Source organism: Notothenia rossii (assembly GCF_949606895.1).
Source record: "Notothenia rossii genome assembly, chromosome: 2".
Classification (NCBI taxonomy): Eukaryota; Metazoa; Chordata; class Actinopteri; order Perciformes; family Nototheniidae; genus Notothenia; species Notothenia rossii.
The window spans coordinates 2,114,167-2,186,056 of NC_136904.1; the positions used below are offsets into that span (position 1 = coordinate 2,114,167).

At 41.7% G+C, this 71,890-nt stretch overlaps 4 protein-coding genes across 4 annotated transcripts in view; 3 read left to right on the plus strand and 1 right to left on the minus strand.

Annotated features, from left to right (window-relative positions):
* The first annotated feature begins 3,896 nt into the window (after window positions 1–3,896).
* On the plus strand, window positions 3,897–18,072 carry LOC307026185 (annexin A2-B-like). Its single transcript, XM_079661369.1, has 13 exons — window positions 3,897–4,022; window positions 7,097–7,158; window positions 8,445–8,538; window positions 9,550–9,644; window positions 9,978–10,091; window positions 11,581–11,671; window positions 12,627–12,706; window positions 13,698–13,757; window positions 14,000–14,093; window positions 14,678–14,773; window positions 14,958–15,016; window positions 15,767–15,889; window positions 17,841–18,072. The coding sequence occupies exons 2-13, from the start codon at window positions 7,108–7,110 to the stop codon at window positions 17,898–17,900; spliced, it is 1,017 nt and encodes a 338-aa protein (XP_079517495.1). The 5' UTR covers window positions 3,897–4,022; window positions 7,097–7,107; the 3' UTR covers window positions 17,901–18,072.
* Window positions 18,073–18,846: 774 nt separating this feature from the next.
* On the minus strand, window positions 18,847–36,178 carry LOC307025978 (NACHT, LRR and PYD domains-containing protein 3-like). The gene is made up of 13 exons (XM_079661015.1): window positions 36,027–36,178; window positions 29,648–29,772; window positions 28,469–28,552; window positions 28,247–28,366; window positions 28,016–28,129; window positions 27,035–27,113; window positions 25,515–25,743; window positions 23,359–25,153; window positions 23,081–23,254; window positions 22,817–22,990; window positions 20,751–20,924; window positions 20,169–20,215; window positions 18,847–19,972 (listed from the first exon to the last, which is right to left on the minus strand). Exons 3-13 carry the CDS (start codon window positions 28,486–28,488, stop codon window positions 19,380–19,382), a joined length of 3,519 nt encoding a protein of 1,172 aa, XP_079517141.1. The 5' UTR covers window positions 28,489–28,552; window positions 29,648–29,772; window positions 36,027–36,178; the 3' UTR covers window positions 18,847–19,379.
* A 2,260-nt stretch (window positions 36,179–38,438) lies between these two features.
* LOC307025987 (NACHT, LRR and PYD domains-containing protein 3-like) lies at window positions 38,439–54,476 on the plus strand. The gene is made up of 13 exons (XM_079661028.1): window positions 38,439–38,517; window positions 40,350–40,495; window positions 41,586–41,669; window positions 41,815–41,928; window positions 42,046–42,159; window positions 42,556–42,634; window positions 44,205–44,433; window positions 49,198–51,001; window positions 51,099–51,272; window positions 51,363–51,536; window positions 52,039–52,212; window positions 52,588–52,634; window positions 52,754–54,476. Exons 3-13 carry the CDS (start codon window positions 41,650–41,652, stop codon window positions 53,311–53,313), a joined length of 3,489 nt encoding a protein of 1,162 aa, XP_079517154.1. The 5' UTR covers window positions 38,439–38,517; window positions 40,350–40,495; window positions 41,586–41,649; the 3' UTR covers window positions 53,314–54,476.
* A 15,394-nt stretch (window positions 54,477–69,870) lies between these two features.
* Window positions 69,871–71,890, plus strand: part of LOC307026292 (uncharacterized protein) — a 15,149-nt gene continuing 13,129 nt past the window's right edge. Inside the window, exons 1-2 of the mRNA XM_079661578.1 lie at window positions 69,871–69,986; window positions 71,816–71,890. The exon at window positions 71,816–71,890 is cut by the window's right edge and continues 71 nt beyond it. The gene's annotated coding sequence lies outside the window, so the exon portion shown is untranslated. The remainder of the gene's footprint in view (window positions 69,987–71,815) is intronic.

Below are 71,890 nucleotides of genomic sequence, written 5' to 3' on the forward strand. Positions count from 1 at the left end.
GAGTAGTGAAAACCGGACTCTGGCGAGAGCAACTTGTTTTCTCGGGTAAGATTATCTTTTTCATCAATTGAGCTCTTTAGCAGATACTGTTGGCTTTTTATTGTTTGCCAGCGTACAGTGACGCTAACGTGAAATGTAATTTGTTATTTCAACCTTGTGTTTTGTTGTTATCTTGTTGATAGCTGTTGCTAGCTGTGCAGTTTGGCACTGCATATAGATATGAATTGGACATGCTAACTAGCCACAATGCTTACATCGTTTATGTGTGTGCTTCAGAGAAAGAGCTGAGGAACAAGTGGGATTCTCTGCGAACCCAGTACACCGGGACAGGAGACTTGCCCCTTCAGGTAGTTGTGGAGCACAAAGGACGGGCAGACAGCAGTGGATCCTGAGCTGCAGCTTTTAGAGCCCTAGCTACTTCGAACCTCACCATCACGGTAACTATTTTATTTGTTGAGTACAAATAAGTGTTTCTTTCTTCTTTCATTTACAAAAACATTATTTTCATTCATTTGGTGGTTACAGTGATAAATATAACAATAACAGAATAACATATATATTATTGTATTATAATGATTGATGTGCTCACCTTAATGTTGCAGCTGGTAAAGGAGGAGCTCATTTAAATGACATGCTGCTGGGTAGCTTATGAAATTCACCATGGGATCAATAACGCTGTTATCTTAACCTATAATAATACATGATAAAATATGTCTTGATTATATTTTGTAGTGTTCTGAATCTTCTAGAAGTATGTCTTTAGCATCTGAATAGAGCATCACAATGTGTCTACAATGTACCTCTCACACTTGACCACACCCCAAACTAATGGCACACATATTTCAGGGTATTATTTTGTTATGGGCGCTTAGTAAACAGTTTTAAGAAGCCATGGTATTAAATCCAACTAACTGTGAATTTATTTTTAAAAAAGGAAGAAGCGTCCGGTGGCTGCAGAATCAACCCCCGGTGGCACCAGCAGTGAAACCTGGATCAGCACCACCGAGGAGTCCTTCCACTTTGATGCTGAGCCCTGCACTCCCCTGGCAGATTCCACCATCGGCACCACACCGGCACCGCTCGGAGAGGCCAAGCACACTCAGCACTCGAAGGCCTCCGGCGAAGCGCAGGATGATGATACTAAATGAGATGCTGTCTACCGCTGTTCATTGTTCAAGATTGAAATGTGAATGAACAAGCCGGTTTTCTGCCCCTCTGTTCACATGTAGCCTTTCATACGTGATGGTTTCTTCATTCTCCAACTGTTGTGGAGCAGAACGATAAAGTTGCAGGATTATTCTCAAGTACCTCAATATAATTATAGTATGTCTGCACTTTAAGTGCTCCTTTCATCATTCATTCATGTATTTATATTCTACTAAAACTGAATCAAACCATAAACAAAGTGGCCTGTTGGGATTACTATATATATATATATATATATATATATATATATATATATCTATATATATATATAATATATCTGCATTATTTTATCCCACTTTATGCTTTGCTCTTGCTGCGTGTCTTACACTGATTTGATATATTATTTCTTACTGATGTAAAGCACTTTGAACTGAATCCCCTGTATGAAAGGTGCTATACAAATAAAGTTATTATAATTATTCAGATGGATGTTTCTGCCCCTCTGCTCATTCTCCCATTCTCCTCCTCAATCTGCCTAGAAGTATTTTAATGTTGTAGCTGTTACTATAATAACCAATACTAATGCTAGGGCTGCAACTGACAGTTATGTAGGCACATTGTTATTGTTTCTTATCGCTGTGTGATTAAAATAATAAACACAAATAGCACGATAGGCAATGCAAAAACTTTCTTTCGTACCTTCATACACACATAACACAACATTAGAATGAGCTTTTATCAACGCCTACATGATAATAACCTGTCAACATGACGGGAAAATCCATATGACATTAATACAGAGCGGGCAGAACCCAAATCTAGCTCCAGTGCCGCACGAAACATGTTTTCGATGGACGAGAGTGGAAATGGAACGCACACGCTATTTGTTGTTTGTTTATATCACTCAGTCTGTTCTTCTTCTCTGTCTTCCGGTTGTTGCCTCTTTTGAATGACGAATACACACTACCGCCGCCTGCTGGTAAGAAGAGTTATTGCCAATCACGCACTGAAGTCTTTGCGGTGTGTTCCCGTGCGACACATGGCCAAGACGCAGGAGAACACGGCGACGCAACAGCCGGCGTCGGCGTCGGCGAGTCCTCTGGTGACTGCTTGGTGTGTCAGGGCCTTAAAAAACACTATGGTGCTCTAGGAGGAGGAGAGTCAGGTGATAAGATGGGGGGGTCCGAAGGGTCAACTCTTTAACTCTTCGGATATTAGCGTGCTAACGTACACTTTGTTAGATTAGCTTTGCAATAGCATTTGACAATCTTATTTACATCAAATGTTATTGGCACGATATTTCATAATCTGTGTTTTTTTGAAAATGTAATTTCAGACTGAGGTCCTTATTTAACAGCATTTATTACATTTCAGGTGAAATGTGTCGATCCATTGACCTCTTTTAGGCTCAAGTCAAGATATTAGCATGATAACGTTAGCTTTGTCAGTGGGTTCAGTTAGCCTCACATCAACTCTTTAACGCTCAACCTGGCAGCTTCCTGTGACGGTGGGGCCTGTCGTAAAGGTGACTTCCTGCAGTGACTCACCTGCTCTCTCACCTGGGCTGGGTCGGGGTTGTCCTGTAACTTAATGACTTTGTTCAGATCCATAAAACACCGGCCTACCCCTCCACACCCTCTTTATCTCTCAGTGTCTGGATACATATTAGCAGAACGAGTACACCAGTCCACCGTCAACGCCCTCTGCTTGACTCTTGAACACCTCGCTCTGCTGTGAACACCTGATCAATGAGCTATGAGACACAGAAGGGAAAGACATTTGAAATAAACTCAGAATATTTGGTCCATGTGGAGAATAGCCTTATTGTTGATGAAACTGCAGAACCTCTTTAGAATTGTTTTAAACGCAGCTTGATTAGAAGGTTTGCATTTATTTCTTTGAGCCTCCGTATGCTGATTTTGAAAAGTCATTTAACTGACGTTGATGAAATCGAATAAAAACGAGTGCTCTGTTATATGTCTTATGATTGCTCTTTGTAGTAAATGTATCATTTGACAATGAAATCAAAGCCTTGTGTCTTTACATGATGATATTTGGAGTTTCTGGACATATCTACCCTAATGGTAGCATTAGGCTAAACCTACCCTAGCAGGAGGAGTTTACTGACAGTCAGTCAATAGCATTGATAGCTTTTTGATGTGGTGCAGAATAATATAGGAGTTATCTGATGTGAAGCTACGGTGGCCCACAGGTGCGAATGTGCTTGAAAAATGCAGTTTAATAACGGTGTCAATCTGCAAAAAGTTAAAATAGATTCCAGTCAAATTAAACAGCATATTATTATTTTATGCAAACACAAAATGGTGCACCAATAACACCAGTAAGAGTGTTGAGCTTAATTTATTTACAAAAACAAGGTAAACTTTTCTGAGATCTCGAACCCCAATTAAAAGGGATCAAACCATCTTGTTGGTCATTGGTGAAGTGCACCCATACCCTCTCCCCTCAGACACTAATTAGTTGTAAACTGCGATTATTAAAGTGCTGTTTAATAGTTTAACTACTTCACTGGACACCCTCCAACCAATCAGAGAGCAGGAATCAGCAGGCGAGGCGATTTGAACCTGAGTGAGGAATTTATGTTCAGTCCGATGTGTAAGAGTTTCGACCACTGAGTCATACGGGCACGTGTGTGTGTGTGTGTGTGTGTGTGTGTGTGTGTGTGTGTGTGTGTGTGTGTGTGTGTGTGTGTGTGTGTGTGTGTGTGTGTGTGTGTGTGTGTGTGTGTGTGTGTGTGAGTGTGAGTGTGAGTGTGTGAGAGAGAGAGAGAGAGAGAGAGAGAGAGAGTCAGCTGCTATTTAAACAGTGCACACCCTGTCCCATCCCGGATCATAACGGAGCTGCTGCTGCTGAAGGTAAGGAAACACGGATCGCACGCTGAAAAAACTGACTGTGTGCACAGAACTCCAGCTTTACTCTAGGGGGGCGGGGGGGGGGGGGGGGGATCATTTGAACAAAAAGCTTTTAGCGAGGAGTTTGGTTCTTTAATGTGCAAGAGATATGCGTCAAAGAAATCTAAAATTAGCTGAACTCTTCGGATGTTAGTGTGAAATGTTCCTGATGTGCTGACAGCCGCCTGCTGGCTGGGTGCGGCCGGGCAAAGTCCTCCCTGCAGACCCTCTGCTCTCAGCCTGTAATTACCATGGTATCATGTGCATGTGATAAACAGGGAGGATCACAGAGAGGTGATGGAGCCCTGCTCGTTATCTGCTCAAAGAGAACAGAGTTTATGAGACTGTACAGATACAGCAGACGTGTATTTCAGATCCTTAGATCCTACACAGAAATCAGATGATGCTAAATGCAAAAAGCGTTTTGTAAACATGCAGAAATTAGAAAAAAAGTCGAGTCACTCAACTTGAATCTGACTGAAGGCTTTTATTTTGAAGGGGGAATGATTCGTTGAGAAGTATTTTGTTAGCAGCCTGATACTAAACATTAGATCCTTTCTGGCAGCGGGAGTTTACTATTACTCCAAACCAAAGCTGAAGGTTCCCAGAAACTTTCACAATAAGAGTCTGGTCGGATTTTTTACCCATAGAAGCTGGGATTTGACTTTACTTTGGATGGGAAGTCATTGTGTGTTTCCACAGCAGACATCTTGACTAATAGCACCTTTAATTGCTGCTGTACATTGTATTGTATTGCAACACTAAAGTAGCCATTGTTAATGTTATTGGTTCTGTTAGATCGTATAGAAGTCTATGAGAACCTCTCACTTGGTTCATTACCTCAGTAGACATATTGCTTATGAGTTCATGGTCTCTATCTGTCGGTGCAAGTCCTCTGCAATACAGCATGATGTTCATTTCGTAAATGATCGTCTTCATTTTGAGTAAAGTAACCAATAAAGTAGCTTATGCTTTAAGGATTGTTTTATAGAAGGAAAAATGAGCATACTTCTCATTTGATGTATTACCACACGAAACAATTTCCTGATGAGTTTATGGACTTCATTTCTAGTTTCAAGTCTTTTTAAACACAGCATGATGTCGATTTAGTAAATGATGTTCCCATTTAGTGTATGTTTAGGGCGGGGCTGCACGTTATTGTGCTTCCTTTCAAGAGAACAACAGTGTAAATAATATGACTGATTTGAGAAAAGATGTTTGGTACAACAAACATCAAATGTTGGTCGAATTTCTGCACAGATTCAGTTGTTAATACATCTGTTTCTGAGATGTACATGCAGGCAGTTAGGTCCTTGAATGCAACACAATGGGTCTAATGTCTTCCATATGCCCCACACTGGAATACCCTGTCATTATGGTGAAGTGATCTAACACAGTGTGGACAAAACCAACGGGGATAGACTTTTACTTGTCAAAGAAATAAAAATTATATATATTATTTGTCTTTTATTACAAAAACGTTGTTTCAGAATCGAAATACACCAAATGTCCCGATCTGTCTGTGTTTTCTCCTCCCTCCTCACCTGTGTCTTGTTTCTTTGATTAGTCCTGTGTGCATTTAGGTTCTGCTTTTCCTCTTAGTCTTTGTGAGATCCTTGTGCTTTTTTGAATGTGTTCACAGGGGAGAGAGTTCTGCTCTGTATGTCTAATCGTATCCTTGAAATAAAGGTATATTTTCTGTTGAACCTGCATTTGGGTCCTGCCTGCTTCGCTCAACCCCGACAGAAGGATCAGCTCAGGGCAAAAACAAACCCACAAACTCTGTGTGATCTGTTATCAGAGAAATAAAAACATGCCAAACATAAATATGTTTAAAAGGGTGGTGGTCCTCTTTAATATCTCTGGCTGTTGGATTAACGCGCGTTGCTAAGAAACCGTTGCCAACACTTCCTGTTAGTGTTTAATAAGAGGTCAAAGGTCGGGAGAGCTTTCCAGACTCTAGTACTAAATCATTAATCATTTAGTTAGTTTGATTTCTATCAGGGGTTTCTTGGATGTGTGTGTGTGTGTGTCTTATCTGCCTCTCATACCGACACACCCTGTGGAATGTGCTGTTCAATAAATACAGCACACCTATGTGAGGCATTCACAGGCCGCTGGATTCTGCAGCGCTCGGTGTTCTCACTCTATTGTTCGCTCGTCCGTTTTTAGAAAACCTGAAGAGGAAACCTGAAGCGTTTCCACCGGGAGGAAGCCTGTCCTCAGATTAAATCTACGGAGACTTTGTGGATTCTCCTTCCTCACACTTTATATGTACAATCTGTTCACAAAAACCTGAATGAAATAAGAAAATATGTTTTGCTTTGCAGAAGTATTTGAATATCAAACAGGAAGGATGTGATTTGGGAAAAAGGAAACATCTGTTTACTATAAATAGCATTATATATAATGACTCTAATGTTTACTGTTCACATGTTTTCCTACTTTATTAACCTGGAAGGGCACATGTGGACAATTTGGACAAACTTAGAATCTACCAAACATAACACATTTACCTAGATAACAGAAACAAATAGAAGATAAGAAAGTGTGTTTATGTTGAGTTAGGAGAAGAAGATTTGTATATTAAATATGTGTGGGTGTTGGGGGGGGGGGGTTATTGCATTTGGCAATGATTAGCCAATTAATCAATTAATCTACTTACATTAAATCAATCGGCGTCTAACTGGATGGTATATTTATCTTTTGAGGTACTTTAAAAAAATTAATGTGATGTGATTTAAGGTGTTCCTTCCTCCATCATCACACTGAATATATCTTAGGTTTGGATTGTTCTAATTTAAATGTTTGTCTGGAGTGTTAGAGACCAAAAGAGTTAAATGATTAATAGAGAAAGAAAATCAGATTAATTCATATTTAAAATATGTTTGTAAAGTATTTGTCTTATAGTTATTTTCAAGGTGGTTTCTCACGTGTGCATTTATCCATGAACCACGAGGAATCCCAACAGATGCAGAAATGGATCAGTTGTGATGATGTTGAATTAAAAGCAGACTTTCTAACCGTGTGTCCTGCAGGTGAACTCAACATGGCGCTGGTTTCTGAGTTTCTGGGACAACTGACGCTGTCGTACGGCGGGGTGAGTGAGAAACTGAAAATAAACAATAAAACAGATATACCCCTGTAAACTTGTGCATTTGGATATTAAATCATGCCTACACATTGATCTAGACTCACAGTTTAATTTGACATAAAGGAAACTAAATCTGATTTTGTCTTTAAAAAATCCAGATTCTCAAAATATATTTAACCTTTTTCTGTAAACAATTGTTAAAATCTTTTAATTCAACCCGACGTGTCTTTGAATTCTGTCAAAAGCACTTGATTTATTTTTAGTCTTAAACATATCATTGTTTCTATTTGGTATTATTCTTAATGCACAATTATTTTCTCAGTGTTATATTTGATCATCTTCTGTCTTTGTATTGTTTGATTTTTATCTTCCATTTGCTATTTTCTTACGTGTTGCCTCTTTCATAAAAAGTTATCTAAATTACATTTGTTATTACATTCATTATAATATCACAGGAAACAGGACAACTGTATTGATACTTGTGTAGTATTAGACCTTCTTGGACATCCTGAGGTTTGATCTCTTGACTTCGTGTTCGTCCATATCTTTACAGCCTGAGAGGACCAACAGTCTGGAGCTCTGTAGTTTGACTGCCTCACTAAACAGATACAGCTCTTTTCTCCAGCCAACACAAACCTGATGAATAGAACAAACTCACAGAAGTATCACGGATAGAAAAGTGAATTCATGTTAACACCACAAATTAGGGATGTAACGATACCAAAAACTCACGGTACGATATTTATCGCGATATTGAAAAATAAAGAAACCTTTTTTTTTTTACTTGAACTTTTTTTTTCTACTTGTCTTTATTAAATAAGAAATCTGATTTGCACAGCATGTTAGTAGGACAGTAGTATTTTAAAGTGTCAAAAACAGTAACAGTAACAGACTGGAACAACCAGTGTTTTTTTACCTACCAAACAAAGCAGGCATTTTCTTTGTGCCACTATTCAAGGACATCGAATAATCAGATCCTGCAATATTCATGTTGGACAGGTCTCCCGTGAAAAACAGATCGATGATCTCAATGGGATCACCTTGTTCAATAAAGGTTTAAAAATGATTTTGTAGATTTTGTCAGTCTCACAACGGTATCGAGACATTTGTTTATCACGATATCCGATATACCGTTACATCCCTACCACAAATGCATCACAAACAAATGGAAAATGTTAGACGTAAACATCAAAAATGGCGAAAAGCAAAAGCCATATTTTCTTTGTCACTCTTCTCACGAGTTCCTAGATCTCTGCATTAAAATCCTTCATATATTGTCTCCCTCTCTGCAGGAGGAGGAGCCTAAATTCCCCACCGTGGTGCCGGCACGAGACTTCGACCCGGGAAGAGACGCCACCCGGATCGACACCGCCATCAAGACTAAAGGTGAGAGGAATCAGAAACGTAGAATTTATGTAACTGTAGTCTGCCCGTCAACAAACATCAGGCCTTAGTTCCAGAACCCATTTTTGTCTGTGGGAAACTAACAGTGCTGGTTACACCACCGAGTAGTTTAAATTAAAGAGTCCTCTCCTGGTGATGTTCAGGTGTATATCAGTATGTAGTGTCTCTACTTTAAAGAGTCCTCTCCTGCTGATGTTCAGGTGTATATCAGTATGTAGTGTCTCTACTTTAAAGAGTCCTCTCCTGCTGATGTTCAGGTGTATATCAGTATGTAGGGTCTGTACTTTAAAGAGTCCTCTCCTGCTGATGTTCAGGTGTATATCAGTATGTAGTGTCTCTACTTTAAAGAGTCCTCTCCTGCTGATGTTCAGGTGTATATCAGTATGTAGTGTCTCTACTTTAAAGAGTCCTCTCCTGTTGATGTTCAGGTGTATATCAGTATGTAGTGTCTCTTCTTTAAAGAGTCCTCTCCTGCTGATGTTCAGGTGTATATCAGTGTGTAGTGTCTCTACTTTAAAGAGTCCTCTCCTGCTGATGTTCAGGTGTATATCAGTATGTAGTGTCTCTACTTTAAAGAGTCCTCTCCTGCTGATGTTCAGGTGTATATCAGTGTGTAGTGTCTCTACTTTAAAGAGTCCTCTCCTGCTGATGTTCAGGTGTATATCAGTATGTAGTGTCTCTTCTTTAAAGAGTCCTCTCCTGCTGATGTTCAGGTGTATATCAGTGTGTAGTGTCTCTACTTTAAAGAGTCCTCTCCTGCTGATGTTCAGGTGTATATCAGTATGTAGTGTCTCTACTTTAAAGAGTCCTCTCCTGCTGATGTTCAGGTGTATATCAGTATGTAGTGTCTCTACTTTAAAGAGTCCTCTCCTGCTGATGTTCAGGTGTATATCAGTATGTAGTGTCTCTACTTTAAAGAGTCCTCTCCTGCTGATGTTCAGGTGTATATCAGTATGTACTGTCTCTACTTTAAAGAGTCCTCTCTGTCTTTAGGAGTGGACGAGCAGACGGTGATCGACATCCTGACGAGACGCAGCACGGAGCAGCGGAGAGAGATCGCCTTCGAATATGAACGGATCGCTAAGAAGGTTAAAAATGTTTCTTATTAATGAACATGTTGAAACATACTGGCCCTAACTCACTTTGGATTATTTCTTCTCAAAGACATAATCCTTGTACTTTCACCTGGTTTGGTCAGACACGAAGACACCAATTTTTAGGAGTTTATATCAATAACTTTGTCTGTGTCCGTAACCCTAACCCTACACGACACCTTATTTTGATATTTAAACATAACATGTCAGAAAACTTGTAATATAAAAAATGATTGTGTTATTGTCAGTACTGAAGTGAGGAAGTTTCATGTTGATATCTGTCAGTACATTTCCCCCCCATTGACCTGCAGTGTTGTATTGTCCCAGGATCTGAGCGTGGCCCTGAAGGGGGCGCTGTCCGGCTCCCTGGAGGCTCTGCTGCTGGGTCTGATGAAGAGCACCGCTCAGTACGACGCCTCGGAGCTCAAAGCCTCCATGAAGGTCAGACATGTTTCCCCTCTTAACCGGGGGGGTCAAACTCTATTTCATCGTGGTCCACATTAGCATTAAGGTTGCACTCAATGGGCCAGTTGTAACTTTAAGACTATATAAATATACATATATATATATATATATATAAAATAATGTATTATATCACATTATTGCCTCTGCATTGGATTGTTATCTGATAGGGTAATAACTTCATAATTAACTACGTCTGAAAGCAGAAGTCTACGGCAAATAATTCCAAGTCTCTTCAGTGAGAATGTCACAAAATGATTTAAAAAGAAATTCTGGAAAAAAAGTGAAATGTTGAGGTGTATGTACATTTGTACATATGTGCATAGCATTTTGTTTGTCTGTGTGAGTATTCAATCATGGAATTATCTTTTTTTACTTTATCGTGCAACTGGATAACTAACTGGCGGGCTAAAAAACCATTATGCAGAACATACATCAGGGTCTACCCCACCATCTACTGGGTGAATTAGGTACTGCAACAGAACAACACCCGACCCTGAAGAACAACTTCCTAAACAAAATATTAGAGGAGCACTTTAATGCGAGATCGACCTTTGGAAACTCTGCATTTTCCAAATGATATAGAGATTACACATTTTTACTTAGCAGTTAAAAGGTGCTTTACAGTCAATTATGTTAAAGGTAGGGTAGGTAAGTTTGAGAAACCGGCTCGAGATCGCTAGAATTTGAAAATACACGACCGGAGAAAATCTGCCACTTCCTCACAGAGCCCCTCCTCCAACACACACGAACGTGCACATGACCAATCAGGGCACGAGATAAGTTTGTGCACAGATGGAAGGCTGACAGGCAGGTAGGCCATCCAGTTACTTTAGCCAGGCCGGCTCAGATGATTGGTCGTGCTTTTTACAGTGCTACGGCTTCCAGAGATGATATTTTTTTAATGGATTTTTTGTCAAAGCACTTCAGATATTCATTGCTGTCGGGATGTTAAGAGCATTCCATGGAATATAACCAAAAGTGTATCTCGAGCCGGTTTCTCAAACTTACCTACCCTACCTTTAAGATAAGTTAAACCAGCGGATCCCAACCTGTGGACCGTGGCCCCCCCTAGTGGTCCGCGCAGGCAGCGCAAGTGTGCCGCCAAATAATTTGCAAGACATTATGATTTGTGTTGAAACATTTTCATGATTAAGATTTTTAAATTTGAACCTCTTTACTTTCTCTTTCTTGACCCTCCTTAGCAACGGTCATTACAGTCCTTGACAGCGGTCTGTTCTACTGGATTAACAACGTGTCACATGTTCTGAATCGACCAATCAGAACCTTATTTAGCCTCCGTATTGTTTATGGTTGAATTTGGGACATTTTTCTGAAGGAAAAGTTATTTTACTTTTGATGAAAAACATATTTTACCAATGAAATAGCTCTGACAGAATAACATTGTTATATAATAGCGTTTTTTAATATTACAAATGAAGTCTTACCTGTGTGTGTTTGTTTTCAGGGCCTGGGGACGGACGAGGAAACGCTCATCGAGATGGTCTGCTCGAGAAACAACGAGGAGCTGCTGGAGATAAAGAGGGCTTACAGAGAGAGTGCGTTTATCTCAAATACACAAAAACATTTATTATATTTTAAATGCTAAAAGCTCACATTGCTGTTAGTATTGTTGCTTACACTACAACCAATATCACAATAATTATAATACTGTGAGACTAAAGTGGCCAATCTAACAGAGGAGCTTAAGTTAAACTGTCCATTGAATAATCTGTCATTTTGATTTAATTGTTTGTAAGTATGCAGTGTTTCAATTAAATTAGCATGACTAATGTTTGCCAATTTAACATTAACCTGCATATCTAATTGAACCATTACCAAAACAGGATATGTGAAATTCTTTATTTTACATATGAATTAACACATTTTACAATTCAAATGTCCTATGAAGTATTTCAAATTGCACTTTGAATCACGATAAATATGCTCTCTTTTGTTTCATTTACTTGATAACCAAAGTAATCTTTTCAATAAGTAACTTTGGGTATCATTATATATAATATTGCAATACTCAATGACATACAAGGATGAACAATATTATCCATAATACATTTTGTAGTTTAAGAGTAAAATTACAAATACCTCAAAATCGCGACACTTTATTTTGATTAGTCTATTTAATTGGAGTAATTCAAAATTATATATCATTTTGTATCTAGATATTTTATCAATAAATGATTATGATATATGACTATCGCTATATAAATGACATTTCATGATGGAAAATGTTCTGTACAGCTTTCACCTTTACTCAGCGTGGCTAAGTTAGCTAAAAGCTAAAGTAACATATCGTTATCAGTTTAGAATCAAATTCCATTGAACCACATGTAAGCTGTTAGCATGTTAGCTCGATGAACTTTACTATTAGGATCTACTATAAACATCTAGCTAGTTAGCTTCGGTGGCTAATATCAGATACATCATACTGTACGTTGTATTTAACTTATTACGTTTTTTTAAATAATGTGCACGTCTTTTTCTTTCTGTCTGCAGTGTTTAAGAAGGAGCTGGATAAAGAGGTAGCTGGAGACACTTCAGGAGACTTCGCTAAACTGCTGCTAGCGCTGGTTCAGGTAGCTCAATGCTAACTGCAAAGACCTTTGTATAATGGTCATTTTAGTATCTGGGTAATATAGAATACTTACAAACCTACTGCACATTATGACCCTTCTGTCAGGCTATATGGTATATTAAGGTTAAAGTCTTAGGGTGCGTTCACACCAGCCTTGTATAGTCCGGTTGAATCGAACTCTGGTGCGTTTACCCGCTTGTGGTTCTTTTGGGTCGGTGTGAACGCAGTCCGAGACCTCTGAAGTGAACTAACCAACCAGACTCTGGTCCGCCTAGAGGTGGTCTCGGACCGCTTTCAAGTGAACTCTGGAGCGGTTCATCGCTGGTGTGAACGCAGTCCGCACCAAAACATAGGAAGCGTAGTATTTACGAGTCACAACAACGCGATGTCTTCCAAATCTTTAGCGAAAGATTCTTTCAAGACATCCGCGGTTGTTTAGTTAAAGAGTGGAGCAGAATGAAGTGTTGAACAGTGTCGTGTAAAGTCAAAATGCTCCGCCAACTACATAAAAGTCAGAGCCACCTGTCGTCGGTGAAACGCCCTCCGTACGGCAGAGCGTCTCTCTATGTGTTATAATGTTTTTTAACGGACGTTGTCTGATTATATAATCATATGCGCGGGCCGCTAGTGTCTGTGGACCTCCAGATTAACAGCAGCATGAGAATAACCTGCCGATGCTCCATGGCGGAGGCTCCACTAGAAATTGCCGGGATTTGCGTTTTTATCCCCTTAATGTCTGACCAATGGTTGAACAGCATTTCCGTGCACATGACTTGTGTTTGAGGTTTGTAGTCCGTTTGAGTTTTGTGAACGCAAACCGAACCTTCTGAGAAATGAAACCATGTAACAAACTGTCGTCTGGTCGTCACCTGAAAACGGACTATTAGGTGTGAATGCGACCTAAAGCACGCTGAAAGAAAACCCAGGTTGGCGTTTGACTGTAATTTAAACATTTTAAACCACTAATATGCATTTTCTTTGTTGACATGTAGACAAAGAGAGATGAGCCGTCTAACGTGGTGGACTATGAGAAGATCGACGAGGACGCCAGAGTGAGTGAAACACCTCAGAGAGTTCTTCCTTAAAACATATTCAAAAACATTTGATTTCTGGGGCAAAAACTATTTTTTTATGTTCTTAGTGTGAATTTCTTTCATGATCAAACACTCAGTTATTGATTGTTTTTTTGTTGTTGTTGCGGGATTTCATTAATTAACTAACCCGAAGCAATACAGAAATCTCACCTTCCTTTCTAACCTAAGTACAGTAATGACTTTTACTTCTCTCACCTCAGTGTCTGTATGAAGCCGGGGTTCAGAGGAAAGGCACCGACGTGGCCGTCTGGATCTCCATCATGTCCCAGAGGAGCGTCCCCCACCTGCAGAAAGGTGACACACACACACACACACACACACACACACACACACACACACACACACACACACACACACACACACACACACACACACATTTTACATTGTGTGCTGGAAATGTACTGTCTTTCAAGGGATCCTGTTCGTGACGCCAAATTGTGGTGGTAGTTTACAGAGACAAACAAACAAATAATAATAAAATGTTGAGGAAACGTTTTCCGTTATACTGAAATGAAGATTATTGGAAAAAGACAGTCTTTTAGGGAGTTTATTCTTGCCATAAGGTACAGAGTGTCAAGCAGTGTCCTCTATAAACATTCATAAAACAATATGCTTTAACTTTGTATGTATTTTCTGTGTGTGTGTGTGTGTGTGTGTGTGTGTGTGTGTGTGTGTGTGTGTGTGTGTGTGTGTGTGTGTGTGTGTGTGTGTGTGTGTGTGTGTGTGTGTGTGTGTGTGTGTGTGTGTGTGTGTGTGTGTGTGTGTGTGTGTGTGTGTGTGTGTGTGTGTGTGGGTGTGTGTGGGTGTGGTGTGTGTGTGTGTGTGTGTGTGTGTGTGTGTGTGTGTGTGTGTGTGTGTGTGTGTGTGTGTGTGTGTAGTGTTTGAGCGCTATAAGAGCTACAGTCCCTACGACATGAAGGAGAGCATCAGGAAGGAGGTGAAGGGAGACCTGGAGAAATCCTTCCTCACTCTGGGTAAAAACACACCACCGTTTTATTATGATATTCACAGTATGTGCATGTGAGCGCGGTGTGGGAGGAAGGGGATACTGATTTTAAAATGAACATCTTTGTAAATGTTTATAGCTTTTCAAAATCAAACACTGTTGCATAGGATGTAATGATATTATATTTGATATATGAATTTGTCCTCTCACAGTGGAGTGCTTTGAGAACAGACAGCTGTACTTCGCCAACAGACTCAATGAAGCCATGAAGGTACAGATCAGGTTTACCTCGATCACTGCTACTTCAAATGTTTAATGTTCTGCTTCCTGATGTTTCTACTTCACTACATCTCACAGGAAATACTGTAGTGTTGGTGCACAAAGTGTAATTGCTCCTTTCATCATTTCTACTCTTATTTATATTCCTTCTCACGTTTTGGTTTTGAAGATTTATTTTTGTTGCAGGTGATTTCTGAATGCAGTCTAGAATAGTTCATGAAATACATCCTATTTTTACTAAAGTGAAAACTTAATGGAGTAAATAATATACAATTAAACAACAAAACTCAAGGAGAACAAAAACAAATGCTAAAACATGAACAGCCAACACTAACATTACACTAGGGTTATTGCTGTAGGTGGCTTTCTTTTATTTAATATAAGGCTATTTTATATTATATATGTATATTTTTGTAACACCCACATTAAAATAATATGATGCATATTATTCTTCAGAATTAGTTCGTTCACTTTTGATACTTTAAGTATATTTCTGGTAATATGCTAACAATGTGTTAACTTTAAATGCACATATTTTTTCATATATTTCTAAAGTAACCGTGTGTGTGTGTGTGTGTGTGTGTGTGTGTGTGTGTGTGTGTGTGTGTGTGTGTGTGTGTGTGTGTGTGTGTGTGTGTGTGTGTGTGTGTGTGTGTGTGTGTGTGTGTGTGTGTGTGTGTGTGTGTGTGTGTGTGTGTGTGTGTGTGTGTGTGTGTGTGTGTGTGTGTGTGTGTGTGTGCAGAGTAAAGGAGCGAAGGAGAAGGTGGTGACGAGGATCATGGTCTCTCGCTGTGAAGTCGACCTGATGAAAATCCGCTCAGAGTTCAAGAAGACGCACAAGAGAACTCTGTACCAGACCATCGCTGTGAGTATCTGTGTGTGTGTGTGTGTGTGTGTGTGTGTGTGTGTGTGTGTTGTTCAACCACCTCCAGTATGGGTCTTTGTGTTCTGTAATTAAAAAAAGAATTGAATCAAAAGATACTGTGCATGCTGTGTTTAATGACACAAAACACTGACTGGATGTGTTATTGTCCAAAAGTATGTTGGGAAAGTTATTCATCAAACATCAAAACATTTTTAAAGGGGACCTATTCTGGGATTTGCCTTTCCTGCAGTGTGTTATAAAGGTTTCTGTGCATCAGGGTGTCCGCGGGGTCTTAAAAAGTATTAAAAGTTGATAAATCAATTTAGCGAAAATTAAGGCTTTTAAAGTATTAAAAAGTATTAAATGGCATTTTCCAAGGTATTAAGAAGTCCCGCAGCAACGACAACATGAAACACCCTTTAATTTACTGAAACGACATGTCGGGAAACCCCACAAGGCGGCCCCATGCATAGCGCGTCGTAAAATGCTGCTCATTATTTTAAGTTTCGTTGCCTTGCTCCGCTCTGTGTGTGTGTGGGGGGGGGGGGGGGGGGGGGGAATAAACGACTACGGTAACGGGTCCCAAGGTGGGTAGACCGGCATACGCAACGCTCTGGGGGTCCAACGGCTCCGTGTGTGCCCTATATGATCATTTTCTGATAACGATGAAAGAGCCCGCCTCCCTCTCCCAACGTCTCCTGCTGCTGCTGGGCTGTCAGAAGAGGGGGAGGAAAAGAGAGGCGGTCACCGTTTATTAAATATTATTATATTATTATACAGAGAACAGAGTCGTTATCAATTTGTTTTAAAGCTCAATAAATAACAAAGAAGACCTCTGACCGGCACTTTCCTAATTTTGTACGGAAGATTTAAACTTTAACGGACATGTTGACCGGCGGAACATGACCTCGTTCCTTGGAAGAGGCGGAGAGGTGGGTGTTTTTCATCTGCTGGTGGACTACCCGAGAGATACAGCAGGAGAACACGCCGTCCACCGCGGAGAATAAACAGAAGGGCAACCATGGCAACCATGCTCCGGGTTCTTCTTCGCTGCTTTTGGTGTATTTCGGGCGGCAGCAGCGCCACTTACAGGCCTGACATATGTACTACATCGTTTCCAGCATTTGCAGCGGTCTAGTGTAAACGGACACGTTAATGAATCGAATCCGTGTGAAAGGAAGCCTTTTTTGCGCTTGCGTATGCGTTTTACCGTATGCGTTTTACCGTGTGGGGCCGGGGTCTAAGCCAAACTATATCCGGTCACAGAGATCTGCTATTTTAAAGTAAAGTCAACACATATAGACCCTAAATATAGTCTATATTAAGAACGAGAAAAGTCTTAACATATATATCCTTTTTTGTAAACATATGACAAATGTGTGAGGGTGATGACGTCAGAGCATCGTCTTATGTGCCAGGGCTTAGCCCCGGACAGCCCCAGCCCAATTTAACCCCTGGGTATTTGTGAGGGAGCTCCTATATGGCATTACCCCGCTGAAGCTCACCAAAGTTTAACATATTTCATAGTTCAAAGTTTTGTCAATTGTTTTGTTTATTGGTCAAATACTGGTTTCTAATGGTTTCTGAGGAGTTTTACTGGAATGAAAGAGCACAGAGTACAGAAGCAACAAAGCAGCATACTGCATTAAACCTGACCTTCACAGAGAGGTTGAAGTTCATGTGGAGAGGAGGCTTCAGTGGTCTGCCTGCACTCTGTTTAGTTTTGCTATCTTACAATCAATATAGTAAATGTGAGGTAAAGTGTGTCGCCAATGTAACCGGTTAGAACTCAAAGTTGCGATGAGGTCTTAAAATGTATGGAAAGGGTCTTAAAAAAGGTCTTAAAAGGTATTAAATTTGACTTCAGGATTCCTGCATATACCCTGGTGCATGTAAAGGGTCTGCAGAGGCTTGAGTCCCAAAGTATTAATATAATTGTTCTTTGTTTCAGGAGCACACTAAAGGAGACTACCAGAAGGCTCTGCTGAATCTGTGCGGAGGAGACGACTGAGCTCTGAGTGGACTCCATTTCCCAGAAGGCCGCTGGGTCATAAAACATCAGCTGACTGCAGATTTGTTTTAACTCTGTCCATAAGAGCCTTTTTGTAGTTTCTTCTCTGTTAAACAGATCACCTCCATCTCTCTGAGCAGCTTCAGTTTTTAAATAAAATCGTTTCACCGGATTGTGTTTTTCATTTGTTGACGACCACGACAGGTCAGCAGGGACACTGAGAAAATATTTTTTTTAGTTTTTACAAATACATTTACTGAAGTTAGGTACTTGTTCTTCACTCTTTCTTTTTTTTACACTATTTTATACATCTGCGAAATTCCACTACATTCGATTTGGTTAAAAATATAAATAATGGCAGAATTTGCAAGGAGAGCACAAAGCCTAAGAGGCTCATCAAAGTTCCCCTCCGGTTTATAAAGGCACTTTGACCAAATATCATAACAGAAGTCCGAAATGTGACACAATGACTCAAGCACTGTGGCTTTGAGGGGAATATACTATCTAGTGAGAATGCTATGTGGAGGCCTGGGACCAGCCCTAAAGAGCCATGCTGTTCAGGGTAGGCCTCAATTAACGTTTTCCTTCATTACAGCTTTGAGGGGAGTGTACTATGTTGTGAGACTACTTCGATGCGTAGGCCTGGCACCAATCACATTGATACATTCTCCCTAAGATCTGCGGCTTTGAGGGGAATACTTTCTAGAGAGAATGAGTCTTCTCAATTTACTGCTATGTAGTCAAGCTGGTTGGCATAGACTGGAAAATATCTTTATATATCCATTTACCATGCAGTTCATTTATTCTAACTGCCTTGCATCTCAGTGAGCAATCAAGCACTTCTTACAGTTTCTACGTTAGGGAAGACCTTTGTAACAATTTACAACTATATACTTTAGAAAACATGTTGGGTGCAAAAGAAATGTCTTGAGTCATGAGATCATAATTTTTTTTGTCTTCAAACCTTTATTGAACTCAATAACGATTATTACAGAGAGTATTAGGAGCTATTAGATGCTGCTCTAAAGAAAGCTTTATTAAACTGCATATATGTCACAGCAGTTTGTACACGAAGAGTTCAGCCCCGAGGAGATCATTTCACCATTTTAGAAAGACAAGAAACATTTCTGCCAGTAAAATAAAGTTGATCTATACAGCACATATCAACAAGGCAATTCAAAGGGCTTTACAAAAACATTAAAATACTTATGACAAAGAGCAAAAGAAACATTTAAAAAACAAATTTGAATACATAGAAAAAACATTTGTTAAAAAGAGTGAGACACTTGATTACTGGGAGATTCTGCAGATACACGGGTCATTATAACTAAATGCTGCTTCTCCTGTAAAGGCACAGCCAAAGTGTAGCCGCGTCACTACCAACATTTTAACCACATGACTAGAAGATATCTCTTTCTACACTTGTGTTATGTCCCCCGAGACCAGGGACATTACAACAGGACAGGAAGTGGTCTCCTCCTACCGAGGACACAGAGACACTGAGGAGTCATGTGACCAGAACCCAAACCCAGCATAGAGAGGTTCAGTGAATGTGGTTCTGAAGGTGTGGAGGTGGGTCAGTGTGTCAGAGGAGACTCTGTAGAAGGAGAGAGAGCCAGCAGGACGATCCAGATACACTGCTACTCTATGAGAGGAGGAGGAGGAGGAGGAGGGGCAGGAGGAGGAGGAGGAGGAGGAGGAGGAGGGGGGGGGGGAGGAGGAGGAGGAGGAGGTGTGTGTTTCTGTGTTATTGTGCCAGACAGAGTGACCACCATCAGAGCATCTCAGACTCCAGGACTGATCATTCCCTCCAAACACACAGTCCTCTCTCTCTCCTCTCCTCTTGATTCCTCTGGAAGTCACTGATATAGAAACCTCTCCTCTCCTCTCGACCTCCCAGTAACAGCGACCAGTCAGAGATTCTCTACACATCAGCTGTTCCAAGGAGTCAAACCTCTCCGTATGATCAGGGTATGGCTGCTTCTCTCTCACACGTGTCACCTCCCTGTTGTTGTCAGACAGTTTGAGGTTTCTGTGTGCTGTGTTTGAGTCCAGTGTGAGTTCACAGGAATCTGATGAGAGAAAAAAACACATCATCTGTTTATTACCAGACACATGAGAAGGCTTTTTTCTTTGTGTTTGTACAGGTGCTGTTTATTATATGTATTTGTATAAATGTGATAATATGATCTTGTCAGTAATGTGATAATGAATACTTATCTCAACTGACTGTTGTGTCATCATAAGTCAACCTAAATCCACACTTACATTTCCTCACATCAGGTTTTAACCACTGCTCTCCACAATGGTCGGTCCTGGAGGAAGAAACAGTCTGAATGATCAAGGACACTTCACACATCAGTTAAAGGACTGTCAACATTTCAAACTTCATATTAAGGCATCATTTTAGTTATCAGAGAATACAACAACCTAGAAGGTGTTTCTCTTGGCACAAAGGGATCTTTAATGTTATTATTGAAAAGTCTAAATGAATGTGAAGATGGATTGAATCGGAGCAAGGAGGTTGAAAGGGCCATTGGCCCCCATTGTTACGTTCTTATTGAGGGATCTAGCGAGATGGTCTCTAGATTGAATCTGAATTATTGCATCTTATAGGTTGAGGAACAGCTGTTCTCAAGTGCACATTTGATCAAACGTTGTTTTTCCCTAAACTACACAGGTTTAAACCTTCTGGTGATGATATCATGAAAGTAAACAGATCTCTATAAATGAATCTAATTATGATTCATGTCTGAGCTTAAATGTATCTCAAAATATTCAGGAATTGTTGAGATTGAACAATCAGGACCAAAGTAGAAAATTAAGATAGCGAGTGAGGTTTGTCCGTACCTGAGAGTCTCCAGTCTGCAGTCTGGATCCTCCAGTTGAAGAGACAGCATCTTCACTCCATAGTTTCCTGGATGATTGTAGCTCAGGTCCAGCTCTCTCAGATGGGAGGGGTTGGAGACCAGAGCCGAATTCAGAGAAGCACAGCCTTTCTTTGTGACCAGACAACCTGAGAGCCTACACACACACACACACACACACACACACACACACACACACACACACACACACACACACACACACACACACACACACACACACACACACACACACACACACACACACACACACACACACACACACACACACACACACACACACACACACACACACACACACACACACACTAGGGATGTGCATCTCCATCACTGAGGCCGATGCGATGCGCATGTCGATACGTTGCCACGATACGATACATTAACGATACATTTGAAACACCAGGCGATGCGATACGATACGATTCACCCCTGTTGCGATACAGTTCGTTACGATTTGATTCAACATTATGCGATTCGGGGCGATACGATTCAACACGATGCAAAAATAATGATACTTCAATATGGTACGACAGAGGATTTTTGTTTTATTCCTGATATGCAGCAAATCATACATTAACAAAAAAGTGCTTTACATATTTGGTACTGCACATCCCATCATGCCGTTTATTTTTTTACCTTTAAAAGCTCTCCAGAGTACAATTGTATAACACCTCACAGTTAAACAATGTCAGGATGCATTGCTCATGATTAACAATGTGCAAATAACAGCTACCATAGAGCAATGCCCATACAGCTGCCAGCCTGATGTGCTTAACACTCAGAGGCTAACTCACCAGTGAGCAGAAAGCAGTGGTTTCTATCTGAACAATAAAGAAAACAAATAACCTTTCACAAACAGGTATTTCATAACTGCTTACAGAAAGGAAGACATTTAAATTATTATTGGCCGTCACAGGCTGCTGTAAGCTAAACACCTCTCTCTGACAGAACACCTCACTGAATGATTTAACTCATATGTCTCACTTTCAGGTTTCTCTTTTCAGCCGCAGACCCCACGTCGCCTCTTTATGTGCGTCGCTAAGTTCCTCGTACTACTTGTGTACTTTAAAGCGGCTCGGCATCGTTAACAATTTGCGAGTGATTTTTCAAGTTGACCATCTGTAGTAATAGTGCCACGCACATATACCATCAGGACGTTACTGATGGGGTGCGGCTGCGGAGTGATACTGTGTGTATGCAAGTCCGCATCTAGGACGGATCTATGTATCATGGCTGTAGACCTGTTCAGTAATAAAGATACCTCATACAAAGGTCTACGGATACCTTATTACTCTCCATGACCTGCGGTCAACTATATAGAATAAATGACTATTACACCGTCTTTCTTGAACAATCCGAAGTGTTGCCAAACGTTTGATTTGTAGGTATTTTTCGGTGCGCTGTGTTTCTCTTTCTCCTCAACTTCTGTGTGTGTTGATAACTGAGACTCTCGTAGTGTAAAGCAAATATCAAAGATCGTCTCTGCTGAGCGTTGAAAAGATGAGGGGATTTTATATGAATGAATCGTTTTTTTACCGATGCAAAGACGCTAGGCAATCGATGCATCGCGAGTTCAACCCGGTTCAACCCAAACTGTAGCCGATGTGCACTCTTTCAACCGGTGCACTCGCATCTTGAACGTTTATGCCGTTGCACCGATGCGAATCGGTGAATCTTAACATCTCTAACACACACACACAATGCTTTTCAAGCATTGTGTGTGTGTGTTAGAGATGTGTGATATGGAATAAATCGTGTGAAATAAAAACTTTATACAGTCCCATTGGGGCGTCATCATTTAAATAAATAGTAAGTAAGTAAATAGTTAAGAACAGCATTAATAATTACTGTGTAAAAAAGGAATAATCTTCTCATCTAACCTGAAAGTTTGGAGTCGTGAAAACACAAAAACCCTTGAATATTGGTCCCCCTAGTCCAAAGAGTCTCTTTAATAAGTCATTTTTATAATTAAATATATTAAGCTAATTAAATCTTACGGGTTAAACTTAAAATAAACTGCAGAATCCTGACCTGAGAGTTTCCAGTTCACAGTGTGGACTCTCCAGCCCAGCACACAGGTTCTTCACTCCTGAATCCTGCAGGTCGTTGTGACTCAGGTCCAGCTCTCTCAGTCTAGAGGACTGGGAGCTGAGGACTGAGGACAGAGCCTCACAGCTGCTCTCTGACAGCTTACAGCCACTCAGCCTGAAAGAGGATTTTCATCAGACCAAAAAACAAGTAATACATGAAAGAGAGAGCTCAGAGGACCCTGACTTTAAACCATGTTACACCTACCTAATAGTTTCCAGTTCACAGTGTGGACTCTCCAGCCCAGCACACAGGTTCTTCACTCCTGAATCCTGCAGGTCGTTGGTACTCAGGTCCAGATCTCTCAGACTAGAGGACTGGGAGCTGAGGACTGAGGACAGAGCCTCCCAGCTTCTCTCTGACAGGTTACATCCATTCAGCCTGAAAGATTTTTTTAAATAAATACAAAATAAATATATTATTTCTCATCCATGACACATAAACACATTTGATGATGTCTGTATTCCATTCATCCTTCCACCTACACAGCTTTCCTGGAGGCTTTGACCACTGGCAGCAGCCTCAGAAGAGCCTCCTCTGAAGCAGAGTATCTCTTCAGGTCAAACACGTCCAGATCTTCTCCTGATGACAGTAAGGTGAAGACCAGAGCTGACCACTGAGCAGGAGACAGATTATCTGTGGAGAGACTTCCTGAACTCAGGGACTGTTGGATCTGCTCCACTAGAGAACCATCATTCAGTTCATTCAGACAGTGGAACAGGTTGATGCTTCTCTCTGGAGACAGATCCTCATCTATCTTCTTCTTGATGTACTGGACTGTTTCCTTTTTGGTCTCTGAGCTACTTCCTGTCTGTGTCAGCAGGCCTCGTAGGAGTTTCTGATTGGTCTGCAGAGAAAGACCCAGGAGGAACCGGAGGAACAAGTCCAGGTGTCCGTTGGTACTCTGTAAGGCCTGGTCCACAGCACTCTGGTAGAAACGTATTAATTTGCCCTCGTAATCTTTATGCCGTGGGTAGGAGGGTTGTATCTCCAGGAGGTTGACTCCAGAGTTGATGAAGGTCAGATGGACATGAAGAGCAGCCAGAAACTCCTGAACGCTCAGATGGACGAAGCAGAACACCTGGTCCTGGTACAGTCCTCTCTCCTCTCTAAAGACCTGTGTGAACACTCCTGAGTACACTGAGGCTGCTCTGATATCGATGCCACACTCTGTCAGGTCGGACTCATAGAAGATCAGGTTGCCTTTCTGCAGCTGCTCAAAAGCCAGTTTCCCCAGAGCCTTCATCATCTTCCTGCTCTTTGGACTCCAGTGTGGATCTGTCTCAGCTCCTCCATCATACTTGATGTTCTTTACTTTGGACTGAACCACCAGGAAGTGGATGTACATCTCAGTCAGGGTCTTGGGCAGCTCTCCCCCCTCTCTGGTTTTCAGCACCTCCTCCAGAACTGAAGCAGAGATCCAGCAGAAGACTGGGATGTGGCACATGATGTGGAGGCTTCGTGAGGTCTTGATGTGGGAGATGATGGTGCCGGCCTGCTCCTGATCTCTGAACCTCTTCCTGAAGTACTCCTCCTTCTGTGGGTCAGTGAACCCTCGGACCTCTGTCACCATGTCCACACACTCAGGAGGGATCTGATTGGCTGCTGCAGGTCGTGTGGTTATCCAGAGGCGAGCAGAGGGAAGCAGCTTCCCCCTGATGAGGTTTGTCAGCAGCACATCCACTGAGGTGGACTCTGTGACATCAGTCAGGATCTCAGTGTTGAGGAAGTCCAGAGGAAGTCGACTCTCATCCAGACCGTCAAAGATGAACACAACCGGGAACTGATCAAACCTGCAGATTCCTGCGTCTCTGGTTTCAGAGAAGAAGTGATGAACAAGTTCCACCAAGCTGTACTTGTTCTCTCTCACCACATTCAGCTCTCTGAAGGTGAATGGAAATATGAACTTGATGTCCTGGTTGGCTTTGCCTTCAGCCCAGTCCAGAGTGAACTTCTGTGTTAAGACTGTTTTCCCAATGCCAGCCACGCCCTTTGTCAGCACTGCTCTGATTGGTGCATCTCTTCCAGGTGAGGCTTTAAAGAGGTCTTCTTGTCTGATGGTTGTTTCTGGTCTGTCTGGTTTCCTGGATGCTCTTTCAATCTGTCTGACCTCATGTTCACCATTGACCTCTGCAGACCCCCCCTCTGTGATGTAGAGCTCTGTGTAGATCTGGTTCAGAAGGGTTGGGTTTGCTGCTTTAGCAATGCCCTCAAACACACACTGGAACTTCTCCTTCAGGGTGGATTTGAGTTTACGTCTGCAGACTGCAGCAGCAGTTCCTGAGTGGACAAACAAGTAATGTGATTATAAGGCAAGTAGGATGTCAGTCAGCTTCAACAAAATACATAACATTTGGTAAAGTGATTAATTTGTGTTATTGTTAACGTGCTAAGGTTACCCGATTAATGTTGTATAACGTTTTATATCATCGTAGTTTATCTTGTTTATTAGTAATGTAACAAAAATATTTACAGTGCAATGTTTTGTCCTCTTTATTGTTACATCTTTAACTAATGTTTTAGTACCAGTAGTAACCAATATGCGTATGCACTGATTAAAGACAAAGTTTTATAAAGTGAAACTCCTCCCATCTTTCCTCCATCCCCTCTCCATCATGTTCAATGTGTTGAACCCTCTTACTGCTGTGCAGACGGTCAGCCAGCTCCTCCTCCTTCATGCTCCTCAGGAAGTGCAGTGAGATGTTCAGAAATGCTTCTCTGTTGCTCCTCCTCTGCTCTTCATCCTCACCATCCAGCACCTGCTCATCCTCACTCTGACTCTCTAAGCATTCTGGGTAATCTGAAGTCAGGACTGTCTGGATCTTCTTCAGCTCGGTCTTCACAAAAGTGACGATGTGTTCCTCCAGCAGCTGGAACAGAATAAAATGCAGCGTGAATCAGACATGGAGACGGCTCCGACCCCTCAGAGTAACGGCTAACTTCCTCTAAATAGGAGATAAAGGCTGAATACGTTGTAACGCGAGAAAGGAACTTTGACCATTTGGTATCCAGCACCGAGGTGTGACTCTATGCTTCACTGTTCATAACCAATTAATACAATTACATGATAGAAAATGCCTGAATATGATTCTAAAATAGGGAGAACAATTATTAGGGCCCGAGCACGGAGCGCTAGGATCCAACGGCGTCCTAGCGCGAAGTGTGAGGAACCTATTGTTCACTTTTATTTTTTGTAATTTGCATAATTCTCTAAAACAGTGAAATGTTAACTTACATTTCAATTTTCAGTTTTTCAACACCAAACGTCGTATACAGCCTCGGTGGAGACTCAGACACATTAACGTAGAAAATGAGCATGTTCAGACGTGAATATTGCCGCCATGAATCAAAACGTACTCGCAAAAAGGCGGGGCTTAGAAAGAAATGCTCATAACTCATCAACAATGTTATCCATATATCACAGATTTTGGTGGATAGGTTCAGTCTGTCTTGGGGAATAGGCACACCAAAGTATTTTTATTTTGGACTATAGGGGGCGCCAATAACACCTCCAATTTATAACTCAAGAACAGATGGACACATTTTGCAACAAATGCAGAATACGGGTGTGGCCTATACATTTTTTTTAAAATTGCGATAGCGTAAAATGACCTTCAGACGCAAAACTTGGGACACCCACATCACAGCTCACGACCTTTTCGAGAATGTAAGAAAAAAAACCAAATATAAAAAAAGCGCCCCCTATTTTGTGGTAGTCAAATATAGTTTCTCAGAACTTCACGAATTTTGGCACAGACATTCCTCATGGAATTGTGAACATATTTCTAATTAGTTTCCATTAGCCCCGCCCCCCAGAAAGTCCGCCATTTTGAAAAATGTGCGTTTTTCATGCATTTTAAGGACATTCTTGCAAATTCCTCCTAGGGGAATGATCGGAAAAATTCCAATCCCGGAGAACTTCAGCCCATAAAATGTGATGCTAAATTGCGAAGAAAATATTTGATAACTCAATCGGGGAAGTCCTACAGTAGGTAATTGAAAAACATGCATTTCATTCATTGTTTATTTTTATTTCACTCCTTCTAACCCCAGCTCTCCTTCTAACCCCAGCTCTCACGGGTTGGTGCGGTCTGGATGAAACAGGTATTTACTCAAGATATTGTTCCTTGTGTTTTTAACTGGAGGGAGCCACACACTCACCATAAATATGGAGTCCAGGTCAGTTTGATGCTGCTGGGCAGACTGACCACCAGGACCCTCTGATCTCTGCTGATGAGCTCTGTGGAGCAAAGAGGAGGATTTTAAAACAAATACAGAAACTAAGAGTTACATGTGCTGTGTTAGAAGATCCTCATTCAAACCGGACATACTGTTTAAAAAACGATGTCCATGGTCATTACATTTTTCTAAGTATAATACCATTTACGAATAATATAATATAGTGTGCGGTGGACTGGTCTCAGATGGTGGATCCTTATAAGAAGCACAATCGCTGATACAAGTGTAATAGAGAATTAAACTTGATTGTCTGCACAGACCTTTGGGCCTTGGGGTTTGGGCGCCCTATTGTATGAAGATTTGCTGGTGACTGTTTCCTGAGGCTCTCTTCATCAGCTGGGTTAAGAGATGACCCCTTTCTTACTTCTTAATATGCATAAAGAAAGGTTGTAAACATTCTCTCATTCAGATGATAGGACTCAATATATACCATGAGTCAGAGAGTAAACATCTGACTAATAAATAATAATAACAATACATTTTTATATTTGGAGGATCCTTTCAAGACACCAAAGAACACCTTACTGTACAATGCATAAAAGAAACACTCAACAAGTAGAAACAGCTAAATATAAAGATTCAGGCTGGGCGGACAGAAAAAGAGACATCAATGAAAAGCAGACGGGGGACAGGAAGTAGCTTTGATAAACAAACCGGAGGACTAAAGTGAGTAGGCTGATCCGAACAGGACAGTTTTGAATGTGGTGATTGTGTCAGGCTGTCAGAAGTGTAATACATCTTCAGTGTCTGACATCAGTTTGAAGCTCTGCTGTGTTCTCCTGATGGTTCAGTTCTTTGCTTCAAGAATTCATTTACAATGTGCAGCAAATAAAATGCAGTGGAGAATGATGTAGAAATAATAAAGTTTTAAAAGCGGACAACAAAAATAACTGGAATTCATACCCTGGTCCATCGCTATGCTCTCCATCTTTAAACGTAACAGGGTGAGGCATAGACCGGTCACTCCTCAAGGACACACAGCTGGGTCCAGGAGAGTCTGGTCTCAGATGGTGGATCCTGATAGAAACACAATCACTGATGAATGTTCAGAAGATAAAACGTTGTTGATAATTAGGTTGAATTTCAGGCGTTTTAATAGAGAAAAAGAAAAATGACTTTTGCTTTAATTCTTACCTTGGACTATCATCATGCTCTCCATCTTTACACTTAATAGGTCGAGGCATAGAGTTTCCACTCTTCATGGACACACCACTGGGTCCAGGTCCAGGAGAGTCTGGTCCCTCAGGGTGGATCCTGATAAAATCAAAAACATGATGAATGTAAAGATGCACTGAAACTCTGCTGAACATGATGCTGACTTTTGAATATGTTAATACTGATAAGATAAATAGTAACTTTGGATCAGTGGTTTCCATCTTGCAGGTTGGCAGGCTCAAACGTCCTCTGTAGATTCCTGGAGGATCTGTTGTGGTGTCGTTCCTAAACACAAACACAACAACATGCTCATTACTGCTCCTTCCTCTCTGTCACACACTGGATCTGGGAATGAACAAGAAGGGAGTCTGTGTGAGCTGATACTAAATCAAACACAATGTATTTATCTATGGAGATTTACAATGAAGTGTGTTTATCAGCAATATCAAGAAAGAGAGAAGTCAAAGGACGAGTGGGATATCTGCTGTGGAGGTAAGGGTTAGGGTTAGGAAATGACATACTTTTTATTTTTCCTCTTCATAAGTTCTGCCACTGCAGTTACAAAGTGTGTTCTCTTGCATTCAATAAGCATTTAATTAGGATATACTACCCACTTTGTATCCACTGCAAAGGATTGTGGGTCAGAGTAGCCAGAAAAAGCATGCTGGTTTACAAACTACAAAATGCAACCAGCTGCAGTTGAACATCCTGGCATTCTGGAGTCCTAGACAGGATGCAGGGACCCCAACACGTGCTGCACAGCCCCCGTACTCACCCAGAAAACAGTATGTTGAGCATATAGGTGTTAGGTTGTGACAATGTGTTGAAGTACACCCACAATGAACTGACTTGGATAGGAGAGGATTTCAGATCCAAAGTCCAGCTGACATGAGACTCCACTGGAGCGTCTCTGACTGCAGTATCATTGAAGACATAAAGACCCTCTACACACAGTGACTGTGGAGAGACCACAAAGGATGTTTTATAACCTGCCTGGTGTGTGTACGCTTCAAAGATAAAGAAATAAAAACACCTCAGTCCCGTTGATCCGAGCCGTCTGTCCGGTTCTTACATTTCCTCCCAGCACTAAGGATGCTTACTCAGATTACAATCTGTCACCTTTACAAGGAAGTCTTACTTGAAAAACATTCTCCACAATACTTTAGAAGAGATATTTAGCAGCAAGAAACATTTAAACGGTGATACAGAACAAGTGATCCTGATGATCAAACATGTACAGGTTCCTCTGGAAGGTTTCTCACCTGATGAACTGAGTTTTAGGAAACCAAAAAATGTGTTCAGGTTAGGTTACTTCTTTGTTGGAATTGTCCAATTATCCAATTATCCAATTTCCAAAAAGCATTTAAATCATATTCTTACCTTCTGAATTCCCTTCAGGTCAATTGAAACACCTTCATGCTTCATGTATCTCTGCTCATCAATCCTGTGTCTGCCGTCCCTCCCTCATAACTTCAGAGCATCAAAACACATGAGTCACAAGAAACCTGTTAAACAAGCACAACAAAACAGTTAATTTGAGATATGGTGTAGTTCTACTAGCTGTCCACTAGATGGTGCTAACTGATCATCTAATTAAATAAAGCTCAGCACTAATTTACAAATGTTCACTCTGACAGTTGATGTGATCTCATTAGCATCCTAGTGTAGCTGTGATGAAGAGTTTTCCACAGACTCACAGTATTGACTGATCTCCGTCCTCTCTGCTGACGCCTGAAGACACAGATCTGTTCTTTTATTAGGATTTTTCAAGGTTGAAGTCAAGACAATTGTAACTATGGATCCTACACCGATAACACAATAAATGAATGTTATTTATAATCACACTTTTCATTTTAATAAACAAAACTCAAAGTGCTACAGAGTAAAACAATCTGAATAAAAACATTAAACATTAAGTAGACAGGGCAACAAGAGGATGGTTAAAGTTAAAGCAAAAGGCTTTGTTACAAACAAATGTGTTTTAGGCCTTACAATTACATAAGCTTCAAATAAGATACACCATTTTGGGTGATAAAAACACAATGTTGTTATTTTGATTGGCCAAGTTGGACATTGCAAGTTTAAGTATTTATTTAAGAACAAATTATTTTTGGACAGTTACCTGGTTACTGAAAACCTGGATCTGTGCTGCTGTCATTTTAACCTGTTCAACCCTGAGCCTGTTTTTCAGGTCTCAGGCTCGAAAATGACATTCCCAGAACAAATGACCATATCTTCTCTTCTCAAAGGGTTAAATTAATAATATTTTTTCTCAAAGTAATGATAAACCTGTGAGTTGGATGTAGAAGAATCAGAATCAATATAGATGTTTTTTATTTTAAAGAAAATTCAGATTGAACATTGTAAAAAACTGTAAATGATAGTGTCCGTCCAAAACTTCGTTTTTACTTATAGTGAAAACCACTCTTGAATGATGGGTTAGTAGACTAAAAGCTTTAGGAATCCAAACTACAACATAAGTACCCTGTATCAAGATTATTGCAAAACAAGTGAAATGTGACCTTTTTAGAGATTTAGCAACAATAAAACCACTTCTGGGGTCATTTGGGTGGGTTTTCCATATCACTGGCCCCCCTTGGTCGATTTTGACGAATGAAATCTCTTTATAACCGTTAGAGCCAATGGAATCGAGGGAAAGTTCTACACACACCAACACATTACCAAATAAGGAGTGAGAGTGACGCATAGCCAAAACCGGAAGCTTCGATAACTCTGGTGGCTTCCATTAGCAGCTAACTTTTTTTTCTCCGATTTTTACATAAAAAAGGAATTATGGATTATACATAATTGTTTCAAAGCGACAGATACATTATTAACCTATGGATCAACCGATTCAGCCGCGTTTCTTCTCGTTTTAATGCCATTGAACACGTCTTTTGATCAGATTAACAGCTACGGTGAGACGATCTCCCGTACAAGCTCCGTAATGCTACGTGTTGTGATGTCTGTGTTTGCTTCCCCTGTCGCGCGTTCTGATCGCTCAGTGATGATACTAAACCTATATAATCTTTGGAGTCTCAGCTTTAATCGGATATATTTTATGTGCAGCTACGATAAGTAATAAGGGTATCTTTATCTTGAGTTCTGTGCAGTGGCGGCTGGTGGAAAATATTTTTGGTGGGGCTATGGAAATGGTGACAAAACAATACGAGGGCGGTCCGGGGGATCGTCCCCCGGAATAATGTTTTGAGAAATGACCCCTTAAATTATGACTTCTGGTGATGTTAGAGGGGAGGGGGTTTAAAAATATGAGATAATCCATAATCTTCAGTGTGGTTAGCTATGAATCTTCCTGTGCAACAGTACAGTAGGCCCACACAAACTGCAGAACACTGGTGCTTTGGGAAGACAAATGATTTAATTCCTGTTTAAAATCAGGAGACTAAAGTGGTGTGTGTGGTGTGAAGTGTGTGTGTGTGTGTGTGTGTGTGTGTGTGTGTGTGTGTGTGTGTGTGGCCTAGCATTACTATACTTGTGGGGACCTAAATCTGTTTACATAGTCACGTGTGGGGACTCGCTTCCCTTATGGGGACAAATTGGAGGTCCCCATAAGGGGAATCATTACTTTTTGGGTGAAGACTTGGTTAGGTTTAGGATTAGGGTAAGGTTAAGGGTAAAGTTAGGGTTAGGCATGTGTTGGTTATGGTTAAGGTTAGGATAAGTCTCCAGGAAATGCATGTAAGTCAATGTAATGTCCCCTGAAGTGATGTATACATGGTATGTGTGTGTGTGTGTGTCAGTCATACTTGCCAACCCTCCCGATTTTCGCAGGATACTCCCGCATTTCTCCCGATTTCTGACAAAATCAGATTTTCTCACATTTGATTCCACTCGGACTTTAATACAGCTACACCATTGTTTGGTTTCCATGGTAGCGCGTCTCTTTAGCAGCGCGCGCAACTCAAAGTCTGAGAGGGTGAGGAAGATGAAAACTGAACAAGAATCGACAACTCGACCCTCTGATCATTCCTTTCCTGTAAAATACAGGTCCAGCCCACACATATGCTCCATGGTGCCACAGGCCTTGCCCTTACAACTACAATAAGCATGTAAATGTTAATCTCCAGCTCCGGCTATCCACTAGCACCGGAGTCTCCACCTGCAGAAAAATACTGTAGCGTCACCTTGGATACGACGAGTCTAAACAACTCACAGACACACAGGCCAGGGCGCTGACAGGGCGCCCTTTGAGCATCAGATCTGACGACGCTGATTGGCTGAAATTATGTTTCGGCGGCATAGTTTACAGATAGCAACAGTCAGCTTGTTGGCTGCTGCTGCTCTGGCTGAGGGCTCCTTTCTACCGCCCGGGCGAGAGAGGGTAATAATACACGTACGCTGCGGCCAGGCAGGAAAAATGTGACTTATCAGTAACTTTAGACATCGTAAAACAATTTTAAACAAGATTTTATTGTAGATTATACATTTTACTGATACCAACTACACTGAACAAAAATATAAATGCAACACTTTTGTTTTTGCTCCCATTTTTCATGAGATGAACTCAAAGATCTAAATAATTTTCTATATACACAAAATAACCATTTCTCTCAAATATTGTTCACAAATCTGAAAAAATATGTGATAGTGAGCACTTCTCCCACCTCACAGGTGCGGCATATCAAGATGCTGATTAGACAGCATGATTATTGCACAGGTGTGCCTTAGGCTGGCCACAATAAAAGGCCACTCTGAAACGTGCAGTTTTGCTTTATTGGGGGGGTCTGGGGTGGTCCGAAAACCAGTCAGTATCTGGTGTGACCACCATTTGCCTCACGCAGTGCAACACATCTCCTTCGAATAGAGTTGATCAGGTTGTTGATTGTGGCCTGTGGAATGTTGGTCCCCTCCTCTTCAATGGCTGTGCCAAGTTGCTGGATATTGGCAGGAACTGGAACACGCTGTCGTATACGCCGATCCAGAGCATCCCAAACATGCTCAATGGGTGACGTGTTAGGGTTAGGGTTTAACCCTAGGGTTTTCGGACCCCCCCAGACCCCCCAAATAAAGCAAAACTGCAAGTTTCAGAGTGGCCTTTTATTGTGGCCAGCCTAAGGCACACCTGTGCAATAATCATGCTGTCTAATCAGCATCTTGATATGCCACACCTGTGAGGTGGGATGGATTATCTTGGCAAAGGAGAAGTGTTCACTATCACACAGTATCACTATTTTTTTGAAATATATATATTTTTTAATTTTTAATTTTTAATGACAATCAAACATGTGGGAAGAGGGGGGGCGGCGCCCCTAGCGCCCCTATGGGCCGGCCGCCACTGGTTCTGTGCCAAAGTCAGTTTGCATTTTTTCGCTCAGGGGTCATTTAGACGCTTCTTATTAGACTTGTGTTTTGTTTTGGTAAAAATGAGTCCAGAGCTTAACGGCCCGTCCACACAGCAGCTATGAAAAATTCTTGAAAATCTTGGAGGTGGGCATGTCTGAAAGCTTGGGGATTTTTTGCGAGCAACGCGACCAACAACAATTCACATGAATCTCCCGCCCCGACATACAAAGCAATAGCAATGTTAAAACGAAGTAAACTGGATATAAACTCCCCAAACAGGCGAAAACCCAGTTTCAGCCACTGTCTCTGCCACCTCCCTCCATGCCTGGTTCCTCCGGTTTGTATCCCGGTAAATAGTTTTGGTCGTAAAGAACCGGATGATTTGCTACCGTAATTTCTCGTTTGGAATATGAGGAAATGAACTGCAGTATGTCTCTCCCAGCTTACACACGGTTTGATTGGCTAGCGCTTGTACTATCAGATTTGCATAAACGGGATTTGATTGGCTGACGCTTCCAGCTCAGCTTCAAAAGTTGAACATTGCTCAACTTTTGAATCCTGACAATCCTGGAAATCTTCGCTTTGCTTCCCCACAATGCAGTTCGGCGAAAAGTGAGGCAAAATGACGTCACCCACATTCAAAGTGAATGGGCAGAGAAGCGTTGGAAGATTTTTTAAAAGCTGCTGTGTGGACGGGCCGTAACAGGTTTTAAGTTACGATGCTGCAGTTCAGACGCTGATACTAGAACAGAAGACGGACCCCCCACTAACATATCTCATGCTATCACAAACATCCCACCAGAAAACTCAACGCTCCATCAAACAGTTTCAAATACAAAGTCCAGCGTACATGAGACTCCACTGGAGCGTCTCTGACTGAAGTATCACTAAAGACATACAGACTCTATACACACATTGAATGTGAAGAGACCACAAAGAGGTTATATCACTTCTACTATGTTTACTCTTCTATGTTAAACTTTTTTTTTAAAAACATGCCAGTCACGTTGATCAGAGCTGTTTTACCCGATCAGAAACTGCCTGCATATTTCACTGCTGATATTTGTATATTTCATCTCAGATTACAATCAAACTGCTGCCAAAAGCTGGCACCATTACAAGGAAGTCTTTCTAAAATCATTATTCTTTAACTCAGAGGGACATTCTCCACAATACTATAGAATAGATATATAGAATCAACATCAGGAAACATTAGTCCTGTCCATTTAAACAGTGATACAGAACAAGTGATCCTGGTGATCAAACCTCTACAGATTCCTCTGGCAGGATTCTCACCTGATGAACTGAGTTTTAGGAAACACAAATACTTTCTCAGTTCAGGTTACTTCTTGGTTTGAATTATCCCCAAATGTCCAATAAATGAAACAAGCTATAAAGATACAAACTGAGAACAGCAAGACTCCTGCAGGTACATTAACTTCAAACATCCCACACGTTTTTAGATTACTAAATACAGAATGAGAAGTTCATTTATTTTTTTGGCCAAGGTGCACATTGTTAATACATGTAAATATTGTTGATAAAAATGATCAGTTAAATTCTCAAAGAGCAACACATCAAATGGCAATACAGATTGGAACTGATGTCGATGGGACTCAATTTCTACTTTAGATTCAGCCGACTGTGACTTCAGAAACAAACAGGTATATTTTACATGATGTGCCTGCATGAGAGGAAAAACACTGTCTTTGTTACATACTAAGTTACGTACTGGATTCTGATTGGTCTGTTATTTCTGACTTGGACAGGAACACAAAACCTCGATCAGTGCTGCCGTCATTTTAAGTCACGGTTGCAGTTCAGACACTGATAATAGAACAGAACGTCGGACCTCTACATAAACACATCTCATGCTATCACAAACATCCCATCAGCAAAGCCAATGCTCCATCAAACAGCTTCAAATACAAAGTCCAGCAAATATGAGACTCCACTGGAGCAACTCTGACTGCAGTATCATTACAGACATAAAGGCCCTTTAACACAGGTATTATATCACGTCTGCTATGTTTCAATGTTCAAACATTAAAAAACAAACAAACATGTCAGTCATGTTGATCTGAGTTTTTAGACCGTATGAAACACTCCCTGCATTTTCCACTGAAGATGTGGACTCAGATTACAATCAAACTGCTGCCAATAACTGTCACCATTACAAGGAAGTCTTTCTGAAATCATTCGTCTTTAATTCTGAGACTAATTCTCTTCGATACTTTGGAATAGATTTATAGAATCAGCACCAAGAAACATTTGTTCTGATCAGTTAAACAGTGATAGGCTAGCACGATGTGATCAGAGTGATCCTGATGATCAAACATTTACAGATTAAGTTTAATTAGGTCGAGTAATTTATTGTCTGTATCCATCCTCAAATGTATAATAATGGACCTAACAAACTTACAAACCAAAAAAAGCATTTAAATCATATTCTCACCTGCTGAATTCCCTTCAGGTCAATTTAGACGCCTGCGTGTGTGGAGGAAACTCTGCTCATCTCTTCCTCATCAGTCCTGTGTCTGCCTGCATCTGATCTGAGGACGCCGTCACTCCCTCATAACTTCAGAGTATAACAACACATCAGAGTGACGTGAGAACAGGTCCAACGGGAAGAAGAACCAGTCAAGGTGAGAGGTGATGGAAGGGATGAAGTTCTACTAGCTCTCCACTAGATGGTGCTGACTGACAGGCTGCTAGGTTGATGTTCTTTTTCCACTTCTTCAAACACGCTTTGGCTTGCAAACACATTTTTAATGGAAAATGTACTCCTCTGCCCTTGTAAAAACTTTGTATGTTAGCTTTAAAAGCTTTTCATGTGAAATATCCATACATTTGTTATGTTTAGGCAACCATACTTGCACAGTTTAGGTATGCCGAGTTATTTTTATCCCCAAATGTGTAATCCCTAACTTTAAAAAAATCTGTAACAAATATTACATTGTATTCTGTTACAATACAACCCTTTTTTTTTATTTCACCCACATATTCCAAAAAATGTTTTAGGGGATTTATGGTGGCAGAGATAAATTAACATCTGTGTTTTTAAATCCTTAAATTATGACTGAAGTTAAAAGGAGAGACTTGGTAATTCATATCGAACATTTTGAGTAATTTTGTTTGTGGACACTCCTTTGTTTTCAGACTAATTGAGGAATGCCATGTGGGTAACAGATGTATTTGAACCCTGCTCACTCAATGCCTGCACGTTACATTAGGTGTTGAAAAATAATAGTCCCTCAGTCACGTTGATCAGTTTTTTAGACCTGTTCTGACACTTCCTTCATTTTTCACAGATGACAGGAAATTAAGATTACAATCTAAGTGCTGCACATTCTGCTTGAGAAACACTGACAACACTAGCTGATGACCTGGATCACCTGAAATCAAACAAAGAGCCAGGACAAGACAATTATTTTAATGTTATTTTTGAATATGCAAATGAGGCTTCATGATATTCTAACTTTTGGTGACTTTAGGAAAAATCTACAAACAAAAAGATAGAAAAATAAAATAAAAAGTAAATGTCGATTTAGGCTGATTTCTTTCCACTTGTCTGAAATAAGAGATTTCGACTAATGCATAGGCATTCCTCTGTGAGTTTAAAGCTATAAATCAGATATTGGCTGGACTCTAATCACTCTTCTTTTGGGTAACTATTAAAACAAATGTTGATAATATCAACATATTATAATAAATATAATTCATCATATTATATGATAAATTACATGTATTATAATCAGCAACGTTTCGTTAATTACACTCATGATGCTATTAAAGGATTAACTGAACAGTTAGATGCTACCTCCCACAGAACAGAATGGCACCAGAGATGCTCCTGGCTGAGGAAGGAGGTGTTTGTGATCTGTTCGTGATGCTGAACATTTATCCCTACCAACACTGTTAGATGGATCTGTCACTAAAGCTTCAGCAGAGCTTAGCTCACTCAGAGTTAGCTGGACACTCTGAGCTAGACCCTTCACTTACAGGCTGGTTGATGGCTTGGTAAATGGAAAGCGGTGATTTGAGCTATTCTCACCTCTCTAATCTCTGTCATAGGACTGTTGGCTCTGTGTGGCTGTTGCTTTATTCCCTGTTAGAGGACTTGTTATGAAAGCTATTAACAAATCAGTATCAATGATGTTAGCCTATCAACCCCTGAAGACTGAAGCTGACATGTTGAAGTCTCCTCCTCATCCTCTGACTCCAGTTCTGACTTTGATGATGAAACAAATATACGTAAATATCTTTTGTTTTATTTCCTTCAGATTAGCTTGCTCATATATCCCAGTGACTGCAATATGGCATATGTTTTGTTTTATATCACTGAGATGTATTAAATTGAATCCTTGTGAATTTTGAATGCCAATGATAAAATGTATTATACTTCTATTTTTGTGATCTATATTTAATATGAACAGAAGAGTGGAGGGTAATGGGAAATGTCATCCTGCTGAGTGAGCATTTAAAGTTCACCATCTGTTCTTCTTTGACAAGCTATTTCTCACAACAGGTAGCAGTAACATGTCCTAAATGAGTCGTAAATGGTGTTAGAGCTATTTATTGTTGCTAATGTATTTGCGAGCAGGTGTGTTTAAAAGAATCCTATATGTTCTAATCAGACAGATATACACCTGATCAACACGGCTGCTTCATCACATCTCAATGTCACTGCTGACTGTGTTTCATTAGATTGTCAGTTAGCCCCATCTAGTGGAGAGTTAGTAGAACTGCATCACCTCTCACTGGTTTCTTGCTCTTGTTGGACAGGTTTCCACGTGACTCTGGTGTATTTTTACACTCTGAAGTTATGAGGGAGTGACAGCGTCCTCAGATCAGATGTACGCAGACACAGGACTGATGAGGATGACATGAGCAGAGTTTATTTCACACACGCAGGCGTCTACATTGACCTGAAGGGAATTCAACAGGTGAGAATATGATTTTTAAAATGTGGGTTTATACATTTTGGGATAAAAACAACCAAGTAGTTACCTGAGCTAACCACAGAGATGTGTTGACTAAAACTTAGTTCATTGATGAGAATCCTTCCAGAGGAATCTGTAGAGGTTTGATCACCAGGATCACTTTGATCACATTGTTCAGTATCTCTGTTTAAATGGACAGGACTAATGTTTCTTGATGCTGATTCTATATACACATAAAGTATTGTGGAGAATTTCCCTCAGAGTTAAAGAATGATATAAAAAAGACTTCCTTGTAATGGTGCCAGTTGTTGGCAGCAGTTTGATTGTAACCTGAGATCATCAGTGCTGTGAGAGAGTGTCAAACCCGGATCAACGTGACTGAGGTGCTTTTGTTTATTTGTAATCTTTGAAGAGTAAACACACCAGGAATGATGTACAACCTCTTTGTGGTCTCTTCACATTCACTGCGTGTTTAGGGCCTTTGTCTCTTCACTGATACTGCAGTCAGAGACGCTCCAGTGGATGTTAGCTGGACTTTGTATCTGAAACTGTTTGATGGAGCGTTGAGTTTTCTGATGGGATGTTTGTGATAGCGTGAGATATGTTAGTGGAGGGCTCCGTCTTCTGTTCTCAGCGTCTGAACTGCAGCATCGTAACTTAAAATGACGGCAGCACTGATCCAGGTTCTCTGTAACTGTCCAGGTCTGTTTAAATTGTATTTCCCATCAACCAGTCTCTAAATACAGCCAGAGCCCATTCCCTTTAAACTCTAGTGTTCTTCTTCTCTGTTTATTTACTTTAAAATATCATATTCTCAAAGTATTCCCTGGTGTTTTCTGACAGTTCAAATGTCTTTAAACTAAGTTAAACTGACCGGATCGATTTGACAGCACAGGGTCCCTTGATCAGAGCATCCTTAGCAACTAACTACTAAACACAGATAAGATCCACCAATCAGAATCCAGTATTTAATGTGACCATTCAAAAGGGCCAGTTCTATCATCTGACGGTATGAGCAGAACGTAGATAACTTGCTGTTCTCACTGCAATGTGTGTGCGACACAACTATTAGGCCAAGACGCTGGCGGGCGGCTCAGTCGGCTCTGTTGTTGTTTCTGATGTTGGTTTCCAGGGGAATTCCACGGTGATCAGTCCTGTTGTTTATTATCATTTGATGTCTCGTGTTTTTGACAGTTTGACTGATAATGTTTCAGCGTGAATATCAGAAGATGTAGGTCACAAATCGTTTTAGAACAATGCGTTTGATCAAAAATGTTCACTCAAACTTCATCCAAAAATGATTTGTCCAAAAATAAATACTTAAACTCGCAATGTCCAACTTGGCCAATCAAAATAACAACAAAAATATGCATTTTTGTTTGTAACAAAGCCTTTTGCTAGAACTTTAACCATCCTCTTGTTGCCTTGTCTACTTAATGTTTAATGTTTTTATTCAGATTTTTACTCTGTGGCACTTTGAGTTTTGTTTATTAAAATGAAAAGTGTGATTATAAATATGTATTGTGTTATTGTTGTAGAATCCATAGTTACAATTGTCTTGACTTTAACATGGATAAAAACCTAATAAAAGAACAGATCTGTGTCTTCAGGCGTCAGCAGAGAGGACAGAGATCAGTCCATACTGTGAGTCTGTGTAAAACTCTTCATCACAGCTACACTAGGATGCTAATGAGATCACATCAACTGTCAGAGTGAACATTTGTAAATTAGTGCTGAGCTTTATTTAATTAGATGATCAGTTACCACCATCTAGTGGACGGCTAGTAGAACTACACCATATCTCAAATCTCAGTTTTCTTGTGCTTGTTGGACAGGTTTCTTGTGACTCATGTGTTTTGATGCTCTGAAGTTATGAGGGAGTGACGGCGTCCTCAGATCAGATGCAGGCAGAGACAGGACTGATGAGCAGAGATACATGAAGCATGAAGGTGTTTCAATTGACCTGAAGGGAATTCAGAAGGTAAGAATATTGAATAATTGGATAATTCCAACAAAGAAGTAACCTAACCTGACAAAGTATTTGTGTTTCCTAAAACTCAGTTCATCAGGTGAGAAACCTACCAGAGGAATCTGTAGATGTTTGATCACCAGGATCACTTGCTCTGTATCACCATTTAAATGTTTCTTGCTGCTAAATATCTATTCTAAAGTATTGTGGAGAATGTTTTTCAAGAAAGACTTCCTTGTAAAGGTGACAGATTGTAATCTGAGTAAGCATCCTTACTGCTGGGAGGAAATGTAAGAACCGGACTGACGGCTCGGATCAACGGGACTGAGGTGTTTTTATTTCTTTATCTTTGAAGCGTACACACACCAGGCAGGTTGTAAAACATTCTTTGAGGTCTCTCCACAGTCACTGTGTGTAGAGGGTCTTTATGTCTTCAATGATACTGCAGTCAGAGACGCTCCAGTGGAGTCTCATGTCAGCTGGACTTTGGATCTGAAATCCTCTCCTATCCAAGTCAGTTCATTGTGGGTGATCTTCAACACATTGTGACAATCTAACACCTATATGTTCAACATACTGTTTTCTGGGTGAGTACGGGGGCTGTGCAGCACGTGTTGGGGTCCCTGCATCCTGTCTAGGACTCCAGAATGCCAGGATGTTCAACTGTAGCTGGTTGCATTTTGTAGTTTGTAAACCAGCATGCTTTTTCTGGCTATTCTGACCCACAATCCTTTGCAGTGGATATAAAAGTGGGTAAAGGTGCAATGTTTTGAAGAAGTTGTATATCCCAATGGAATGCCTATTGTATGCAAGAGAACACACTTTGTAACTGCAGTGGCAGAACTTATGAAAAGGACAAATAAAAAGTATGTCATTTCCTAACCCTAACCCTTACCTTCACAGCAGATAACCCACTCGTCCTTTAACTTCTCTCATTCTTGATATTGCTGATAAACACACTTCATTGTAAATCTCCAGAGAGAAATACATTGTGTTTGATTTAGTATCAGCTCACACAGACTCCCTTCTTGTTCATTCCCAGATCCAGTGTGTGACAGAGAGGAAGGAGCAGTAATGAGCATGTTGTTGTGTTTGTGTTTAGGAACGACACCACAACAGATCCTCCAGGAATCTACAGAGGACGTTTGAGCCTGCCAACCTGCAAGATGGAAACCACTGATCCAAAGTTAGTATTTATCTTATCAGTATTGACATGATGATAATCAGCAATGTTTTATCTCTTGCACATTTATCACTTATTGTTTTCAAAGTGAGCAACCTTTAAAACAGCCTTTCACTGTACCATTCATCAGTGATTGTGTTTCTATCAGGATCCACCATGAGAGACCAGACTCTCCTGAACCCAGTGGTGTGTCCATGAAGAGTGACCGGTCTATGCCTCAACGTATTGGGTTTAAAGATGGAGAGCATGATGATAGTCCAAGGTAAGAATTAAAGCAAAAGTCATTTTTCTTTTTCTCGATTAAAACGCTTGAAATTCAACATAATTATCAACAACGTTTTATCTTCTGAACATTCATCAGTGATTGTGTTTCTATCAGGATCCACCCTGAGGGACCAGACTCTCCTGGACCCAGCTGTGTGTCCATGAAGAGTGCCCGGTCTGTGTCTCACCCTATTATGTTTAAAGATGGAGAGCAGAGTGATGGACCAAGGTATGAATTCAAGTTTTTTTTGTTGGTCGCTTTTAAAACTTGATTATTTCTACATCATTCTCAGCTGCATTTTATTTGCTGCACATTGTAAAGGAGTTCTTGAAGCAAAGAACTGAACCATCAGGAGAACACAGCAGAGCTTCAAACTGATGTCAGACACTGAAGATGTATTACACTTCTGACAGTCTGACACAATCACCACATTCAAAACTGTCCTGTTCGGATCAGCCTACTCACTTTAGTCCTCCGGTTTGTTTATCAAAGCTACTTCCTGTCCCCCGTCTGCTTTTCATTGATGTCTCTCTGTATGTCCAGTTTGAAGCAGGATCTTCTAACACAGCACATGTAACTCTTAGTTTCTGTATTTGTTTTAAACTCCTCCTCTTCGCTCCACAGAGCTCATCAGCAGAGATCAGAGGGTCCTGGTGGTCAGTCTGCCCAGCAGCATCAAACTGACCTGGACTCCATATTTATGGTGAGTAGATACAGCTACAAAACAAAACTGAATTGTCATCAATACGGTCTTAATATACTTGTTTTGTATTTATAATTGACATTTTAATTGATATGTATAAGTACCTCTCAATGCCAGTCCTTGCAGTCCTGTGAGGGCACAGCAGCCATGTGCGATGTGTGAAGAATATGGAGGGTGGTGAGGGTGGTTGGTTCAAGGATTAAACAGTCAATGCAGTGGATTTAAAGATGAGCACATGCAGGCAGGAGTTCCAGATCATTCTTTTGATTTTGATTTGTTGATTCTTGTCTTCTTTGTTGTCTGGTGGATCTGGTAGGAAAGTAAAACACATCTTAGTTAGTTCAAACATAATATTCATACTTCAAATTATATTCCAGCGAAGCAGTTATCTTTTTACATAATAATATGTAATGTAGAAATAAAGTAACCAAATGCAGTTAAAACGGTTGTTACGGCCCCAACCTCTACTCCGCGGTAGTGGCTCGTGCTGAGACCCGCAACATGAAAGAATACACGCAATAACCGGTACTTGGTAACGAGCATTTATTGATCATCAGCCGTTTGCTCACACAAGGGAAAAGGGAAACAAAAAGAGGTCTGGAGGACGGCCAAAAGGAACAAACAGAAGGAGGGAACCCGAGCCAGCCACACCACGGGCCGTAGGACCCAGAGCTCCCCCCCCCCCCCTAACCAGAAATAAATTATAACCCCTATTGGAAACAAAATGAAGCTGCAACAACTGGACTACCAGGTCAGGCTAAACATAAACACATCAGCAAAGATATGGTCTACAGCTCAAAAGGGCAAAGGGGTATTCTAAGGAGAGTGTCTCCCGGCGTTAGGATAGGCGAGACATCCTTCTCCTCCAGCTTCTCCTACACGGCTGAGTGGAATTTGGAACACCTGCAGAGGCTGAGCCAGGGAGACAGAAAGACGACAAGGAGGGGAGCACGTAACAACGGTACAGAAAATAGGAAGATAAACTACTCAAACTGCTATGAAAATACAATACAAAGGAAAACGTACAGATTATTTACTCAGACAAACAATTGGTTCTCAAGAGTTACATGAGTTCAGCTTCTTTGTTCACGGGGGAGAGGGTTTGCCACAGGTGAGCTGGCTGCTGTTATAGATTAGCAGGAGGAGGGAGCAGGTAGCTCCCTTCCATTTATAACATTATTACGCACACACACACACACACACTTTAATTTTACGAAAATGGTGCAAATACAGTCGTGCCGTGTTGAAAAATAACAGTTCATTCAACAATCATTAAAGATCACGTCTTTATTATGATTTGTGTCACCACACTTGATTGCTTCGTGAGAATGAGCCACACACATCAGCATCTGAGTATGTGTGTGTTCATGCTGGATTATATTATTACATTACCAGGCATTGTATTTTTAGTTCCTGTGAAGACAATGTAAACATTCAATTGCTGAACACTCGAGAGAAGATATTTTCTATGGGTAGGAACAAACGTCAGTGTAGCTGTAAACGTATAAATGTAAGGCAGGTTCTCGATCTGATGACTTCCAGTTCAAGTTTACATTTCATTCTGTTCCAGCTGCTGGAGGACCACATCGTTACTTTTGTGAAGAGCGAGCTGAAGAAGATCCAGACAGTCCTGACTTCAGATTACCCAGAATGCTTAGAGAGTCAGAGGGAGGATGAGGAGGTGTTGGACGGTGAGGATGAAGAGCAGAGGAGGAGCAGCAGAGAGGCATTTCTGAACATCTCACTGCACTTCCTGAGGAGCATGGAGCAGGAGGAGCTGGCTGACCGTCTGCAGAGCAGTAAGAGGGTTCAATACATTTAAAATAATTCACTTTCCAGTTTCACTTTAAAATGCATAGTCTTGTTAATCAGTGCATACGCTTACTGGTTACTACTGGTACTAAAACATTAAATAAGGAAGCAACAAAACTTTGCGCTGTTAATATTATTGCTCTGGGTACATTACTAATAAACGGAGCTGAACAGTTAACTATGATGATATGAAACTTGTGAACGTTAATGTTCCCGATTAATCTGGAAACCTTAACAGGCTAAAAAAGTAGCGCAAATTAGTCACTTCACCAAACTTTATGTATTTTGTTGACACTGATTGTACCATTCAATTCAATTCATTTCAAAACCTTTATTTATCCAGGTGAAATCCCATTGAGATCAATGATCTCTTATTCAAGGGAGACCTGCAGCAGTAGGTTCCACATGAAGACATAAAAACATAAACAACAGAACAACAAAAGGACATCATACAGCAACATTTACAGGGATTACAATTTACATATCTATCCACATGTACAGGTACCAACAGCATCTGATTGTGTAGCATCCAACCAAGCTTTACAAACATGTAGTGGAACCAGATTGGTAATTTTCCATTCTTAACTTTTAACTGCCATGCAATTTGCATGGCAGTTAAAAGGCACAGGAAAAACAGAAATCTGCACAAGCTAGACTGGAGAGCACTGGACATCAGTGAGAACCATCAGTACCTCGCTACAGCTGCACAGCTAATCCATGAGTACATTCTGCACCCAATCTTTCAGTGTGGTGTAAACAGAGGAAAGGCATTTTGCCAAGTCCTGCGCCGGTTTCCTGAAGTTACACAGGAGTTTGAGATAGCGGACAGAGCTGTATATGTATGTTGAGAAAGCAAATTGCTGGAGCCAGTATTTTGATTTGATAAGAAAGGCCACCTAATTGTGACGTCTGTAGTCTAAACCAGTGCTTGAATTGGAATAAAAAAGGTGCCAGTACTCTAAATCAGCAACAAGTATTGGCACAAAGTCATAGTATATCCTATAATGCTGGTGGGTTTGTCTCTTTACTGTATATTTTAGAAAGGCTCACTGTACTTAAACAAAATGACTCAGGGTGCATCTGAGATTAGAGGGGGTGCAGTGGTAAAGTGCTATTTTTATAAGTGGGGAGTGGACCTGACACCCTCTAGTCTAGGGGGGTCCGGGGGCATGCTCCCCCGGGAACATTTTTTTAAATATTGAAGGTAGATGCATCAATCTGGTGCACTTTGAGAGCAAAATGAAGAGATATATGGATACCTCTCAACATCCATAATGAAACAACTGTAAACAGATTTACTTTTTCTTTATGGATATAAAAGAAAGTAAAGCTTGACTCCTACTGGCTGGTTAAATGACTCCTCGTCCCTGAGGCCACTACCAGTTTTTTGTGCCATTTTGCTGGATTTATTTGTCAATAGCGTTGCTGCACAAAGTGATAGCCCTCTAGTTTAAATCTACTACCCAAAAAGAAACATATGGAGATGGATTACTATTTGGACTTAAATGCATCAATCTGGTGCATTTTGAGGGGGAAATAAAGAGACTACACCCATATGAAACAAAAATGTATACATTTAAATAATCATAAAATCATAAGTACATGGCCATAACCAATAACATACAATATCCAATATGAAAAAACATTGAAACTTGTTTATTTAGTTGTTTTTGGTTCATTTATAGTTGTGAGTGTGTCTGGGCTCCTGAATCGGCCTCTCCTGTCTCCCTCCTCTCCCCCCTGCCCCTCTTTGAGGCAACAGCAAAGACTAGTTTTAGCTCTCAACAAGTTTATCTTACCTTTTTTCACCTAGTTAACATTTTGTTTGTATTATTCATGCATATTTTACTAATCACTACCCCCTCAAATGGAAATATGTGTTTACATAAATGGTGAACGAACCGTTTGAGACCCACTGAGATAACTTAAACTAAGTTAACTATCTAAAGACTCAGAGAGTAATTTACCTCACCAGAGCTGTAGTTATCAGCCTCTCAGTCTGACAGCAAAGGACTCTCCCTTCACCTTGTTGTTGAAACAGCTCCTTATATCCGTTAGCGCAGCTAGCTAGCACCAGATGCTAACAACAATACACGTAACCAGTGCGCACGCTTTCTCGCTCGCTCGCGCCACACATACACCAACACACACCCTCCCGAGCTTGAATGACACACAGAGACCAATGGAGGGCATTAGTATGATCTGTATGAAAGTGGCAATGTCGGCAGGCCACGTCATGTAGACAGCCAGTCACCCTCTGTGAGGCAGAGTCAGACCCACATTTGCGCTGAGTTGCGTTTACAATATATACGTATATTGCCGGCGGCTGAGTACCGGCAAGGTGCCGGTACTCAGTAAGAAGTGCCGGTACCACATGGGTAAAAATCAGAAGTGCCGGTACTGCGTACCGGTGAGTACCGTCCCAATTCAAGCACTGGTCAACACACTATAAAGGACTACAATTCCCACGGCGCCTGTGCTAATGCCACAGTGATGGGCAACCTGTTGAGAGACGCCGTCGAGGAACAGTTTTTAACCGTAACACTCGTACTCGTACCGTACATACAAACCGTACAAGTACCCTTTAAGTTGTGAAGTTATAAGCATTATCACGAAAGAAAGAATACCTAAGTTGTTTGTTTTATTTGAGTTTTGCCTATTTCTTTGGAATATTGTAAAGGCCTATTTTTCTTTGTTGCATGTGCAAAAGTTTGTTATTTTATTTTGAGCAAACACATCGCAACATCTTCTAAACCATCGGAGGCCAAGCAGCACTTTAAACTGTGAGTAACTTAAGGAAAGAAACGAGTTAGAACTGTCTGTTTAAGGCGTCTAGTGGCTTGATGGAAAAACAAGGAAGGAAGCCACGACACAAATGTTCCAATCATACGGACCAGACATCAGAAAGACTTCACTCTGCCAGCTCCAGAGCACAATGCCTTCGTAATGTCTGATTCGGTACATGTGCGGGTGGAGCTGTCATCGTTTGACTTTTTAACATGTTTTTGGAAAATATCTGGAACTAAGGTCTGTGGTTGAGACACACTGAAGAGACGGGTCACGTTTTGTTCTACGACATTAAATCCATCAGCAGTGACCCCACTGGTGATTTCTGAAGAGTTGACGTGTCTGAAAAACGATGGTTGTTACCGAGTGGCTGAATAGGACTAGAAGTCGTGGAGGTCGTTGTACGTCATTACGCAGAACACGTAAACACTCCTCTAAGTTAGTTTCTGTTCTGCTTGAAAGCAAGTCCCTGCCTCCTGCAGACTGTTCAAACAAACGCTTCAACTCGTTCCATCTAGAATCTGTGTGTTTGAATATGGATCTGAAGTTGGCGTGACGTTGAGGTCGTGCTGCTGGACTCGGCTGTAGTTCCTTTATAGCATAACGTTAGCATTTAGCTTCTGGACATTAGATTTATGATTCGAAATTATAAAAGTAGGGTAGACATGTGGAGATTATCCAGCTGAACAAAACAATCAAACAGGTTATTGTTTACAATATTCCAAAATCCGGTGGAGAAATCCCATTGCTTTTTGTCAAGGGAACCAGCAGCTTATTCAGGGTCAGGTTACAAAAATACATCATCACTGCAACACTCTATTACAAGGACCTAGGTCTTTGTTTACATTAGCATCGCTAACACTCAGAGCTAACACAGTACTGGAGAGAGTATGTGTAAAAAAGCAGGAAATAAAAAACAGGAAGTCACCTTGTGGTAAACCTGAGAGAGAAAAAGATTTTGAGCTCCATCATGTTTCAGAGATGATCCTTGATGTGGTTTGGAATATGATATGGCATTTCTTCACGGCAGGATTTAGCTGAGAATCTGCTGAGTTATCAGCCTTTATCTCTGCAGCTCTGCTCCAAAGGGGGCGGGGCCAGCAGCTACATCAGATAATCAGCCATTGTCTAAAGGCCCTGACACACCAAGCAGTCGCCAGAGAACTCGCCGACGCCGACTGTTGCGTCGGCGTGTTCTCCTGCGTCTTGGCCATGTGTCGCACTGGAACACACCGCAAAGACTTCAACCGAGCACGTACGAACTGCGCATGCGTGAGTGGCAATAACTCTCCTTACCAGCAGGCGGCGGTAGTGTGTATTCGTCATTCAAAAGAGGCAACAACCGGGAGACAGAGAAGAAGAACAGACTACGTGATCTAAACAAACAACAAATAGCGTGTGCGTTCCGTTTTCACTCTCGTCCATCGAAAACATGCCTCGTGCGGTACTGGAGCTATCAGCCATTGGAGTGTTGCTTGTGGAAGACATTCTCAAGCAACCGTTTCACTTCTCATGCACTGATTCGCTAGCTGAACAGCCAATCAGAGTGATTTCTTTGTCCGACTGCCTGTGGCCGACGTCAGCCATGAAAGGCCAAATAAGGCGTGTCACAGCCGATGGTGCGGGACACTCCAAATTGAGTTTGGGCGACAGGCCACGCTTCGTCGTCCGTCTAACGAAAATGGCCGATTTCGGCCTGGTGTGTCCGGGCCTTTACAGGGCTTAAATAGAGGGATGTGAGGGATGTCTAAAATGCATGATCTGTTAGGTATTTTGAACAAAATACTTTGTAGACATGTTTTTTTGTATATGTGTATACATCTGAGACCCATAATATATGCCTAAAATAGCACGATAGGAGATCTTTAAGATACTCCGTCGGTAGTCACTTTATGTGCTGAAGAAAGTTACTTACTGTACCGTCTTACTTACTTTTTAATTACATTTCTTGTTTGTCCACTCAGGAACTGCTGCTGCAGTCTGCAGACGTAAACTCAAATCCACCCTGAAGGAGAGGTTCCAGTGTGTGTTTGAGGGCATTGCTAAAGCAGGAAACCCAACCCTTCTGAACCAGATCTACACAGAGCTCTACATCACAGAGGGGGGGTCTGCAGAGGTCAATGATGAACATGAGGTCAGACAGATTGAAACAGCATCCAGGAAACCAGACAGACCAGAAACAACCATCAGACAAGAAGACCTCTTTAAAGCCTCACCTGGAAGAGATGCACCAATCAGAGCAGTGCTGACAAAGGGCGTGGCTGGCATTGGGAAAACAGTCTTAACACAGAAGTTCACTCTGGACTGGGCTGAAGGCAAAGCCAACCAGGACATCCAGTTCATATTTCCATTCACCTTCAGAGAGCTGAATGTGGTGAGAGAGAACAAGTACAGCTTGGTGGAACTTGTTCATCACTTCTTCTCTGAAACCAGAGACGCAGGAATCTGCAGGTTTGATCTGTTCTCGGTTGTGTTCATCTTTGACGGTCTGGATGAGAGTCGACTTCCTCTGGACTTCCTCAACACTGAGATCCTGACTGATGTCACAGAGTCCACCTCAGTGGATGTGCTGCTGACAAACCTCATCAGGGGGAAGCTGCTTCCCTCTGCTCGCCTCTGGATAACCACACGACCTGCAGCAGCCAATCAGATCCCTCCTGAGTGTGTGGACATGGCGACAGAGGTCCGAGGGTTCACTGACCCACAGAAGGAGGAGTACTTCAGGAAGAGGTTCAGAGATCAGGAGCAGGCCGGCACCATCATCTCCCACATCAAGACCTCACGAAGCCTCCACATCATGTGCCACATCCCAGTCTTCTGCTGGATCTCTGCTTCAGTTCTGGAGGAGGTGTTGAAAACCAGAGAGGGAGGAGAGCTGCCCAAGACCCTGACTGAGATGTACATCCACTTCCTGGTGTTTCAGTCCAAAGTGAAGAACATCAAGTTTGATGGAGGAGCTGAGACAGATCCACACTGGAGTCCAGAGAGCAGGAAGATGATGGAGTCTCTGGGGAAACTGGCTTTTGAGCAGCTGCAGAAAGGCAACCTGATCTTCTATGAGTCCGACCTGACAGAGTGTGGCATCGATATCAGAGCAGCCTCAGTGTACTCAGGAGTGTTCACACAGGTCTTTAGAGAGGAGAGAGGACTGTACCAGGACCAGGTGTTCTGCTTCGTCCATCTGAGCGTTCAGGAGTTTCTGGCTGCTCTTCATGTCCATCTGATCTTCATCACCTCTGGAGTCAACCTGCTGTCAGAAGAACCAACAACCTCCAGGCGGCCTAAAGTCTTCAGACCCAAACCTGAACTAACAGATCTCTACCAGAGTGCTGTGGACCAGGCCTTAATGAGTCCAAACGGACACCTGGACTTGTTCCTCCGCTTCCTCCTGGGTCTTTCACTGCAGACCAATCAGATACTCCTACGAGGCCTGCTGACACAGACAGGAAGTAGCTCAAAGACCAACAAGAAAACAGTCCAGTACATCAAGAAGAAGATGGATGAGGATCTGTCTCCAGAGAGAAGCATCAACCTGTTCCACTGTCTGAATGAACTGAATGATGGTTCTCTAGTGGAGCAGATCCAACAGTCCCTGAGTTCAGGAAGTCTCTCCACAGATAATCTGTCTCCTGCTCAGTGGTCAGCTCTGGTCTTCATCTTACTGTCATCAGGAGAAGATCTGGACGTGTTTGACCTGAAGAGATACTCTGCTTCAGAGGAGGCTCTTCTGAGGCTGCTGCCAGTGGTCAAAGCCTCCAGGAAAGCCAAGTAGGTGGAAAGATGAATGGAATACAAACATCATCAAATGTGTATATATGTAATGGAAGAGAAATAGTAATTTATTTTATTTATTTAAATCCTTCAGGCTGAGCGGCTGTAACCTGTCAGAGAGAAGCTGTGCAGCTCTGTCCTCAGTCCTCAGCTCCCAGTCCTCTAGTCTGAGAGATCTGGACCTGAGTAACAACGACCTGCAGGATCCAGGAGTGAAGAACCTGTGTGCTGGACTGGAGAGTCCACACTGTGAACTGGAAACTATTAGGTAGGTGTAACATGGTTTAAAGTCAGGGTCCTCTGAGCTCTCTCTTTCATGTATTACTTGTTTTTTGGTCTGATGAAAATCCTCTTTCAGGCTGTGTGGCTGTAAGCTGTCAGAGAGAAGCTGTGCAGCTCTGTCCTCAGTCCTCAGCTCCCAGTCCTCTAGTCTGAGAGATCTGGACCTGAGTAACAACGACCTGCAGGATTCAGGAGTGAAGAACCTGGCTGCTGGACTGCAGAGTCCACACTGTGAACTGAAGAATCTCAGGTCAGGATTCTGCAGTTTATTTTAAGTTCACCCCGTAAGAATTAATTAGCTTCATATATTTAATTATAAAAATGAGTTATTACAGTAAAGAGACTCTTTGGACTAAGGGGACCAATATTCAAGGGTTCTGGTGTTTTCACTAATCGAGACTTCCAGGTTAGATGAGAAGATTATTCATTTTTTACACAGTAATTATTAATGCTGTTCTTATTTGTTCAAATGATGACGCCCCCATGGGACTATATATCTTGTTTTTTATTTCAAACGATGTATCCCATATCACTCTGAAGAGCTTATTGAATTAGTGTGTGTTGGACTGGATTGGTAACACTTTGTGTGTGTGTGTGTGTGTGTGTGTGTGTGTGTGTGTGTGTGTGTGTGTGTGTGTGTGTGTGTGTGTGTGTGTGTGTGTGTGTGTGTGTGTGTGTGTGTGTGTGTGTGTGTGTGTGTGTGTGTGTGTGTGTGTGTGTGTGTGTGTGTGTGTGTGTGTGTGTGTGTTCAGTCTCTCAGGCTGTCTGGTCACAAAGAAAGGGTTTGTTTCTCTGACTTCAGCTCTGGTCTCCAACCCCTCCCATCTGAGAGAGCTGGACCTGAGCTACAATCATCCAGGAGACTCAGGAGAGAATCTGCTGTCTGTTCTACAGGAGGATCCAGACTGCAGACTGGAGACTCTCAGGTACGGACAGACCGTCAGCATGAAGAACTTCTTGTTTCTCTTAATTCTGTTCAGTGAAGTTTTAAAGCCTGAGAAAGGAAACACACGGATCCCTTCAAATCTTATTGAATGGAAACATTTATAAGTAACATTAACATTGAGGAAGTAAAATCATTCTCATTATTTATCAGGGATGTGTTGGTTCTCTACTTCGGTCATTCTGTTTCGGACATTAATAGTGATCATTTGATTTTTATTCCAGAACCACCAGCAGGATCAAACCTCTGATGTTTAGGGAAATATCTGAACTTTAGTGCAACACACGAGAACACCTGTTCTCACACCTATAAGATTTATAATGCATTAGAAACTCATCCTGACTGTTTCTTTCTCCAGAGTGGACCATGGTGGAGAGAGGTGGTTAAAACCAGGTCTGAGGAAGTGTAAGTGTGGATTCATGTTGACTTATGATGACAAAGAAGTAAACAACATCAGTACACAAACACAGAATAAAGCTTTCATATTGTCTGATGATAAACTGCTGCTGTGTGTCTCTCATCAGATTCCTGTGAACTCACACTGGACCCAAACACAGCACACAGAAACCTCAACCTGTCTGACAACAACAGGGAGGTGACACGTGTGATGGAGGAGCAGCCATATCCTGATCATCCAGAGAGGTTCGACCCCTGTCCTCAGCTGATGTGTAGAGAGGCTCTGACTGGTCACTGTTACTGGGAGGTCGAGTGGAGAGGAGTGGTTTATATATCAGTGACTTACAGAGGAATCAGGAGGAGAGGAGGCTGGAGGGACTCTCAGTTTGGAGGGAATGATCAGTCCTGGAGTCTGAGATGCTCTGGTGAAGGTTACTCTGTGAGGCACAATAAGACAGTAACACACATCTCCTCCTCCTCCTCCTCCTCCTCCTCCTCCTCCTCCTCCTCCTCCTCTGGTAGAGTAGCAGTGTATCTGAATCGTCCTGCTGGCTCTCTCTCCTTCTACAGAGTCTCCTCTGACACGCTGATCCACCTCCACACCTTCAGAACCACATTCACTGAACCTCTCTATGCTGGGTTTGGGCTCTGGTCACATGACTCCTCAGTGTCTCTGTGTTCTCTGTAGGAGGAGACCACTTCCTGTCCAGTGGTTTGAATGTTGTAGATCCAGAAGGCTTCACCTTGGTTAACACGTGGCTCAATGATTGAGCGTAATTGAGAAAAGGCATTTAGTTATTCTGCTCCATATGTCTGTGTAACGGAGAGGATCTCAGGTGACACAGATCTCAGACTCCGTTACGCTTGATATGCTTCCTCATTGGTGAAGCACATTATTTGCAACACATATGAACATTATGCATTCCTGGGTCTCAGGAAAATATATATAGGCAATAATACAATAAGTTATATTAAAAACATAGTGTCTTGTAACAAATGCAGTTTGTTAACATTTTAATTTAAGTACACATATATCGGGTGAGGTATGAAAACACTCACATCTGCTCTCCTGTCTACGGTCCAATGGTCCGCCACTAAAAGAGTCCCCGTCGAACAACAACCTCTTTTAAGGTTCCGGGTGGGGTTTAATGAGCAGGATGATGTAGGGGGGGATTTATATCTGCTGGGAGATGCTAGTTTTTCTTTCATACATGCATTATATATGGATTATTATATGTTTGTTATTGTTTAACTTGTCTTCAACTTAACTGTAAGCACACGTCTGACTTTAGCACCCTATCAATGGTACCTCCTAAATAGTGGGGCTATAAAAGCTCTTGGTGCCATTGTTGGGTTGGTGCAGGTTGGTTACAGTCGGTGGTGTTGCAGAGTTGAATTGTCCAGAATTGCAGAGCTCAGCAGGCCTGGCTGTTTGCCATTCCCTTTTAAATAGTTGTAAATATAGTGAATTGTATAAATAAATGCCCACGCTGACGATTGTCTGGATGTTCTGCCTCTGCCTCCTTACTATTGGGCGACCGCTCATAGGTCAACCTAACCGTCTGAAACGCTCTCCCAGTAATTGCATATTTTAATATGTGTATAAAGTACTATGAATTGCTTTGTTGTTGAAATGTGATGTAAAGTTAAACTTGCCTTTCCTTCGCTGGCAGAAATGTTGGATCTCTTCCTAAAAATGGTGAAATGATCTCCTTGGCGTTGAGCTAGTTGTGTTCAAACCAACGTGACTTATATTCACCTTGATAACGCTTTGTTTGGAGCAGCATCTAATAGCTGCTTATGATCGATGTATTCATTGTAATTAAGTTCAATAAAGGGTTGAAGACAAAACATGTGTTCATGATCTCATGGATCCAAGTAGTGTTTTCTCCACCCAACATGTTTCAAAACTTGTAAATAGTTTTAAATTGTTACAAAGGTCTTCCCCCCCCTCCCCCGTTACGTTTTGTTTAGTTGTTTGTTGTTACATGTTTTGATGTACGGTTTGTTATCTGGAGCAATGTCTGTTAAAAAAAAAAAAAAAAGCAAAGGTCCTAAGATGGAGCCTTGAGGAACCCCGCATGACATATTTATCAGGGATGATTTGTAATGATTTGTAATGCTAACATTTTAGAGACACTACTTTCACCAGTAGGCTACATGTCTGCAAAGATCTAATCTGGAAGATTTGAAATAAACCTTTGTCGGTGTGCAAAAAAACAAAAAAAACAAAAGAAAACAAAGGTCTGATCTAACGTAAAAGCTGTCAGAAGTGCTTGATCTCTCACTGAGATGCAGGGAAGGTACAGCCAATGAACTGCATGGTAACAGAATATAGAAAGCTCTTTTCCAGTCTTTGCCAACTCCTCTCGTCCACCTGGAGCATCAAGCAGGACCAATGTTAAGCTCTTATAAAGCTCTTTATCAGGTCTCCTCGACCCCTCAGAGCTCTTTACAAACTACGAGTCATTCACCCCTCATTCATGCAGAGCAGCACCACTTGACATATGGCAGCTACACACACACACACACACTCACACACGCACGCACGCACGTCCGCACGCACGCACGCACGCACGCACGCACGCACGCACACACACACACACACACACACACACACACTCACACACCATTGGCCATTGGGAGCACATCAGGGTTCAGCATCAACGTGTGCAGAACACCAACATCACTTTGGTAATGACTGAATGCCGGTCAGTGAGAGGAAATGAAGAAATGACAGCATGTCTGATAACTGGAGAGGGATTTATGAAGAGTTTCTTGAAATGGAGGCAGTTTTTTGCATCAGTTTGATTGTAATCTGAGATCATCAGTGGAAAATGCAGGGCGTGGCTGAACTGGTCTGACAGCTCCAATCAACTGAGAGGCTTTTATTTAAACTCTTAATACTCTGGAGTTAAGTGCATAAAGTGAGAAGGGCTCAATGCAGCCATCTTCCAACACTGAGAATGATCAGATTGAACTATCCGTTGTTACTCCATTCAAAGTGTGTCATCATGTAAAGTTGTGTCAGTAGATATATAAAGAGAAATGGAGAACATTTAAATATTTTAAAACACAGAAGTTGATTATCTTTGTAATGCCCAATAAGGAATCTGTTAGGATGTAACACGGTTACACATTACACATGTAATGGAATATGTTTGTGATCAATATGTAATAAGACCAGAAGAGTGGAGTGTGATGGAGAGTGTTATCACCCTGAGGGAGCGTTCAAAGGTCACCATGTGTTCTAGAAAGGTCAGTGGTCTTGTCCTTTTGTGGAGTGTAGACATGATGTTTCTCTATTTGCTAGCAGGTGTGAATGGTGTTCTTCGCTGCAGACCTCCTGATGCTGACTGCTTGACTCTGTAATGATTTACCTTCTTTAAGAATAAACTCCCTATCTTCTAATCTTCTTTTCAGTATAACGGAAAGGTTTCCTCACCATTTTATTATTATTTGTTAGTTTGTCTCGGTACATTTCCACCACAATTTGGCGTCACGAACAGGATCCCTCGAAGGACCGTCAGGAACCAAAGGAGGACGGAGACTGATCTCCTTCAGCCTCGACCTCGAGAACATCTTGAAGAGACGAATCCATGTTCCTCACAAATGTGTCACCATTTCAAAGGTAAGAGAACAGGGTTTGCAACGGTATACGTTTTATTGCCAAGAAGCATTGTGACTGGGCTTAGGTTATTGTTCTATGACTCCTCAGTGTCTCTGTGTTCTCTGTCAAATCTTCCTGTCCTGAAGATGAAATGTTCTATATAGAGAAGGCTTCACTTCAGTTAACATGTGGATCACTTATTGTGACTTTACATGACTTTAATGTATGAAAGCATCTCCCAGTAATCAACTGTTTCACACTTGGCTAGTTGATTCATGTTTTTAATGTATTCATAAGTGATTTTATAATGTGCTTCTTTTTGCACATTGTCTCAATGTTTCTAATATTTTTGTGAAGCAGTTTGAGTTGCCTTGTTGTTGAAATGTATAGATACACTTGCCTTTATTAATGAGCAGAAATGCTTCTTTTCTTCCTGGGTGATATGATCTCCTTGGGGCTGGACTTGTTGTGTACAAACCTCTGAGACTTATATGCACCTCATAACATTCAGTTTGGAGCAACATGTAATAGATGCTAATAATCTATGTAGTAATTCTAATTATGTTCAATAAAGGTTTGAAGACAACAATAATGTGTCATGAATGAATTATGTCTCATGAGTTGGGAAATACATTTTAAAAATGCATTTTTTAATAAATATATATAAATCTGTGTCATTTCACTCCGTAAGGAACCTTCTGTGAGAAAAATAATATTCAATCGCAACCAAGGTCTGTTTCAATCTGACCTGTATGTTCCTGTTCTTTCTTCAGCTCATTAGATGGTTAGTTTGTGCCATCTAGTGGACAGATACAATAACATTAACAATTACGAGTAAGTAATGTAGTAGGTTAGCTTCTGCTGACCTGAGGCGGCAGGTAGGGGTGTGTGGTTGGATGAGGTCACTGAGGAAGGTGTGTGTGGTTGGATGAGGTCACTGAGGAAGGTGTGTGTGATTGGATGAGGTCACTGAGGTAGGGGTGTGTGGTTGGATGTGGTCACTGAGGAAGGTGTGTGTGATTGGATGAGGTCACTGAGGAAGGTGTGTGTGATTGGATGAGGTCACTGAGGTAGGGGTGTCTGGTTGGATGTGGTCACTGAGGAAGGTGTGTGTGATTGGATGAGGTCACTGAGGAAGGGGTGTGTGGTTGGATAAGGTCACTGAGGAAGGTGTGTGTGATTGGATGAGGTCACTGAGGTAGGGGTGTGTGATTGGATGAGGTCACTGAGGTAGGGGTGTGTGGTTGGATAAGGTCACTGAGGAAGGTGTGTGTGATTGGATGAGGTCACTGAGGTAGGGGTGTGTGATTGGATGAGGTCACTGAGGTAGGGGTGTGTGGTTGGATGAGGTCACTGAGGTAGGGGTGTGTGGTTGGATGAGGTCACTGAGGAAGGGGTGTGTGGTTGGATGAGGTCGCTGAGGTAGGGGTGTGTGGTTGGATGAGGTCGCTGAGGTAGGGGTGTGTGGTTGGATGTGGTCACTGAGGTAGGGGTGTGTGGTTGGATGAGGTCACTGAGGTAGGGGTGTGTGATTGGATAAGGTCACTGAGGTAGGGGTGTGTGGTTGGATGAGGTCACTGAGGAAGGTGTGTGTGATTGGATGAGGTCACTGAGGTAGGGGTGTGTGGTTGGATGAGGTCACTGAGGAAGGGGTGTGTGGTTGGATGAGGTCACTGAGGTAGGGGTGTGTGATTGGATGAGGTCACTGAGGTAGGGGTGTGTGGTTGGATGAGGTCACTGAGGTAGGGGTGTGTGGTTGGATGAGGTCACTGAGGTAGGGGTGTGTGGTAGGGGTTTCACCAACTAATCGACTAGTCGACTAGTCGACTACCTTTACCACTACTCGGCGCTGTAGGCCCTAGTCGACTAGTCGTGGAAAAAAATGGAGGTAAACGAGGTGCTGCAAAATGCTACAAAACACGTCCGATATTCTTATGTATGGCAGAACTTCAACGAAGATGTAACCAACTCCACAGTGAAGTGTCAGTTGTGTACAGCTGTACTGAAGTACAATACAAATGCATCTGCTATGCGCAACCATCTGAAGATGAGACACCCGCTGCCGACAGCTAGCACTAGCAGTAATGCTTGCACCAGTGAGCAACGGACCGGCGTCAGCACTGAACAGAGGCAAACGAACAGCAAGAAAACACGGGTCAACAGTGATGCGGATGATGAGCTACGGGATTACTGCCAGCGGACACCGCATATCCCCACAATGGATAATCCACTGGAGTGGTGGGCAGAAAACGTGCACCGCTTCCCCCGCTTTCGAGGAGCTACCTGGCTATTCCAGCCACAAGCACCCCGAGTGAGAGGGTTTTTTCCCTGGCAGGTAACACTGTCACCCGAAAGCAGTCAAGCCTCCTTCCCTCACATGACGATGCGTTGGTGTTCAAACCAAAAATATGGAAAGGTGGACGCTATCGTGGAGGACAGCGAATAAAGTGTTGCGCAATGCGCTGTTGCGCACTGGATTTACGTGGCATTTATGTAAACAAGAGTTTTTTGCTGTCGATTTTGGTGAGTCCAGTGTTTGTTATTTACTCAGCCATGTAACACAAATTAAAATGCAGTGTTTAATGTTACTGTATGAGTTCCAATAGAAAATACAGTTGTAAACCTCTCTTTGTGTGTCTCTATTATGACGTCACGACTATTCGACTAGTCGACTACTATTTTGAAAAACTAGTCGACTAGTAAATATTGGTAGTTGTGAAACCCCTAGTGTGTGGTTGGATGTGGTCACTGAGGAAGGGGTGTGTGGTTGGATGAGGTCACTGAGGTAGGGGTGTGTGGTTGGATGAGGTCACTGAGGTAGGGGTGTGTGGTTGGATGAGGTCACTGAGGAAGGGGTGTGTGGTTGGATGAGGTCACTGAGGAAGGGGTGTGTGGTTGGATAAGGTCACTGAGGAAGGGGTGTGTGGTTGGATGAGGTCACTGAGGAAGGGGTGTGTGATTGGATGAGGTCACTGAGGAAGGGGTGTGTGGTTGGATGAGGTCACTGAGGTAGGGGTGTGTGGTTGGATGAGGTCACTGAGGAAGGGGTGTGTGGTTGGATAAGGTCACTGAGGTAGGGGTGTGTGATTGGATGAGATCACTGAGGAAGGGGTGTGTGGTTGGATGAGGTCACTGAGGAGGGGGTGTGTGGTTGGATGAGGTCACTGAGGTAGGGGTGTGTGGTTGGGTGAGGTCACTGAGGAAGGGGTGTGTGGTTGGATGAGGTCACTGAGGAAGGGGTGTGTGGTTGGATGAGGTCACTGAGGTAGGGGTGTGTGGTTGGATGAGGACACTGAGGTAGAGGTGTGTGGTTGGATGAGGTCACTGAGGAAGGGGTGTGTGGTTGGATGAGCTCACTGAGGTAGGGGTGTGTGGTTGGATGAGGTCACTGAGGAAGGGGTGTGTGGTTGGATGAGGTCACTGAGGTAGGGGTGTGTGGTTGGATGAGGTCACTGAGGAAGGGGTGTGTGGTTGGATGAGGTCACTGAGGTAGGGGTGTGTGGTTGGATGAGGACACTGAGGTAGGGGTGTGTGGTTGGATGAGGTCACTGAGGTAGGGGTGTGTGGTTGGATGAGGTCACTGAGGTAGGGGAGTGTGGTTGGATGAGGTCACTGAGGAAGGGTTGTGTGGTTGGATGAGGTCACTGAGGAAGGGCTGTGTGGTTGGATGAGGTCACTGAGGAAGGGGTGTGTGGTTGGATGAGGTCACTGAGGAAGGGGTGTGTGGTTGGATGAGGTGGTATAGCTGCTATTATCAGAAAGGACATAAAAACTATCATAATCCCTGATGTTTCTTCATTTGAACACCTGGGGCCGTATTCACAAAGGATCTTAGGGCTAAAAGTAGCTCCTAACTGGCGAATTTAGGAGAAACTCCTAAACATAATGGGCGTGGCAGTCTTAAATTTAGGACTCCTAATTTTATTCACTAAGAGCAATTCACAAAGTATTTTAGGCCTAAAAGTAGCATCTAAGTCTGGGAGAGCTTAAAAGTCCTCGAGAGGACTCCTAACTCAGTAAGACCTATTCACAAAGAATCTGAAAATGGCTGCGAGACAAAATGTTTTGGAGACAATGGAAGACTGTGAATTGATCAAGAGATATAGGCTAAATCGTGAGGGTATCAAACTTGTTGTGGAATTAGTGCGGGATGCAATAACATCCCCGACTAACAGGAATAACCCGATTCGTCCGGAAATAAAATGTTTGGCAACACTACGATATTTAGCAACAGGGAAAATGCAACTTTGTAATGCGGATGATTTAGGAATATCGCAACCATCAGTCAGCCGTGCCATAAACCAAACCATCAACGCGCTCTCTAGACCACATATCATCCAACAGTTTATCCGGTTTCCTTTGGACAATCAACAACTACACAGGATCAAAGCCAACTTCATGGCAATGCAGGTATGCCCGGTGTGGTCGGTGCTATTGACGGGACGCACATAAAAATAATTGCGCCATCAAAAGATGAGGACGTGTTCGTCAATAGAAAGAAAGTACATTCCATCAACACGCAGATTGTTTTCATTCATCATGATAGGGGATTTGAACGGCGGTATGGGCTGTTATTGAAAGTGTTTAAGTGCTGGAAATATGCTCATTGGATAATAGTTTGCAGAGTGCTTTTAATTGCCTCCTTGATTTAATGCAATTTACGTATTTTTATTGTTTGCTCTCTCTCTTTAACGTGCATATCCAACGTCATTATCGTGGTCTGCACAAACTTGTCATCATGCGTGTATTCTGCTAACTGCACTGTCCATAACTATTTGATAGGAATACATTTCTAGCCGAGGCTATTTCCTTGTTTTTCGGTGATTTAGTGGGCTCGTTTGTGGGATGTTGCGGATAAGTTTCACCGAGACCGCCTGTTCTGAACAACCAATCACCGTACTGACCACTTCTAAACTCATGCACGAGAATCGACGTAATCCATAGCAACGGCGCGTCACTCTTAGTTCACTCTTAGTGATTTATCCTTAGTATGAGTAGGTCTCAGCGGCTTTGTGAATAACTTTTAAGAAAAATCTCCTACGTAAAATGTTTAGCGCGAGTTAGGAGCACTCCTAGCGGTAAGATAAAATGCTTTGTGAATACGGCCCCTGATCTTCAAACTCTCTGGTCCCACTCCCCTGGTTACAGCCATCATCTACCGTCCCCCGAAGCCAAACCCCTCCTTTCTCTCCGACCTCTCTGACCTTCTCACTCAGCTTTCTGCCATATCCCCATCTGTTCTCCTCTTAGTTGATTTTAACATTCATGTTAACGACCCGACCTGCAAATATGCCTCTGAATTTATGGAAACCCTTCTCTGCTGCAACTTCTGTCAAAACATCAACTTCCCAACACACAGCCATGGTCTGCTCCACTGGTCTCACCACCCATCATCTGTCCAGCCTCAATCTCCACATCAACATGTGTGAACTATGAATGTAACAAAAGTCACTTGAAAATAAGTGTTCACAATGTTTATATGCATATATTATTATTTATTTGCCATGTACAAAAAAGATAGTCAACTGCTATTGACATGTGCAGAAAATGACCCTATATCTAGTTTTCATATATATAAGAGTAGCCTACATACAAAATTGAAAATATCAAGAAGATACTGTAGTGATCTCTACAATAAAACAGTTTAGTGCAGGACGTCCAAAGATATTAACAGGAGGATGAGCAAAACAGACAAACTAATAAGGCTTTATTTAAACGTTAAAGAATACTCTAAATTAAGGTCTTCTTTTGAATAAGAACAAAACGTTGGGGGTATCTACAGATAGATGTGAAGTCTGACAAAGTACTTAACGTCCAATATATTGCATAGTTTATTTTGGCACATGACAATCACCTTCCCTGAACCTGACTCAGGTGTAACTAAAGTCTGATTTAAGGGTTGTTTATATTTCACATCATTAATCAGAATCGGCAAAGTAACTAAAGTAAATGTAGTGGAGTAGAACAAAGTAGTGTGCTGCTGTAACAAAAACATTTCCAAACTTGGGATCAATAAAGTATATCTTATCTTATCTTAAGGTGATCGATGGATACTGCCATATTAGCAGAATGTGCCTCTGAACCTTGACAAGTGCATGTTTCAGGCTTATCAATGAACAACAGGAGGGGTCACTGACATAAGACCAGCTGTTAAATAAAGCTCTTCTGACCTTAGCTGGCATGTTGTTTCTTACACGACCACTAGAGGTGCTACACTTTAAAACGTGGCTATGGGTCGTAATCTAAACTGCTTAAACAATCAACCTATTTGGTCGTTTTTTGTAGGAGGACAGGCTGCTTATAAAAGCTTATTAATGATTTATAAAGTGTTCACAACCTAATTAATAAATGAATTACAAACTACTGGTAAACCCTTTATAAGGGTAGTCTTATCGTAAAGTGATACCGAAATGTGACACAATGACTGGGACTCAAGCACTGCGTCTTTGAGGGGAATATAGTATCTAGTGAGAGTGCTATGTGTAGGCCTGGGACCAGCCACAATGAGACATTCTGTGCAGTTAAGGCTTGTTTAGGTTGAGCTTCATGTGGTGTGCAGTCAGCCACTGAGAGATGACAGGAGAAGAGACACAGCTCTACAAACAAATGCATCTGTCTGAGAGATGATGTTCAGAGACACTTTGAATTGTAGGCCTTCTCAATTTACTGCTATCTAGTCAAGCTGGTTGGCAAAGACTGGAAAAGATCTTTATATATCCATTTACCATGCATTTCATTTATTCTAACTGCCCTGCATCTCAGTGAGCAATCAAGTTCTTACAGTTTCTACGTTAGGGAAGACCTTTGTAACAATTTACAACTATATACTTTAGAAAACATGTTGGGTGCAAAAGAAATGTCTTGAGTCATGAAATCATTGACAGATTGTTTTGTCTTCAAACCTTTATTGAACTCAATAAAAAGTAAGTAAGAGTATTAGGAGCTATTAGATGCTGCTCTAAAGAAAGCTTTATTAAACTGCATATATGTCACAGCAGTTTGTACACAAAGAGTTCAGCCCCGAGGAGATCATTTCACCATTTTAGAAAGACAAGAAACATTTCTGCCAGTAAAATAAAGTGTATCTATACAGCACATATCAACAAGGCAATTCAAAGGGCTTTACAAAAACATTAAAATACTTACGAAAAAGTGCAAAAGAAACATTAAAAAAACACATTTGAATACATTGAAAAAACATTTGTTAAAAAGAGTGAGACACTTGATTACTGGGAGATTCTGCAGATACACGGGTCATTATAACTAAATGCTGCTTCTCCTGTAAAGGCACAGCCAAAGTGTAGCCGCGTCACTACCAACATTTTAACCACACGACTGGAAGATATCTCTTGCTTCACTCGTGTAATGTCCCCCGAGACCAGAGACATTACAGCAGGACAGGAAGTTCTCTCCTCCTACAGAGGACACAGAGACACTGAGGAGTCATCTGACCAGAACCCAAACCCAGCGTAGAGAGGTTCAGTGAATGTGGTTCTGATGGTGTGGAGGTGGGTCAGTGTGTCAGAGGAGACTCTGTAGAAGGAGAGAGAGCCAGCAGGATGATCCAGATACACTGCTACTCTACGAGAGGAGGAGGAGGAGGAGGAGGAGGAGGAGGAGGAGGAGGGGAAGGAGGAGGGATGGAGGACTGTTTGTCTCTTATTGTGTCTGAAAGAGTAATCCTGATCAGAGCAGATCAGACTCCAGGACTGATCATTCCCTCCAGACAGTGACTCCCCCCTGCCTCCTCTCCTCTTGATTCCTCTGTAAGTCACTGATATAGAAACCTCTCCTCTCCACTCGACCTCGCAGTAACAGCGACCAGTCAGAGCTTCTCTACACATCAGCTGAGGATAGAAGCTAAACCTCTCTGGATGATCAGGATATCGCTGCTTCTTTCTCACACGTGTCACCTCCCTGTTGCTGTCAGACAGTTTGAGGTTTCTGTGTGCTGTGTTGGGTCCAGTGTGAGTTCACAGGCATCTGATGGAGGGGACAAAGACACAGCAGCAGTTTATCATCAGACACATCTGAGGGGTATACTACGTCATATGTTCAACAGAGCCAGGGTTCTTCATCTTAGCACTCTCTAAACCACGAAGCTGGTTATCAACTGTCTCTGTGAACTCTGGCTTTCCTCTTCAGGCTCTGTGCGCACTCAAAGAAAAGGGGCTAACATCTAGCCCCAAAGGATTGATCGCCACCTATCTCTGCATTTAAAATAAAAAAAATGTAAAACTAGCAAGGCATAAGGCAAGAAAATATTGGAGAAAATAAGTAATGAGATGCATACAGTATGTATGTACCTGTTTTTCCTGGCCAAGGACAGGTTCCTTGAACACAACACGAGCGTAACGTGTCTCTTTGTCTCATCTGAAATGAGTGCTGACGGAGAGCACCAAGAGCTCCAGCCCTTCAAATATTGCAGTACCCATAAGGAGCCGTACACATGCCGCAGGCCAAATGAATGGGCTGTGATTTTAGTTTTTTTAAGCAGAGGTTGAGTTCAATCATTTGTACGTTCCTCGGAGGATGTTGTAAAAATGTAAAGGAAAAAGGTTCCCCACCCCTGCTGTAAATAATAATAAAAACCCTTGATTTATAACTTAACATCTCTGTCTCTATTGATCTGAGTATATTATAAAGAATAGTTAATTGAAGCATTATAGCACAGGCCTTTGTCAGATGGTATATCACGCTGTTTCTTTCTGCTTCGGATAGTTCTCTCTTTTTTCACCATACCTGTGTTTGCATCACTGTAACCAATGAGCACCTGCATGTGTATGGGAATGGCCCTGACACCATTTCAGCCCAGATTTACAAACTCCTGGCAGGACAAGCTCAAGCTCAATTCTCGCACTGAATTAAAACAAAGCAAGTGAGGGACTGCAATATAAGAGGGAAATAAAGAGAAACTTTAAAACTGTTCAATTGTTATGATGTGTAAAGACTGATATTGTTCTATAATCGTCTGAAACTGTTAAGTCATGATGTGAAACGGTTAACAAAGAAAAAGGGAAACTCAAGCTGCTGCTACACTTTATTTTATTTATCTAAAATTAAACACTTTTAAGATGCACATATTTTCAAAAGCTATTTTATTTATTTTCTCTATTTTATATTTAAATGCAGCCCGAGAGGAACATCACACATATCCACAGTATGTACTGTATATCTGTAGAGTTCAATGTTAATTGACAATAAATATTGTTGTTTTTGAATTGTACTTTCTTTATTTGATTGGCAGTCAGTTGTTGATTACATGCAGACGTTGATAAAGCTACAGGCTACTTCAATATATATCACACTAATTCATGAAGCAACTTAGACATTTTGATGTTCCGGACCTTTGCATGGGGAGATATTCTCTAACTGGACCTCGTTGAATTTTAGTTGAATACCCCTGCCCTATTGATGACCTAACTAAAACGACGATCTTAGGGACCCAGTCCAACACATCTTATTTTAGTGTGCTTTCAGAGGAACTAGAGAACAATCTTATGAAATGAAAGCATGTATTTCACTGAAATAGTAATGAGCATGATTTAAAAAGAGAAGTCAGCAATAAAAAAAGCATGATCATTTCCTTTCAGCTGAGATTCACAATGTTGACTTTACTAATGGTCACCTATAACTGTTCACTAATTAAACCAATTTTAAGAATGAAAATGAATTAATCTAATCTAATAATAATAATTAAAACTGCGGTCGCCCAAGTGCGCGCAGTAATGAGCGGTCCCTCGCGTCCGTGCGCCTGTCGGGGAGGGCGGCCGGTCGTCCCGGCGTCAAGCAGACACGCGCGAGTCCTCGGAAATGAGCCGTTTGTCATTTCTCTAATTTTCGCGTCCCAGACTAGACCCAGGTTCTCCGGCAGCGACCCGGAAACGGATGTCGGCGCGCCGTCTCGAAGGAAAACAAATTTCTCTAAAGGGTCGTCGAAGATCGATTATCGAGGAGGCTGTCTGGAGGAGCAGTGACCGAGGATACACTGATTTAGAGGAGAGAGGAGAGAGGAGAGAGGAGAGAGGAGAGAGGAGAGAGGAGTTTCTCTGGAGGAGCTATAACCGAGGATACACTGATTTAGAGGAGGGAGGAGAGAGGAGAGAGGAGAGAGGAGTCTCTCTGGAGGAGCTATAACTGAGGATACACTGATTTAGAGGAGAAAGGAGAGAGGAGAGAGGAGTCTCTCTGGAGGAGCTATAACCGAGGGTACACTGAAGTATTCTCTGGAGTCGATTTCAGCCAACAGTGATGTTTAAAAGAGGCGTGACTCATGGCTGGACTTATGTCAACGAAGCAGAGCTCTGCAAACTGTTCCCGTTGTGATTATAAGTCATTTTAAATAAGGTTTTATGATATTCTAACTTTTGGTGACTTTAGGAAAAATCTACAAACACACAGATAGAAAAATATAAATACAAAAAGAAAGTGACATCTGTTTTCTTGCCACTTGTCTGAAAGAAGAGATCACAATTTGACCAATGCATGAAAAATATGTTTTATCCTGTAGTCAGTCATTTAGAGCCATCTAGTGGACAGCTATTGGAACTACATCACCACTAACTGACTGGGTTTCTGACACCGGTTACACAGGTTTTCACCTGACTCTGTTTTGTTTAAAATAAAATCTAGGTCGTAAACATTTTTCCTGGCCAAGGTCAGGGTCCTTGAACACAACACAAGCCTAACTGTCATCAGGTGGTATATGTCTCATCTGACAGGGGTGCAGTTCTGACGGAGAGCACCAGAACGCCTCTCCGGCACTTCTAAAAATGTCAGTACCCATAAGGAGCCGTACACATGCCGCAGTTTTTGCGTGGCTGTGTCTTTAGTTGAAAGCCCAGTGGGCGATCTGTTCATCTGTCATACTGATCATACAGTCAATAACTTTGTTGTTATTAGCATCTGGTTAGCTAGCTATGCTAACGAATATAAGAAGCTTTTTCTCCAACCAGTGAGGTAAAGGCACATCTTTATATGATCATTATAGTTATTATAAAAAAATAAGAGAATAAAGTAAACAGGTATAAAATACTATCTGATAGTAAAAAAAAGTTGTTATTAATAAACAAGAATACAGTTTGAAAGGGGAGTGATTTGTAAAATATCCATAAAGAAAAAGAAATCTGCTTACAGTTCTGTTTCATCTGGGTGTTGAGATGTTTAAAACATCAGGAGGATACGTCCCCTCCTGACCCAGAAAACAACGCAGGTTCTGGTCCAGGCTCTCGTCATCTAGACTACTGCAACTCCCTCCTGGCTGGTCTACCTGCATGTGCCCTCCGACCTCTGCAGCTCACCCAGAATGCAGCGGCTCGTCTGGTCTTCAACCTTCCTAAATGTTCCCACACCACGCCGCTCCTCCGCTCCCTTCACTGGCTTCCGGTAACTGCTAGAATCCACTTCAAGACACTGGTACTTGCGTACCATGCTGTGAATGGATCTGGCCCTTCCTACATCCAGGACATGGTTAAACCGTACACCCCAGCACGTGCACTCCGCTCTGCATCAGCCAAACAGCTCGCTGCTCCCGCACTGCGAGGGGGACCCAAGTTCCCGTCAGCAGAAACACGTGGGTTTGCTATCCTGGCTCCAAAATGGTGGAATGAGCTCCCCATTGAAATCAGGACAGCAGAAAGCTTACACATCTTCTTCAGACTGAAAACTCATCTCTTTGGACTCCACTTCCAGAGATAGAATTACTAACAAAGCACTTATATACTAACAAAGGGCTGGCTTATCTAAAGCCAGCTGAGTAGCACTTGAAATGTTTGGCTCTATGAAACCTGATGAACTTATATGATTCTGTTTTCTTCAAGGTTGTATTTTGTTGGTCGAATGCACTTATTGTAGCTCGCTTTGGATAAAAGCCTCAGCTAAATATAATGTTTCCATAGATCTCCTAATGTTGTTCTCAAAGTGCACCAGATTGATGCTTTTGACTTCAACATTTAAAAAATAATGTCCCCGGGCGAGCATGCCCCCGGACCCCCCTAGAGGATGTTAGGTCCCCCCCCCCACTTAAATCATGTTCACATGGATAGGAAACTAAATACATTTGCACACATCTTGTGTCCATATCTTTCTGTTTTGATGGTCGTGCCACAACCGTGCACGTGCATGCATGCGCGAGTCATGGTAAGATATCTTTCTTTGCTCAGCATGAAAGAAAGGCCAAATGAATGGGCTGTGATTTTTGTAATTTTAAGCAGAGGTCAATCATTTGTACGGCGCTCGGAGGATGTTGAAAAAATGGAAATGGTCCTTGAGAGGAAAAAGGTTCCCCACTCCTGCTTTAAGTAATTGTTTGGGTACATGTACCCCAGTGATGTTAATTATGCCTGTGACGATAGGTCAAATTAAAGATCCGAATTTCAAACCGTCCCAAGAGGAAAGGGATACACCGTTGGCCTCTTTCGACGACAGAGATTACATGCATGCATAGGCATCCTTTGGGAGTGCCAGAGGAGTTTATAGCTAGAAATCAGATATTGACGGGGCTCTAATCGCTCTTCTTTTGGGTAACTATTAATAAGAATGTTGATATGATGAATTATATTTATTATAATCTGCAACGTTTCGTTAATTACACTCATGATGCTATTAAAGGATCAGCTGAACAGTTCGATGCTACCTCCCGCTGAACAGAATGGCACCAGAGATGCTCCTGGCTGAGGAAGGAGGTGTTTGTGATCTGTTCGTGATGCTGAACATTTATCCCTACCAACACTGTTAGATGGATCTGTCACTAAAGCTTCAGCAGAGCTTAGCTCACTCAGAGTTAGCTGAACACTCTGGCTAGACCCTTCACTTACAGGCTGGTTGATGGCTTGGTAAATGGAAAGCGGTGATTTTAGCTATTCTCACCTCTCTAATCTCTGGCATAGGACTGTTGGCTCTGTGTGGCTGTTGCTTTATTCCCTGTTAGAGGACTTGTTATGAAAGCTATTAACAAATCAGTATCAATGATGTTAGCCTATCAACCTCTGAAGACTGAAGCTGACATGTTGAAGTCTCCTCCTCCTCCTCTGAGTCCAGTTCTGACTTTGATGATGAAACAAATGCGTAAATATCTTTTGTTTGATTTCCTTCAGATTAGCTTGCTCATATGCTGTATCCCAGTGACTGCAATATGCTTCTTCTATCAGACACTGTGATAAATTGAATCCTTGTGAATTTTGAATGCCAATGATCAAATGTATAATACTTCTATATTTGTGATCAATATGTAATACGAACAGAAGAGTGGAGTGTAATGGGAAATGTCATTCTGCTGAGTGAGCATTTAAAGTTCACCATCTGTTCTTCTCTCACAAGCTATTTCTCACAACAGGTAGCAGTAACATGTCCTAAATGAGTCGTAAATGGTGTTAGAGCTATTTATTGTTGCTAATGTATTTCCGAGCAGGTGTGTTTAAAAGAATCCTATATGTTCTAATCAGACAGATATACACCTGATCAACACGGCTGCTTCATCACATCTCAATGTCACTGCTGACTGTGTTTCATTAGATTGTCAGTTAGCCCCATCTAGTGGACATTTAGTAGAACTGCATCACCTCTCACTGGTTTCTTGCTCTTGTTGGACAGGTTTCCACGTGACTCTGATGTGTTTTTACACTCTGAAGTTATGAGGGAGTGACGGCGTCCTCAGATCAGATGTACGCAGACACAGGACTGATGAGGATGACATGAGCAGAGTTTATTCCACACACGCAGGCGTCTACATTGACCTGAAGGGAATTCAACAGGTGAGAATATGATTTTTAAAATGTGGGTTTATACATTTTGGGATAAAAACAACCAAGTAGTTACCTGAGCTAACCACAGAGATGTGTTGACTAAAACTTAGTTCATTGATGAGAATCCTTCCAGAGGAATCTGTAGAGGTTTGATCATCAGGATCACTTTGATCACATTGTTCTGTATCTCTGTTTAAATGGACAGGACTAATGTTTCTTGATGCTGATTCTATATACACATAAAGTATTGTGGAGAATTTCCCTCGGAGTTAAAGAATGATATAAAAAAGACTTCCTTGTAATGGTGCCAGCTTTAGACAGCAGTTTGATTGTAATCTGAGATCATCAGTGCTGTGAGGGAGTGTCAAACCCGGATTGACGTGACTGAGGTGCTTTTGTTTATTTGTAATCTTTGAAGAGTAAACACACCAGGAATGATGTACAACCTCTTTGTGGTCTCTTCACATTCACTGCGTGTTTAGGGCCTTTGTCTCTTTACTGATACTGCAGTCAGAGACGCTCCAGTGGATGTTAGCTGGACTTTGTATTTGAAACTGTTTGATGGAGCGTTGAGTTTTCTGACTGGATGTTTGTGATAGCGTGAGATACGTTAGTGGAGGGCTCCGTCTTCTGTTCTCAGCGTCTGAACTGCAGCATCGTAACTTAAAATGACGGCAGCACTGATCCAGGTTCTCTGTAACTGTCCAGGTCTGTTTAAATTGTATTTCCCATCAACCAGTCTCTAAATACAGCCAGAGCCCATTCCCTTTAAACTCTAGTGTTCTTCTTCTCTGTTTATTTACTTTAAAATATCATATTCTCAAAGTATTCCCTGGTGTTTTCTGACAGTTAGAATGTCTTTAAACTAAGTTAAACTGACCAGATCGATTTGACAGCACAGGGTCCCTTGATCAGAGCATCTTTAGCAACTAACTACTAAACAGAGATAAGACCCACCAATCAGAATCCAGTATTTAACGTGACCATTCAAAAAGGCCAGTTCTATCATCTGACGGTATGAGCAGAACGTAGATAACTTGCTGTTCTCACTGCAATGTGTGTGCGACACAACTATTAGGCCAAGACGCTGCAGGCGGCTCAGTCGGCTCTGTTGTTGTTTCTGATGTTGGTTTCCAGGGGAATTCCACGGTGATCAGTCCTGTTGTTTATTATCATTTGATGTCTCGTGCTTTTGACAGTTTGACTGATAATGTTTCAGCGTGAATATCAGAAGATGTAAGTCACAAATCGTTTTAGAACAATGCGTTTGATCAAAAAGGTTCACTAAAACTTAATCCAAAAATAATTTGTCCAAAAATAAATACTTAAACTCGCAATGTCCAACTTGGCCAATCAAAATAACAACAAAAATATGCATTTTTGTTTGTAACAAAGCCTTTTGCTAGAACTTTAACCATCCTCTTGTTGCCTTGTCTACTTAATGTTTAATGTTTTTATTCAGATTTTTACTCTGTAGCACTTTGAGTTTTGTTTATTAAAATGAAAAGTGTGATTATAAATATGTATTGTGTTATTGTTGTAGAATCCATAGTTACAATTTTCTTGACTTTAACCTTGATAAAATCGCAGTAAAAGAACACATCTGTGTCTTCAGGCGTCAGCAGAGAGGACGGAGATCAGTCAATACTGTGAGTCTGTGGGAAACTTCATCACAGCTACACTAGGATGCTAATGAGATCACATCAACTGTCAGAGTGAACATTTGTAAATTAGTGCTGAGCTTTATTTCATTAGATGGTCAGTTAGCACCATCTAGTGGACGGCTAGTAGAACTACACCATATCTCAAATCTCAGTTTTCTTGTGCTTGTTGGACAGGTTTCTTGTGACTCATGTGTTTTGATGCTCTGAAGTTATGAGGGTGTGACGGCGTCCTCAGATCAGATGCAGGCA

Excerpts from the sequence above, each read along its gene's own strand:
- LOC307025987 (XM_079661028.1), top strand. The coding sequence starts at position 41,650 with ATGGAAACCACTGATCCAAA. Across the intron at positions 41,670-41,814 it reads ATGGAAACCACTGATCCAAA|GATCCACCATGAGAGACCAG; the intron begins GTTAGTATTTAT and ends TGTTTCTATCAG. Across the intron at positions 51,537-52,038 it reads TGTGAACTGAAGAATCTCAG|TCTCTCAGGCTGTCTGGTCA; the intron begins GTCAGGATTCTG and ends GTGTGTGTTCAG.
- LOC307025978 (XM_079661015.1), bottom strand. The coding sequence starts at position 28,488 with ATGGAAACCACTGATCCAAA. Across the intron at positions 27,114-28,015 it reads GAGCATAGCGATGGACCAGG|AGCTCATCAGCAGAGATCAG; the intron begins GTATGAATTCCA and ends TTTGCTCCACAG. Across the intron at positions 25,744-27,034 it reads ACCTGGACTCCATATTTATG|CTGCTGGAGGAACACATCGT; the intron begins GTGAGTGTGTGG and ends ATTCTGTTCCAG.
- LOC307026185 (XM_079661369.1), top strand. The coding sequence starts at position 7,108 with ATGGCGCTGGTTTCTGAGTTTCTGGGACAACTGACGCTGTCGTACGGC. Across the intron at positions 12,707-13,697 it reads TGCTGCTAGCGCTGGTTCAG|ACAAAGAGAGATGAGCCGTC; the intron begins GTAGCTCAATGC and ends GTTGACATGTAG. Across the intron at positions 14,774-14,957 it reads GAAATCCTTCCTCACTCTGG|TGGAGTGCTTTGAGAACAGA; the intron begins GTAAAAACACAC and ends GTCCTCTCACAG.